A 71,141-nucleotide genomic window follows, 5' to 3' on the forward strand; every position below is an offset into this window, starting at 1 on the left:
GTCCCTGAACTCCCACATTGAGCACGAGGAGCATAAAACGGGTCTGGGACCTCCTGCCATTTTTACACTTTAACTTAACTGATTACAAATGTAATATCAAATAATGAATAAGTGAAAGGAATAAGGATTTTACTTACCAATCACAATACTTACCAACCTACGAAGAGTTAAATTTCTCCCAACTACTTACCTTCCCGACAGCCCCCTGGCGACTGCGCCCGCCGAAAATCTGAAGCTATAACTTGCGGATAAAAGAAAAAGAAAAGCGAGAGCTTGCCTGATATTCACTCACCCCCTCAGGTTAGAGGAGGTGGAAGGATGGGAGACACTACAAGTGTTGTGTCTCGGGTTTAGCAACCGCACAACTTAAATAGAGCAGAAAATCAAACACTTAAGCACCTACCTGATACCAAAGGTGCACTCCGGCTCCCTCTCTGTTCACGCTCGCGTAAATGAAGGCCGCTGGAACTTGGGGGCAAGTTTAAACACCTACCTGAATCCCAAGCTGCACTCACTGTGCTCCAGCTCCCTCTCTCTCCCGCTCCCGAAAATTAAAAGCCGCTGGAACCTGGGGGCAAGTTTAAACACCTACCTGAATCCCAAGCTGCACTCACTGTGCTCCAGCTCCCTCTCTCTCCCGCTCCCGAAAATGAATGCCGCTGGAACCTGGGGGCAAGTTTAAACACCTACCTGAATCCCAAGCTGCAATCGCTGCGCTCTGGCTCCCTCTCCCTCTCTCGCTCCTGAAAATGAAGGCCGCTGAAAACTGGGGGCAAGTTTAAACACCTACCTGAAACCCAAGCTGCACTCGCTGCGCTCCGCCTCCCACTCTCTCTTCCACTCCCGAAAATGAAGGCCGCTGGAACCTGGGGGCAAGTTTAAACACCTACCTGAATCCCAAACTGCCCTCGCTGCGCTCCGGCTCCCTCTCTCTCTCCCGCTCTGAAAAATGAAGACCGCTGGAACCTGGCGTCAAATTTAAACACGTACCTGAATCCCAAGCTGCACTCGCTGCGCTCCGGACCTCCCTCTCTCTCTCCCACTCCTGAAAATGAAGACCGCTGGAACCTGGGGGCAAGTTTAAACACCTACCTGAATCCCAAGCTGAACTCGCTGCGCTCTGGCTCTCACTCTCTCTCCCTCTCCCGAAAACAAAGGCCGCTGGAACCTGGGGGCAAGTTTAAACACCTACCTGAATCCCAAGCTGCAATCGCTGCGCTCCGGCTCCCTCACTCTCTCCCGCTCCTGAAAATGAAGACCGCTGGAACCTGGGGGCAGGTTTAAACATGAAACTGAATCCCAAGCTGCACTCGCTGTGCTCCGGCTCCCTCGCTCTCTCCCGCTCCCGAAAATATAGGTTGCTGGAACCTGGGGGCAAGTTTAAACACTGACCTGAATCCCAAGCTGCACTCGCTGCGCTCCAGCTCCCTCTCTCTCCCGCTCCCAAAAATGGAGGCCGCTGGAACCTGGGGGCAGGTTTAAACACCTATCTGACTCCCAAGCTGCACTCGCTGCGCTCCGGTCCATCTCTCTTTCCCGCTCCCGAAAATGAAGGCCGCTGTAACCTGGGGGCAAGTTTAAACACATGCCGGAATCCCAAGCTGCACTCGCTGCGCCCGGCTCCCTTGCTCTCTCCCGCTCCCAAAAATAAAGGTTGCTGGAACCTGGGGCAAGTATAAACATCTACCTGAATCCCAAGCTGCAGTCGATGCATTCCGGCTCCCTCTCTCTCTCCCACTCCTGAAAATGAAGGCCGCTGGAACCTGGGAGCAAGTTTAAACACATATCTGACTCCCAAGCTGCACTCGCTGCGCTCCGGCTCCCTCGCTCTCTCCCGCTCCCGAAAATAAAGGTTGCGGGAACCTGGGGGCAAGTTTAAACACCCACCTGAATCCCAAGCAGCACTCGCTGCGCACCGGCTCCATCTCTCTCCCGCTCCGATAAATGATGGCCGCTGGAACCTGGGGGCAAGATTAAACACCTACATGAATCCCAAGCTGATCTTGCTGCGCTCCGGCTCCCTCACTCTCTCCTGCACTGAAAAATGAAGGCCGCTGGAAACAGGGGGCAAGTTTAAACACCTACCCGAATCCCAAGCTGCACTCGCTGCGCCCCGGCTCCCTCTCTCTCTCCCGATCCCGAAAATGACGGCCGCTGGAACATGGGAGTAACTTTAAACACCTACCTCAATCCCAAGCTGCACTCGCTGTACTCCGGCTCCCTCTCTCTCTCCCGCTCCTGAAAATGAAGGCCGCTGGAACCTGGGGGCAAGTTTAAATACATGCCTGAATCCCAAGCTGCATTCGCTGCGCTCCGGCTCTCACTCTCTCTCCCGCTCCCGAAAATGAAGGCCGCTAGAACCTGGGGGCAGGTTTAAACACCTACCTGAACCCCAAGCTGCACTCGCTGCGCTCCAGCTCCCTCTCTCTCTCCCACTCCCGAAAATGAAGGTCGCTGGAACCTGGGAGAAGTTTAAACACCTATCTGACTCCCAAGCTGCGCTCGCTGCGCTCCGGCTCCCTCGCTCTCTCCCGCTCCCGAAAATAAAGGTTGCTGGAACCTAGGGCAAGTTTAAACACCTACCTGAATCCCAAGCTGCAGTTGCTGCATTCCGGCTCCCTCTCTCTCTCCCGCTCCTGAAAAAGAAGGCCGCTGGAACCTGGGGGCAAGTTTAAATACCTACCTGAATCCCAAGCTGCACTCGCTGCGCTCCGGCTCCCTCTCTCTCTCCCGCTCCTGAAAATGAAGGCCGCTGGAACCTGTGGGCAAGTTTAAACACATACCTGAATCCCAAGCTGCACTCGCTGCGCTCCGGCTCTCTCTCTCTCTCCCGCTCCCGAAAATGAAGGCCGCTAGAATCTGGGGGCAGGTTTAAACACCTACCTGAATCCCAAGCTGCACTCGCTGTGCTCCGGCTCCCTCTCTCTCTCCCACTCCCGAAATGAAGACCGCTGGAACTTGGGGGCAAGTTTAAACACCTACCTGAATCCCAAGCTGCACTCGCTGCTCTCCGGCTCCCTCTCACTCCCGCTCCCGAAAATGGAGGCCGCTGGAACCTGGGGGCAAGTTTAAACACCTACCTGGATCCCAAACTGCACTAACTGCGCTCCGGCTCCCTCGCTCTCTTCCGCTCCCGAAAATGATGGCAGCTGGAACCTGGGGGCAAGTTTAAACACCTACCTGAATCCCAAGCTGCACTCGCTGAGCTCCGGCTCCCCCTCTGTCTCCCGCTCCCGAAAATGAAGACCGCTGGAACCTGGGGGCAAGTTTAAACACCTGCCTGAATCCCATGCTGCAATCGCTGCGCTCTGGCTCCCTCTCTCTCTCATGCTCCCGAAAATGAAGACCGCTGGAACCTGGGGGCAAGTTTAAACACCTATCTGACTCCCAAGCTGCACTCGCTGCGCTCCGGCTTTCACTCTCTCTCCCGCTCCCGAAAATGAAGGCTGCTGGAACCTGGGGGCAAGTTTAAACACCTACCTCAATCACAAGCTGCACTTGCTGCGCTCCGGCTCCCTGTCCCTCTCCCGCTCCCGAAAATGAAGGCCGCTGGAATCTGGGGGAAGTTTTAACACCTATCTGACTCCCAAGCTGCACTCACTGCGCTCCGGCTCCCACTCTCTCTCCCACTCCCGAAAATGATGGCCGCTGGAACCTGGGGGTAAGTTTAAACACCTACCTGAATCCCAAGCTGCACTCGCTGCGCTCCGGCTCCCTCCCTCTCTCCCGCTACCGGAAATGAAGGCCGCTGGAATCTGGGGGCAAGTTTAAACACCTATCTGACTCCCAAGCTGCACTCGCTGCGTTCCGGCTCCATCTCTCTCTCCCGCTCCCGGAAATGAAGGCTGCTGGAACCTGGGGGCAGGTTTAAACACCTACCTGAATCCCAAGCTGCACTTGCTGCGCTCCGGCTCCCTCCCTCTCTCCCGCTCCCGGAAATGAAGGCCGCTGGAACCTGGGGGCAAGTTTAAACACCTACCTCAATCCCAAGCTGCACTCGCTGCGCTCCGCATCCCTTTCTCTCTCCCGCTCCTGGAAATGAAGGCTGCTGGATCCGGGGGGCAAGTTTAAACACCTACGTGAATCCCAAGCTGCACTCGCTGCGCTCCGTCTCCCTCTGTCTCTCCCGCTCCCGGAAATGAAGGCCGCTGGAACCTGGGGGCAAGTTTAAACACCTACCAGAATCCCAAGCTGCACTCGCTGCGCTCCGGCTCTCACTCTCTCTCCCGCTCCCGAAAATAAAGGCCGCTGGAACCTGGGGGCAAGTTTAAACACCTACCTCAATCCCAAGGTGCACTCGCCGCGCTCCGGATCCCTGTCCCTCTCCCGCTCCCGAAAATGAAGGCCGCTGGAACCTGGGGGAAGTTTAAACACCTATCTGACTCCCAAACTGCACTCACTGCGCTCCGGCTCCCACACTCTCTCCCACTCCCGAAAATGAAGGCCGCTGGAACCTGGGGGAAGTTTAAACACCTATCTGACTCCCAAGCTGCAGTCACTGCGCTCCGGCTCCCTCACTCTCTCCCACTCCCGAAAATGATGGCCGCTGGAACCTGGGGGTAAGTTTAAACACCTACCTGAAACCCAAACTGCACTCGCTGTGCTCTGGCTCCCTCGCTCTCTTCCGCTACCGGAAATGAAGACCGCTGGAACCTGGGGGCAAGTTTAAACATCTACCTGAATCCCAAGCTGCACTCGCTGTGCTCCGGCTCTCACTCTCTCTCTCGCTCCTGGAAATGAAGGCCGCTGGAACCTGGGGTCAAGTTTAAACACCTATCTGACTCCCAAGCTGCACTCGCAGCGATCCGGCACTCACTCTCTCTACTGCTCCCGAAAATGAAGGCTGCTGGAACCTGGGGGCAAGTTTAAACACCTACCTGAATCCCAAGCTGCACTCGCTGCGCTCCGGCTCCCTCTCTCTCACCCGCTCCTGAAAATGAAGGCCGCTGGAACCTGGGGGCAAGTTTAAGCACCTACCTGAATCCAGTGCTGCACTCGCTGCGCTCCGGCTCCCTCCCTCTCTCCCGCTCCCGGAAATGAAGGCCGCTGGAACCTGGGGCAGGTTTAAACACCTACCTGAATCCCAAGCTGCACTTGCTGTGCTCCGGCTCCCTCTCTCTCTCCCGCTCCCGAAAATGAAGGCAGCTGGAATCTGGGGACAAGTTTATTCACCTATTTGGCTCCCAAGCTGCACTCGCTGCGTTCCGGCTCCATCTCTCTCTCCCGCTCCCGAAAATGAAGGCCGCTGGAACCTGGGGGCATGTTTAAACACCTACCTGCATCCCAAGCTGCACTCGCCACGCTCCGGCTCCCACTCTCTCTCCCGCTCCCGAAAATGAAGGCCGCTGGAACCTGGGGGCAAGTTTAAACACCTATCTGACTCCCAAGCTGCACTCACTGCGCTCCGGCTCCCTCTCTCTCTCCCACTCCCGAAAATGAAGGCCGCTGGAACCTGGGGGTAAGTTTAAACACCTACCTGAATCGCAAGCTGCACTCGCTGCGCTCCGGCTCCCTCTCTCTCCCGCTCCCGAAAATGGAGGCTGCTGGAACCTGGGGGCAAGTTTAAACACCTACCTGATTCCCAAACTGCACTCGCTGCGCTCCGGCTCCCTCGCTCTTTTCCGTTACCGGAAATGAAGGCCGCTGGAACCTGGGGGCAAGTTTAAACACCTACCTGAATCCCAAGCTGCACTTGCTGCGCTCCGGCTCTCACTCTCTCTCCCGCTCCCGAAAATGAAGGCCGCTGGAACCTGGGGGCAAGTTTAAACACCTACCTGAATCCCAAGCTGCACTCGCCGCGCTCCGGCTCCCACTCTCTCTCCCGCTCCCGAAAATGAAGGCCGCTGGAACCTGGGGGCAAGTTTAAACACCTATCTGACTCCCAATCTGCACTCACTGCGCTCCGGCTCCCTCTCTCTCTCCCACTCCCGAAAATGAAGGCCGCTGGAACCTGGGGGTAAGTTTAAACACCTACCTGAATCCCAAGCTGCACTCGCTGCGCTCCGGCTCCCTCTCTCTCCCGCTCCCGAAAATGGAGGCTGCTGGAACCTGGGGGCAAGTTTAAACACCTACCTGATTCCCAAACTGCACTCGCTGCGCTCCGGCTCCCTCGCTCTTTTCCGTTACCGGAAATGAAGGCCGCTGGAACCTGGGGGCAAGTTTAAACAACTACCTGAATCCCAAGCTGCACTCGCTGCGCTCCGGCTCTCACTCTCTCTCCCGCTCCTGAAAATGAAGGCCGCTGGAACCTGGGGGCAAGTTTAAACACCTACCTGAATCCCAAGCTGCACTCGCTGCGCTCCGGCTCCCTCTCTCTCTCCTGCTCCCGGAAATGATGGATGCTGGAGCCTGGGGGCAAGTTTAAACACGACCTGAATCCCAAGCTGCACTCGCTGTGCTCCGGCTCCCTCTCTCTCTCCCGCTCCCAAAAATGAAGGCCGCTGGAGCCTGTGGGCAAGTTTAAACACAAAATTGAATCCCAAGCTGCACTCGCTGCGCTCCGGCTCCCTCTCTCACTCCCGCTCCCGAAAATGTAGGTCGCTGGAATCTGGGGGCAAGTTTACACAACTACCTGAATCCCAAGCTGCACTCGCTGCGTCCGTCTCCCTCTGTCTCTCCCGCTCCCGGAAATGAAGGCCGCTGGAACCTGGGGGCAAGTTTAAACACCTACCTGAATCCCAAGCTAAACTCGCTGCGCTCCGGCTCCCTCTCCCTCTCCCGCTCCTGAAAATGAAGGCCGCTGGAACCTGGGGGCAAGTTTAAACACCTATCTGAATCCCAAGCTGCACTCGCTGCGCTCCCGCTCCCTCCCTCTCTCCCGCTCCTGGAAATTAAGGCCGCTGGAACCTGGGGGCAGGTTTAAACACCTACCTGAATCCCAAGCTGCACTTGCTGTGCTCCGGCTCCCTCTCTCTCTCCCGCTCCCGAAAATGAAGGCCGCTGGAACCTGGGGACAAGTTTAAACACCTATTTGACTCCCAAGCTGCACTCGCTGCGTTCCGGCTCCAACTCTCTCTCCCGCTCCCGAAAATTAAGGCCGCTGGAACCTGGGGGCATGTTTAAACACCTACCTGAATCCCAAGCTGCACTCGCTGCGCTCCGGCTCCCTCTCTCTCTCCCGCTCCTGGAAATTAAGGCCGCTGAAACCTGGGGGCAGGTTTAAACACCTACCTGAATCCCAAGCTGCACTTGCTGTGCTCCGGCTCACTCTCTCTCTCCCGCTCCCGAAAATGACGGCCTCTGGAACCTGGGGGCAGGTTTAAACACCTACCTGAATCCCAAGCTGCACTCGCTGCGCTCCGGCTCCCTCTCTCTCTCCCGCTCCCGGAAATGAAGGCCGCTGGAACCTGGGGACAGGTTTAAACACCTATTTGACTCCCAAGCTGCACTCGCTGCGTTCCGGCCCCATCTCTCTCTCCCGCTCCCGAAAATTAAGGCCGCTGGAACCTGGGGGCATGTTTAAACACCTACCTGAATCCCAAGCTGCACTCGCTGCGCTCCGGCTCCCTCTCTCTCTCCCGCTACTGAAAATGAATGCCGCTGGAACCTGGGTGTAAGTTTAAACACCTATCTGAATCCCAAGCTGCACTCGCTGCGCTCCGGCTCCCTCCCTCTCTCCCGCTCCTGGAAATGAAGGCCGCTGGAACCTGGGGGCAGGTATAAACACCTACCTGAATCCCAAGCTGCACTTGCTGTGCGCCGGCTCCCTCTCTCTCTCCCGCTCCCGAAAATGAAGGCCGCTGGAACCTGGGGGCAAGTTTAAACACCTACCTGAATCCCAAGCTGCACTCGCTGCGCTCCGGCTCCCTCTCTCTCTCCCGCTCCCAAATATGAAGGCCGCTGGAACCTGGGGCAGGTTTAAACACCTATCTGAATCCCAAGCTGCACTCGCTGCGCTCCCGCTCCCTCCCTCTCTCCCGCTCCTGGAAATTAAGGCCGCTGGAACCTGGGGGCAGGTTTAAACACCTACCTGAATCCCAAGCTGCACTTGCTGTGCTCCGGCTCCTTCTCTCTCTCCCGCTCCCGAAAATGACGGCCTCTGGAACCTGGGGGCAGGTTTAAACACCTACCTGAATCCCAAGCTGCACTCGCTGCGCTCCGTCTCCATCTGTCTCTCCCGCTCCCGGAAATGAAAGCCGCTGGAAACTGGGGGCAAGTTTAAACACCTATCTGACTCCCAAGCTGCACTCACTGCGCTCCGGCTCCGTCTCTCTCTCCCGCTCCCCAAAATGAAGGCTGCTGGAACCTGGGGGTAACTTTAAACACCTACCAGAATCCCAAGCTGCACTCGCTGCACTCCGGCTCCATCTCTCTCTCCCGCTCCCGAAAATGAAGACCGCTGGAACCTGGGGGCAAGTTTAAACACATGCCTGAATCCCAAGCTGCACTCGCTGCGCTCCGGCTCCCTCGCTCTCTCCCGCTCCCGAAAATAAAGGTTGCTGGAACCTGGGGGCAAGTTTAAACACCTACCTGAATCCCAAGCTGCAGTCGCTGTGTTCCGGCTCCCACTCTCTCTCCCGCTGCCGAAAATGAAGGCCGCTGGAACCTCAGGGCATGCTTAAACACCTACCTGAATCCCAAGCTGCACTCACTGCGCTCCGGCTCCCTCTCTCTCTCCCCCGCTCCCGAAAATGGAGGCCGCTGGAACCTGGGGGCAAGTTTAAACACCTACCTGGATCCCAAACTGCACCCGCTGCGCTCCGGCTCCCTCTCACTCTCCCGTTCCCGAAAATGAAGGCCGCTGGTATCTGGGGGGAAGTTTACACAACTACCTGAATCCCAAGCTGCACTCGCTGCGCTCTGGCTCCCTCTCTCTCACCCGCTCCTGGAAATGAAGGCCGCTGGATCCTGGGGGCAGGTTTAAACACCTACGTGAATCCCAAGCTGCAGTCGCTGCGTTCCGGCTCCCACTCTCTCTCCCGCTGCCGAAAATGAAGGCCGCTGGAACCTCAGGGCATGCTTAAACACCTACCTGAATCCCAAGCTGTACTCACTGCGCTCCGGCTCCCTCTCTCTCTCCCCCACTCCCGAAAATGAAGGCCGCTGGAACCAGGGGGCAAGTTTAAACACCTACCTGAATCCCAAGCTGCAGTTGCTGCATTCCAGCTCCCTCTCTCTCTCCCGCTCCTGAAAATGAAGGCCGCTGGAACCTGGGGGCAAGTTTAAACACCTACCTGAATCCCAAGCTGCACTCGCTGCGCTCCGGCTCCCTCTCTCTCTCCCGCTCCTGAAAACGAAGGCCGCTGGAACCTGTGGGCAAGTTTAAACACATACCTGAATCCCAAGCTGCACTCGCTGCGCTCCGGCTCTCACTCTCTCTCCCGCTCCCGAAAATGAAGGCCGCTAGAATCTGGGGGCAGGTTTAAACACCTACCTGAATCCCAAGCTGCACTCGCTGTGCTCCGGCTCCCTCTCTCTCTCCCGCTCCCGAAATGAAGACCGCTGGAACCTGGGGGCAAGTTTAAACACTTACCTGAATCCCAAGCTGCACTCGCTGCTCTCCGGCTCCCTCTCACTCCCGCTCCCGAAAATGGAGGCCGCTGGAACCTGGGGGCAAGTTTAAACACCTACCTGGTTCCCAAACTGCACTAACTGCGCTCCGGCTCCCTCGCTCTCTTCCGCTCCCGAAAATGATGGCAGCTGGAACCTGGGCGCAAGTTTAAACACCTACCTGAATCCCAAGCTGCACTCGCTGCGCTCCGGCTCCCCCTCTGTCTCCCGCTCCCGAAAATGAAGACCGCTGGAACCTGGGGGCAATTTTAAACACCTACCTGAATCCCATGCTGCAATCGCTGCGCTCTGGCTCCCTCTCTCTCTCACGCTCCCGAAAATGAAGGCCGCTGGAACCTGGGGGCAAGTTTAAACACCTACCTGAATCCCAAGCTGCACCCGCTGCGCTCCGGCTCCCTCTCACTCTCCCGCTCCCGAAAATGAAGGCCGCTGGAATCTGGGGGCAAGTATACACAACTACCTGAATCCCAAGCTGCACTCGCTGCGCTCCGGCTCCCTGTCTCTCTCCCGCTCCTGGAAATGAAGGCCGCTGGATCCTGGGGGCAAGTTTAAACACCTACGTGAATCCCAAGCTGCACTCGCTGCGCTCCGTCTCCGTCTGTCTCTCCCGCTCCCGGAAATGAAGGCCGCTGGAACCTGGGGGCAAGTTTAAACACCTATCTGACTCCCAAGCTGCACTCACTGCGCTCCGGCTCCCTTTCTCTCTCCCGCTCCCGAAAATGAAGGCCGCTGGAACCTGGGAGTAACTTTAAACACCTACCAGAATCCCAAGCTGCACTCGATGTGCTCCGGGTCTCACTCTCTCTCCCGCTCCCGAAAATAAAGGCCGCTGGAACCTCGGGGCAAGTTTAAACACCTACCTGAATCCCAAGCTGCACTCGCTGCGCTCCGGCTCCCTCTCTCTCTCCCGCTCCTTAAAATGAAGGCCGCTGGCACCTGGACGCAAGTTTAAACACCTACCTGAATCCCAAGCTGCACTCGCAGCGCTCCGGCTCCCTCCCTCTCTCCCGCTCCCGGAAATGAAGGCCTCTGGAACCTGGGGGCAAGTTTAAACACCTACCTCAATCCCAAGCTGCACTCGCTGCGCTCCGGCTCCCTGTCTCTCTCCTGCTCCTGAAAATGAAGGCCGCTGGAACCTGGGGGAAGTTTAAACACCTATCTGACTCCCAAGCTGCACTCACTGCGCTCCGGCTCCCACTCTCTCTCCCACTCCCGAAAATGAAGGCCGCTGGAACCTGGGGGTAAGTTTAAACACCTACCTGAATCCCAAGCTGCACTCGCTGCGCTCCGGCACCCTCTCTCTCCCACTGCCGAAAATGGAGGCCGCTGCAACCTGGGGGCAGGTTTAAACACCTACCTGAATCCCAAGCTGCACTCGCTGTGCTCCGGCTCCCTCTCTCTCTCCCGCTCCCGAAATGAAGACCGCTGGAACTTGGGGGCAAGTTTAAACACCTACCTGAATCCCAAGCTGCACTCGCTGCTCTCCGGCTCCCTCTCACTCCCGCTCCCGAAAATGGAGGCCGCTGGAACCTGGGGGCAAGTTTAAACACCTACCTGGATCCCAAACTGCACTAACTGCGCTCCGGCTCCCTCGCTCTCTTCCGCTCCCGAAAATGATGGCAGCTGGAACCTGGGGGCAAGTTTAAACACCTACCTGAATCCCAAGCTGCACTCGCTGCGCTCCGGCTCCCCCTCTGTCTCCCGCTCCCGAAAATGAAGACCGCTGGAACCTGGGGGCAAGTTTAAACACCTGCCTGAATCCCATGCTGCAATCGCTGCGCTCTGGCTCCCTCTCTCTCTCATGCTCCCGAAAATGAAGACCGCTGGAACCTGGGGGCAAGTTTAAACACCTATCTGACTCCCAAGCTGCACTCGCTGCGCTCCGGCTTTCACTCTCTCTCCCGCTCCCGAAAATGAAGGCTGCTGGAACCTGGGGGCAAGTTTAAACACCTAATTGAATCCCAAGCTGCACTCGCTGCGCTCCGGCTCCCTCTCTCTCTCCCGCTCCCGAAAATGAAGGCCGCTGGAATCTGGGGGCAAGTTTAAACACCTACCTCAATCCCAAGCTGCACTCGCTGCGCTCCGCCTCCCTGTCTCTCTCCCGCTCCTGGAAATGAAGGCCGCTGGATCCTGGGGGCAAGTTTAAACACCTACGTGAATCCCAAGCTCCACTCACTGCGCTCCGTCTCCCTCTGTCTCTCCCGCTCCCGGAAATGAAGGCCGCTGGAACCTGGGGGCAAGTTTAAACACCTACCTCAATCCCAAGCTGCACTCGCTGCGCTCCGGCTCCCTGTCTCTCTCCTGCTCCTGAAAATGAAGGCCGCTGGAACCTGGGGGAAGTTTAATCACCTATCTGACTCCCAAGCTGCACTCACTGCGCTCCGGCTCCCACTCTCTCTCCCACTCCCGAAAATGAAGGCCGCTGGAACCTGGGGGTAAGTTTAAACACCTACCTGAATCCCAAGCTGCACTCGCTGCGCTCCGGCACCCTCTCTCTCCCACTCCCGAAAATGGAGGCCGCTGCAACCTGGGGGCAGGTTTAAACACCTACCTGAATCCCAAGCTGCACTCGCTGTGCTCCGGCTCCCTCTCTCTCTCCCGCTCCCGAAATGAAGACCGCTGGAACTTGGGGGCAAGTTTAAACACCTACCTGAATCCCAAGCTGCACTCGCTGCTCTCCGGCTCCCTCTCACTCCCGCTCCCGAAAATGGAGGCCGCTGGAACCTGGGGGCAAGTTTAAACACCTACCTGGATCCCAAACTGCACTAACTGCGCTCCGGCTCCCTCGCTCTCTTCCGCTCCCGAAAATGATGGCAGCTGGAACCTGATGGCAAGTTTAAACACCTACCTGAATCCCAAGCTGCACTCGCTGCGCTCCGGCTCCCCCTCTGTCTCCCGCTCCCGAAAATGAAGACCGCTGTAACCTGGGGGCAAGTTTAAACACCTGCCTGAATCCCATGCTGCAATCGCTGCGCTCTGGCTCCCTCTCTCTCTCATGCACCCGAAAATGAAGACCGCTGGAACCTGGGGGCAAGTTTAAACACCTATTTGACTCCCAAGCTGCACTCGCTGCGCTCCGGCTTTCACTCTCTCTCCCGCTCCCGAAAATGAAGGCTGCTGGAACCTGGGGGCAAGTTTAAACACCTAATTGAATCCCAAGCTGCACTCGCTGCGCTCCGGCTCCCTCTCTCTCTCCCGCTCCCGAAAATGAAGGCCGCTGGAATCTGGGGACAAGTTTATTCACCTATTTGACTCCCAAGCTGCACTCGCTGCGTTCCGGCTCCATATCTCTCTCCCGCTCCCGGAAATGAAGACCGCTGGAACCTGGGGGCAAGTTTAAACACCTACCTGAATCCCAAGCTGCACTCGCTGCGCTCCGGCTCCCCCTCTGTCTCCCGCTCCCGAAAATGAAGACCGCTGGAACCTGGGGGCAAGTTTAAACACCTGCCTGAATCCCATGCTGCAATCGCTGCGCTCTGGCTCCCTCTCTCTCTCATGCTCCCGAAAATGAAGACCGCTGGAACCTGGGGGCAAGTTTAAACACCTATCTGACTCCCAAGCTGCACTCGCTGTGCTCCGGCTTTCACTCTCTCTCCCGCTCCCGAAAATGAAGGCTGCTGGAACCTGGGGGCAAGTTTAAACACCTAATTGAATCCCAAGCTGCACTCGCTGCGCTCCGGCTCCCTCTCTCTCTCCCGCTCCCGAAAATGAAGGCCGCTGGAATCTGGGGGCAAGTTTAAACACCTACCTCAATCCCAAGCTGCACTCGCTGCGCTCCGCCTCCCTGTCTCTCTCCCGCTCCTGGAAATGAAGGCCGCTGGATCCTGGGGGCAAGTTTAAACACCTACGTGAATCCCAAGCTCCACTCACTGCGCTCCGTCTCCCTCTGTCTCTCCCGCTCCCGGAAATGAAGGCCGCTGGAACCTGGGGGCAAGTTTAAACACCTACCTCAATCCCAAGCTGCACTCGCTGCGCTCCGGCTCCCTGTCTCTCTCCTGCTCCTGAAAATGAAGGCCGCTGGAACCTGGGGGAAGTTTAATCACCTATCTGACTCCCAAGCTGCACTCACTGCGCTCCGGCTCCCACTCTCTCTCCCACTCCCGAAAATGAAGGCCGCTGGAACCTGGGGGTAAGTTTAAACACCTACCTGAATCCCAAGCTGCACTCGCTGCGCTCCGGCACCCTCTCTCTCCCACTCCCGAAAATGGAGGCCGCTGCAACCTGGGGGCAGGTTTAAACACCTACCTGAATCCCAAGCTGCACTCGCTGTGCTCCGGCTCCCTCTCTCTCTCCCGCTCCCGAAATGAAGACCGCTGGAACTTGGGGGCAAGTTTAAACACCTACCTGAATCCCAAGCTGCACTCGCTGCTCTCCGGCTCCCTCTCACTCCCGCTCCCGAAAATGGAGGCCGCTGGAACCTGGGGGCAAGTTTAAACACCTACCTGGATCCCAAACTGCACTAACTGCGCTCCGGCTCCCTCGCTCTCTTCCGCTCCCGAAAATGATGGCAGCTGGAACCTGATGGCAAGTTTAAACACCTACCTGAATCCCAAGCTGCACTCGCTGCGCTCCGGCTCCCCCTCTGTCTCCCGCTCCCGAAAATGAAGACCGCTGGAACCTGGGGGCAAGTTTAAACACCTGCCTGAATCCCATGCTGCAATCGCTGCGCTCTGGCTCCCTCTCTCTCTCATGCACCCGAAAATGAAGACCGCTGGAACCTGGGGGCAAGTTTAAACACCTATTTGACTCCCAAGCTGCACTCGCTGCGCTCCGGCTTTCACTCTCTCTCCCGCTCCTGAAAATGAAGGCTGCTGGAACCTGGGGGCAAGTTTAAACACCTAATTGAATCCCAAGCTGCACTCGCTGCGCTCCGGCTCCCTCTCTCTCTCCCGCTCCCGAAAATGAAGGCCGCTGGAATCTGGGGACAAGTTTATTCACCTATTTGACTCCCAAGCTGCACTCGCTGCGTTCCGGCTCCATATCTCTCGCCCGCTCCCGGAAATGAAGACCGCTGGAACCTGGGGGCAAGTTTAAACACCTACCTCAATCCCAAGCTGCACTCGCTGCGCTCCGCCTCCCTGTCTCTCTCCCGCTCCTGGAAATGAAGGCCGCTGGATCCTGGGGGCAAGTTTAAACACCTACGTGAATCCCAAGCTGCACTCACTGCGCTCCGTCTCCCTCTGTCCCTCCCGCTACCGGAAATGAAGGCCGCTGGAACCTGGGGGCAAGTTTAAACACCTACCTCAATCCCAAGCTGCACTTGCTGCGCTCCGGCTCCCTGTCCCTCTCCCGCTCCCGAAAATGAAGGCCGCTGGAACCTGGGGGAAGTTTTAACACCTATCTGACTCCCAAGCTGCACTCACTGCGCTCCGGCTCCCACTCTCTCTCCCACTCCCGAAAATGATGGCCGCTGGAACCTGGGGGTAAGTTTAAACACCTACCTGAATCCCAAGCTGCACTCGCTGCGCTCCGGCTCCCTCCCTCTCTCCCGCTACCGGAAATGAAGACCGCTGGAATCTGGGGGCAAGTTTAAACACCTATCTGACTCCCAAGCTGCACTCGCTGCGTTCCGGCTCCATCTCTCTCTCCCGCTCCCGGAAATGAAGGCTGCTGGAACCTGGGGGCAGGTTTAAACACCTACCTGAATCCCAAGCTGCACTTGCTGCGCTCCGGCTCCCTCCCTCTCTCCCGTTCCCGGAAATGAAGGCCGCTGGAACCTGGGGGCAAGTTTAAACACCTACCTCAATCCCAAGCTGCACTCGCTGCGCTCCGCCTCCCTTTCTCTCTCCCGCTCCTGGAAATGAAGGCTGCTGGATCCGGGGGGCAAGTTTAAACACCTACGTGAATCCCAAGCTGCACTCGCTGCGCTCCGTCTCCCTCTGTCTCTCCCGCTCCCGGAAATGAAGGCCACTGGAACCTGGGGGCAAGTTTAAACACCTACCAGAATCCCAAGCTGCACTCGCTGCGCTCCGGCTCTCACTCTCTCTCCCGCTCCCGAAAATAAAGGCCGCTGGAACCTGGGGGCAAGTTTAAACACCTACCTCAATCCCAAGGTGCGCTCGCTGCGCTCCGGATCCCTGTCCCTCTCCCGCTCCCGAAAATGAAGGCCGCTGGAACCTGGGGGAAGTTTAAACACCTATCTGACTCCCAAACTGCACTCACTGCGCTCCGGCTCCCACACTCTCTCCCACTCCCGAAAATGAAGGCCGCTGGAACCTGGGGGAAGTTTAAACACCTATCTGACTCCCAAGCTGCACTCACTGCGCTCCGGCTCCCTCACTCTCTCCCACTCCCGAAAATGATGGCCGCTGGAACCTGGGGGTAAGTTTAAACACCTACCTGAATCCCAAACTGCACTCGCTGTGCTCTGGCTCCCTCGCTCTCTTCCGCTACCGGAAATGAAGACCGCTGGAACCTGGGGGCAAGTTTAAACATCTACCTGAATCCCAAGCTGCACTCGCTGTGCTCCGGCTCTCACTCTCTCTCTCGCTCCTGGAAATGAAGGCCGCTGGAATCTGGGGTCAAGTTTAAACACCTATCTGACTCCCAAGCTGCACTCGCAGCGATCCGGCTCTCACTCTCTCTACTGCTCCCGAAAATGAAGGCTGCTGGAACCTGGGGGCAAGTTTAAACACCTACCTGAATCCCAAGCTGCACTCGCTGCGCTCCGGCTCCCTCCCTCTCTCCCGCTCCTGGAACTTAAGGCCGCTGGAACCTGGGGGCAAGTTTAAACACCTACCTGAATCCCAAGCTGCACTTGCTGTGCTCCGGCTCCCTCACTCTCTCCCACTCCCGAAAATGATGGCCGCTGGAACCTGGGGGTAAGTTTAAACTGCACTCGCTGTGCTCTGGCTCCCTCGCTCTCTTCCGCTACCGGAAATGAAGACCGCTGGAACCTGGGGGCAAGTTTAAACATCTACCTGAATCCCAAGCTGCACTCGCTGTGCTCCGGCTCCCTCTCACTCTCCCGCTCCTGAAAATGAAGGCCGCTGGAACCTGGGGTCAAGTTTAAACACCTATCTGACTCCCAAGCTGCACTCGCAGCGATCCGGCTCTCACTCTCTCTACTGCTCCCGAAAATGAAGGCTGCTGGAACCTGGGGGCAAGTTTAAACACCTACCTGAATCCCAAGCTGCACTCGCTGCGCTCCGGCTCCCTCTCTCTCTCCCGCTCCTGAAAATGAAGGCCGCTGGAACCTGGGGGCAAGTTTAAGCACCTACCTGAATCCAGTGCTGCACTCGCTGCGCTCCGGCTCCCTCCCTCTCTCTCTCCCGCTCCCGGAAATGAAGGCCGCTGGAACCTGGGGCAGGTTAAAACACCTACCTGAATCCCAAGCTGCACTTGCTGTGCTCCGGCTCCCTCTCTCTCTCCCGCTCCCGAAAATGAAGGCAGCTGGAATCTGGGGACAAGTTTATTCACCTATTTGACTCCCAAGCAGCACTCGCTGCGTTCCGGCTCCATCTCTCTCTCCCGCTCCCGAAAATGAAGGCCGCTGGAACCTGGGGGCATGTTTAAACACCTACCTGCATCCCAAGCTGCACTCGCCGCGCTCCGGCTCCCACTCTCTCTCCCGCTCCCGAAAATGAAGGCCGCTGGAACCTGGGGGCAAGTTTAAACACCTATCTGACTCCCAAGCTGCACTCACTGCGCTCCGGCTCCCTCTCTCTCTCCCACTCCCGAAAATTAAGGCCGCTGGAACCTGGGGGTAAGTTTAAATACCTACCTGAATCCCAAGCTGCACTCGCTGCGCTCCGGCTCCCTCTCTCTCCCGCTCCCAAAAATGGAGGCTGCAGGAACCTGGGGGCAAGTTTAAACACCTACCTGATTCCCAAACTGCACTCGCTGCGCTCCGGCTCCCTCGCTCTTTTCCGTTACCGGAAATGAAGGCCTCTGGAACCTGGGGGCAAGTTTAAACACCTACCTGAATCCCAAGCTGCACTCGCTGCGCTCCGGCTCTCACTCTCTCTCCCGCTCCCGAAAATGAAGGCCGCTGGAACCTGGGGGCAAGTTTAAACACCTACCTGAATCCCAAGCTGCACTCGCTGCGCTCCGGCTCCCTCTCTCTCTCCTGCTCCCCGAAATGATGGATGCTGGAGCCTGGGGGCAAGTTTAAACACGACCTGAATCCCGAGCTGCACTCGCTGTGCTCCGGCTCCCTCTCTCTCTCCCGCTCCCAAAAATGAAGGCCGCTGGAGCCTGGGGGCAAGTTTAAACACAAAATTGAATCCCAAGCTGCACTCGCTGCGCTCCGGCTCCCTCTCTCACTCCCGCTCCCGAAAATGTAGGTCGCTGGAATCTGGGGGCAAGTTTACACAACTAACTGAATCCCAAGCTGCACTCGCTGCGTCCGTCTCCCTCTGTCTCTCCCGCTCCCGGAAATGAAGGCCGCTGGAACCTGGGGGCAAGTTTAAACACCTACCTGAATCCCAAGCTGCACTCGCTGCGCTCCGGCTCCCTCTCTCTCTCCCGCTCCTGAAAATGAAGGCCGCTGGAACCTGGGGGCAAGTTTAAACACCTATCTGAATCCCAAGCTGCACTCGCTGCGCTCCTGCTCCCTCCCTCTCTCCCGCTCCTGGAAATTAAGGCCGCTGGAACCTGGGGGCAGGTTTAAACACCTACCTGAATCCCAAGCTGCACTTGCTGTGCTCCGGCTCCCTCACTCTCTCCCACTCCCGAAAATGATGGCCGCTGGAACCTGGGGGTAAGTTTAAACTGCACTAGCTGTGCTCTGGCTCCCTCGCTCTCTTCCGCTACCGGAAATGAAGACCGCAGGAACCTGGGGGCAAGTTTAAACATCTACCTGAATCCCAAGCTGCACTCGCTGTGCTCCGGCTCCCTCTCACTCTCCCGCTCCTGAAAATGAAGGCCGCTGGAACCTGGGGTCAAGTTAAAACACCTACCTGAATCCCAAGCTGCACTTGCTGTGCTCCGGCTCCCTCTCTCTCTCCCGCTCCCGAAAATGAAGGCAGCTGGAATCTGGGGACAAGTTTATTCACCTATTTGACTCCCAAGCAGCACTCGCTGCGTTCCGGCTCCATCTCTCTCTCCCGCTCCCGAAAATGAAGGCCGCTGGAACCTGGGGGCATGTTTAAACACCTACCTGCATCCCAAGCTGCACTCGCTGCGCTCCGGCTCCCACTCTCTCTCCCGCTCCCGAAAATGAAGGCCGCTGGAACCTGGGGGCAAGTTTAAACACCTATCTGACTCCCAAGCTGCACTCACTGCGCTCCGGCTCCCTCTCTCTCTCCCACTCCCGAAAATTAAGGCCGCTGGAACCTGGGGGTAAGTTTAAACACCTACCTGAATCCCAAGCTGCACTCGCTGCGCTCCGGCTCCCTCTCTCTCCCGCTCCCAAAAATGGAGGCTGCAGGAACCTGGGGGCAAGTTTAAACACCTACCTGATTCCTAAACTGCACTCGCTGCGCTCCGGCTCCCTCGCTCTTTTCCGTTACCGGAAATGAAGGCCTCTGGAACCTGGGGGCAAGTTTAAACACCTACCTGAATCCCAAGCTGCACTCGCTGCGCTCCGGCTCTCACTCTCTCTCCCGCTCCCGAAAATGAAGGCCGCTGGAACCTGGGGGCAAGTTTAAACACCTACCTGAATCCCAAGCTGCACTCGCTGCGCTCCGGCTCCCTCTCTCTCTCCTGCTCCCCGAAATGATGGATGCTGGAGCCTGGGGGCAAGTTTAAACACGAGCTGAATCCCGAGCTGCACTCGCTGTGCTCCGGCTCCCTCTCTCTCTCCCGCTCCCAAAAATGAAGGCCGCTGGAGCCTGGGGGCAAGTTTAAACACAAAATTGAATCCCAAGCTGCACTCGCTGCACTCCGGCTCCCTCTCTCACTCCCGCTCCCGAAAATGTAGGTCGCTGGAATCTGGGGGCAAGTTTACACAACTACCTGAATCCCAAGCTGCACTCGCTGCGTCCGTCTCCCTCTGTCTCTCCCGCTCCCGGAAATGAAGGCCGCTGGAACCTGGGGGCAAGTTTAAACACCTACCTGAATCCCAAGCTGCACTCGCTGCGCTCCGGCTCCCTCTCTCTCTCCCGCTCCTGAAAATGAAGGCCGCTGGAACCTGGGGGCAAGTTTAAACACCTATCTGAATCCCAAGCTGCACTCGCTGCGCTCCTGCTCCCTCCCTCTCTCCCGCTCCTGGAAATTAAGGCCGCTGGAACCTGGGGGCAGGTTTAAACACCTACCTGAATCCCAAGCTGCACTTGCTGTGCTCCGGCTCCCTCACTCTCTCCCACTCCCGAAAATGATGGCCGCTGGAACCTAGGGGTAAGTTTAAACTGCACTCGCTGTGCTCTGGCTCCCTCGCTCTCTTCCGCTACCGGAAATGAAGACCGCTGGAACCTGGGGGCAAGTTTAAACATCTACCTGAATCCCAAGCTGCACTCACTGTGCTCCGGCTCCCTCTCACTCTCCCGCTCCTGAAAATGAAGGCCGCTGGAACCTGGGGTCAAGTTTAAACACCTATCTGACTCCCAAGCTGCACTCGCAGCGATCCGGCTCTCACTCTCTCTACTGCTCCCGAAAATGAAGGCTGCTGGAACCTGGGGGCAAGTTTAAACACCTACCTGAATCCCAAGCTGCACTCGCTGCGCTCCGGCTCCCTCTCTCTCTCCCGCTCCTGAAAATGAAGGCCGCTGGAACCTGGGGGCAAGTTTAAGCACCTACCTGAATCCAGTGCTGCACTCGCTGCGCTCCGGCTCCCTCCCTCTCTCCCGCTCCCGGAAATGAAGGCCGCTGGAACCTGGGGCAGGTTAAAACACCTACCTGAATCCCAAGCTGCACTTGCTGTGCTCCGGCTCCCTCTCTCTCTCCCGCTCCCGAAAATGAAGGCATCTGGAATCTGGGGACAAGTTTATTCACCTATTTGACTCCCAAGCAGCACTCGCTGCGTTCCGGCTCCATCTCTCTCTCCTGCTCCCGAAAATGAAGGCCGCTGGAACCTGGGGGCATGTTTAAACACCTACCTGCATCCCAAGCTGCACTCGCCGCGCTCCGGCTCCCACTCTCTCTCCCGCTCCCGAAAATGAAGGCCGCTGGAACCTCGGGGCAAGTTTAAACACCTATCTGACTCCCAAGCTGCACTCACTGCGCTCCGGCTCCCTCTCTCTCTCCCACTCCCGAAAATTAAGGCCGCTGGAACCTGGGGGTAAGTTTAAACACCTACCTGAATCCCAAGCTGCACTCGCTGCGCTCCGGCTCCCTCTCTCTCCCGCTCCCGAAAATGGAGGCTGCTGGAACCTGGGGGCAAGTTTAAACACCTACCTGATTCCCAAACTGCACTCGCTGCGCTCCGGCTCCCTCGCTCTTTTCCGTTACCGGAAATGAAGGCCTCTGGAACCTGGGGGCAAGTTTAAACACCTACCTGAATCCCAAGCTGCACTCGCTGCGCTCCGGCTCTCACTCTCTCTCCCGCTCCCGAAAATGAAGGCCGCTGGAACCTGGGGGCAAGTTTAAACACCTACCTGAATCCCAAGCTGCACTCGCTGCGCTCCGGCTCCCTCTCTCTCTCCTGCTCCCGGAAATGATGGATGCTGGAGCCTGGGGGCAAGTTTAAACACGACCTGAATCCCAAGCTGCACTCGCTGTGCTCCGGCTCCCTCTCTCTCTCCCGCTCCCAAAAATGAAGGCCGCTGGAGCCTGGGGGCAAGTTTAAACACAAAATTGAATCCCAAGCTGCACTCGCTGCGCTCCGGCTCCCTCTCTCACTCCCGCTCCCGAAAATGTAGGTCGCTGGAATCTGGGGGCAAGTTTACACAACTACCTGAATCCCAAGCTGCACTCGCTGCGTCCGTCTCCCTCTGTCTCTCCCGCTCCTGAAAATGAAGGCCGCTGGAACCTGGGGGCAAGTTTAAACACCTACCTGAATCCCAAGCTGCACTCGCTGCGCTCCCGCTCCCTCCCTCTCTCCCGCTCCTGGAAATTAAGGCTGCTGGAACCTGGGGGCAGGTTTAAACACCTACCTGAATCCCAAGCTGCACTTGCTGTGCTCCGGCTCCCTCTCTCTCTCCCGCTCCCGAAAATGAAGGCCGCTGGAACCTGGGGACAAGTTTAAACACCTATTTGACTCACAAGCTGCACTCGCTGCTTTCCGGCTCCATCTCTCTCTCGTGCTCCCGAAAATTAAGGCCGCTGGAACCTGGGGGCATGTTTAAACACCTACCTGAATCCCAAGCTGCACTCGCTGCGCTCCGGCTCCCTCTCTCTCTCCCGCTCCTGGAAATTAAGGCCGCTGAAACCTGGGGGCAGGTTTAAACACCTACCTGAATCCCAAGCTGCACTTGCTGTGCTCCGGCTCACTCTCTCTCTCCCGCTCCCGAAAATGACGGCCTCTGGAACCTGGGGCAGGTTAAAACACCTACCTGAATCCCAAGCTGCACTTGCTGTGCTCCGGCTCCCTCTCTCTCTCCCGCTCCCGAAAATGAAGGCATCTGGAATCTGGGGACAAGTTTATTCACCTATTTGACTCCCAAGCAGCACTCGCTGCGTTCCGGCTCCATCTCTCTCTCCTGCTCCCGAAAATGAAGGCCGCTGGAACCTGGGGGCATGTTTAAACACCTACCTGCATCCCAAGCTGCACTCGCCGCGCTCCGGCTCCCACTCTCTCTCCCGCTCCCGAAAATGAAGGCCGCTGGAACCTCGGGGCAAGTTTAAACACCTATCTGACTCCCAAGCTGCACTCACTGCGCTCCGGCTCCCTCTCTCTCTCCCACTCCCGAAAATTAAGGCCGCTGGAACCTGGGGGTAAGTTTAAACACCTACCTGAATCCCAAGCTGCACTCGCTGCGCTCCGGCTCCCTCTCTCTCCCGCTCCCGAAAATGGAGGCTGCTGGAACCTGGGGGCAAGTTTAAACACCTACCTGATTCCCAAACTGCACTCGCTGCGCTCCGGCTCCCTCGCTCTTTTCCGTTACCGGAAATGAAGGCCTCTGGAACCTGGGGGCAAGTTTAAACACCTACCTGAATCCCAAGCTGCACTCGCTGCGCTCCGGCTCTCACTCTCTCTCCCGCTCCCGAAAATGAAGGCCGCTGGAACCTGGGGGCAAGTTTAAACACCTACCTGAATCCCAAGCTGCACTCGCTGCGCTCCGGCTCCCTCTCTCTCTCCTGCTCCCGGAAATGATGGATGCTGGAGCCTGGGGGCAAGTTTAAACACGACCTGAATCCCAAGCTGCACTCGCTGTGCTCCGGCTCCCTCTCTCTCTCCCGCTCCCAAAAATGAAGGCCGCTGGAGCCTGGGGGCAAGTTTAAACACAAAATTGAATCCCAAGCTGCACTCGCTGCGCTCCGGCTCCCTCTCTCACTCCCGCTCCCGAAAATGTAGGTCGCTGGAATCTGGGGGCAAGTTTACACAACTACCTGAATCCCAAGCTGCACTCGCTGCGTCCGTCTCCCTCTGTCTCTCCCGCTCCTGAAAATGAAGGCCGCTGGAACCTGGGGGCAAGTTTAAACACCTACCTGAATCCCAAGCTGCACTCGCTGCGCTCCCGCTCCCTCCCTCTCTCCCGCTCCTGGAAATTAAGGCTGCTGGAACCTGGGGGCAGGTTTAAACATCTACCTGAATCCCAAGCTGCACTTGCTGTGCTCCGGCTCCCTCTCTCTCTCCCGCTCCCGAAAATGAAGGCCGCTGGAACCTGGGGACAAGTTTAAACACCTATTTGACTCACAAGCTGCACTCGCTGCTTTCCGGCTCCATCTCTCTCTCCCGCTCCCGAAAATTAAGGCCGCTGGAACCTGGGGGCATGTTTAAACACCTACCTGAATCCCAAGCTGCACTCGCTGCGCTCCGGCTCCCTCTCTCTCTCCCGCTCCTGGAAATTAAGGCCGCTGAAACCTGGGGGCAGGTTTAAACACCTACCTGAATCCCAAGCTGCACTTGCTGTGCTCCGGCTCACTCTCTCTCTCCCGCTCCCGAAAATGACGGCCTCTGGAACCTGGGGGCAGGTTTAAACACCTACCTGAATCCCAAGCTGCACTCGCTGTGCTCCGGCTCCCTCTCTCTCACCCGCTCCCGGAAATGAAGGCCGCTGGAACCTGGGGACAGGTTTAAACACCTATTTGACTTCCAAGCTGCACTCGCTGCGTTCCGGCTCCATCTCTCTCTCCCGCTCCCGAAAATTAAGGCCGCTGGAACCTGGGGGCATGTTTAAACACCTACCTGAATCCCAAGCTGCACTCGCTGCGCTCCGGCTCCCTCTCTCTCTCCCGCTACTGAAAATGAATGCCGCTGGAACCTGGGTGTAAGTTTAAACACCTATCTGAATCCCAAGCTGCACTCGCTGCGCTCCGGCTCCCTCCCTCTCTCCCGCTCGTGGAAATGAAGGCCGCTGGATCCTAGGGGCAAGTTTAAACACCTACGTGAATCCAAAGCTGCACACGCTGCGCTCCGTCTCCGTTTGTCTCTCCCGCTCCCGGAAATGAAGGCCGCTGGAACCTGGGGGCAAGTTTAAACACCTACCTGAATCCCAAGCTGCACTCGCTGCGCTCCGGCTCTCACTCTCTCTCCCGCTCCCGAAAATGAAGGCCGCTGGAACCTGGGGGCAAGTTTAAACACCTACCTGAATCCCAAGCTGCACTCGCTGCGCTCCGGCTCCCTCTCTCTCTCCTGCTCCCGGAAATGATGGATGCTGGAGCCTGGGGGCAAGTTTAAACACGACCTGAATCCCAAGCTGCACTCGCTGTGCTCCGGCTCCCTCTCTCTCTCCCGCTCCCAAAAATGAAGGCCGCTGGAGCCTGGGGGCAAGTTTAAACACAAAATTGAATCCCAAGCTGCACTCGCTGCGCTCCGGCTCCCTCTCTCACTCCCGCTCCCGAAAATGTAGGTCGCTGGAATCTGGGGGCAAGTTTACACAACTACCTGAATCCCAAGCTGCACTCGCTGCGTCCGTCTCCCTCTGTCTCTCCCGCTCCTGAAAATGAAGGCCGCTGGAACCTGGGGGCAAGTTTAAACACCTACCTGACTCCCAAGCTGCACTCGCTGCGCTCCCGCTCCCTCCCTCTCTCCCGCTCCTGGAAATTAAGGCTGCTGGAACCTGGGGGCAGGTTTAAACACCTACCTGAATCCCAAGCTGCACTTGCTGTGCTCCGGCTCCCTCTCTCTCTCCCGCTCCCGAAAATGAAGGCCGCTGGAACCTGGGGACAAGTTTAAACACCTATTTGACTCCCAAGCTGCACTCGCTGCTTTCCGGCTCCATCTCTCTCTCCCGCTCCCGAAAATTAAGGCCGCTGGAACCTGGGGGCATGTTTAAACACCTACCTGAATCCCAAGCTGCACTCGCTGCGCTCCGGCTCCCTCTCTCTCTCCCGCTCCTGGAAATTAAGGCCGCTGAAACATGGCGGCAGGTTTAAACACCTACCTGAATCCCAAGCTGCACTTGCTGTGCTCCGGCTCACTCTCTCTCTCCCGCTCCCGAAAATGACGGCCTCTGGAACCTGGGGGCAGGTTTAAACACCTATCTGAATCCCAAGCTGCACTCGCTGCGCTCCGGCTCCCTCTCTCTCACCCGCTCCCGGAAATGAAGGCCGCTGGAACCTGGGGATAGGTTTAAACACCTATTTGACTCCCAAGCTGCACTCGCTGCGTTCCGGCTCCATCTCTCTCTCCCGCTCCCGAAAATTAAGGCCGCTGGAACCTGGGGGCATGTTTAAACACCTACCTGAATCCCAAGCTGCACTCGCTGCGCTCCGGCTCCCTCTCTCTCTCCCGCTACTGAAAATGAATGCCGCTGGAACCTGGGTGTAAGTTTAAACACCTATCTGAATCCCAAGCTGCACTCGCTGCGCTCCGGCTCCCTCTCTCTCTCCCGCTCCCAAATATGAAGGCCGCTGGAACCTGGGGCAGGTTTAAACACCTATCTGAATCCCAAGATGCACTCGCTGCGCTCCCGCTCCCTCCCTCTCTCCCGCTCCTGGAAATTAAGGCCGCTGGAACCTGGGGGCAGGTTTAAACACCTACCTGAATCCCAAGCTGCACTTGCTGTGCTCCGGCTCCCTCTCTCTCTCCCGCTCCCGAAAATGACGGCCTCTGGAACCTGGGGGCAGGTTTAAACACCTACCTGAATCCCAAGCTGCACTCGCTGCGCTCCGTCTCCATCTGTCTCTCCCGCTCCCGGAAATGAAAGCCGCTGGAACCTGGGGGCAAGTTTAAACACCTATCTGACTCCCAAGCTGCACTCACTGCGCTCCGGCTCCGTCTCTCTCTCCTGCTCCCCAAAATGAAGGCTGCTGGAACCTGGGGGTAACTTTAAACACCTACCAGAATCCCAAGCTGCACTCGCTGCACTCCGGCTCCATCTCTCTCTCCCGCTCCCGAAAATGAAGACCGCTGGAACCTGGGGGCAAGTTTAAACACATGCCTGAATCCCAAGCTGCACTCGCTGCGCTCCGGCTCCCTCGCTCTCTCCCGCTCCCGTAAATAAAGGTTGCTGGAACCTGGGGGCAAGTTTAAACACCTACCTGAATCCCAAGCTGCAGTCGCTGTGTTCCGGCTCCCACTCTCTCTCCCGCTGCCGAAAATGAAGGCCGCTGGAACCTCAGGGCATGCTTAAACACCTACCTGAATCCCAAGCTGCACTCACTGCGCTCCGGCTCCCTCTCTCTCTCCCCCGCTCCCAAAAATGGAGGCCGCTGGAACCTGGGGGCAAGTTTAAACACCTACCTGGATCCCAAACTGCACCCGCTGCGCTCCGGCTCCCTCTCACTCTCCCGTTCCCGAAAATGAAGGCCGCTGGTATCTGGGGGGAAGTTTACACAACTACCTGAATCCCAAGCTGCACTCGCTGCGCTCTGGCTCCCTCTCTCTCACCCGCTCCTGGAAATGAAGGCCGCTGGATCCTGGGGGCAGGTTTAAACACCTACGTGAATCCCAAGCTGCAGTCGCTGCGTTCCGGCTCCCACTCTCTCTCCCGCTGCCGAAAATGAAGGCCGCTGGAACCTCAGGGCATGCTTAAACACCTACCTGAATCCCAAGCTGTACTCACTGCGCTCCGGCTCCCTCTCTCTCTCCCCCACTCCCGAAAATGAAGGCCGCTGGAACCTGGGGGCAAGTTTAAACACCTACCTGAATCCCAAGCTGCAGTTGCTGCATTCCAGCTCCCTCTCTCTCTCCCGCTCCTGAAAATGAAGGCCGCTGGAACCTGGGGGCAAGTTTAAACACCTACCTGAATCCCAAGCTGCACTCGCTGCGCTCCGGCTCCCTCTCTCTCTCCCGCTCCTGAAAATGAAGGCCGCTGGAACCTGTGGGCAAGTTTAAACACATACCTGAATCCCAAGCTGCACTCGCTGCGCTCCGGCTCTCACTCTCTCTCCCGCTCCCAAAAATGAAGGCCGCTAGAATCTGGGGGCAGGTTTAAACACCTACCTGAATCCCAAGCTGCACTCGCTGTGCTCCGGCTCCCTCTCTCTCTCCCGCTGCCGAAATGAAGACTGCTGGAACCTGGGGGCAAGTTTAAACACTTACCTGAATCCCAAGCTGCACTCGCTGCTCTCCGGCTCCCTCTCATTCCCGCTCCCGAAAATGGAGGCCGCTGGAACCTGGGGGCAAGTTTAAACACCTACCTGGTTCCCAAACTGCACTAACTGCGCTCCGGCTCCCTCGCTCTCTTCCGCTCCCGAAAATGATGGCAGCTGGAACCTGGGCGCAAGTTTAAACACCTACCTGAATCCCAAGCTGCACTCGCTGCGCTCCGGCTCCCCCTCTGTCTCCTGCTCCCGAAAATGAAGACCGCTGGAACCTGGGGGCAAGTTTAAACACCTACCTGAATCCCAAGCTGCAATCGCTGCGCTCTGGCTCCCTCTCTCTCTCACGCTCCCGAAAATGAAGGCCGCTGGAACCTGGGGGCAAGTTTAAACACCTACCTGAATCCCAAGCTGCACCCGCTGCGCTCCGGCTCCCTCTCACTCTCCCGCTCCCGAAAATGAAGGCCGCTGGAATCTGGGGGCAAGTATACACAACTACCTGAATCCCAAGCTGCACTCGCTGCGCTCCGGCTCCCTCCCTCTCTCCCGCTCCTGGAAATGAAGGCCGCTGGATCCTAGGGGCAAGTTTAAACACCTACGTGAATCCAAAGCTGCACTCGCTGCGCTCCGTCTCCGTTTGTCTCTCCCGCTCCCGGAAATGAAGGCCGCTGGAACCTGGGGGCAAGTTTAAACACCTACCTGCATCCCAAGCTGCACTCGCCGCGCTCCGGCTCCCACTCTCTCTCCCGCTCCCGAAAATGAAGGCCGCTGGAACCTCGGGGCAAGTTTAAACACCTATCTGACTCCCAAGCAGCACTCACTGCGCTCCGGCTCCCTCTCTCTCTCCCACTCCCGAAAATTAAGGCCGCTGGAACCTGGGGGTAAGTTTAAACACCTACCTGAATCCCAAGCTGCACTCGCTGCGCTCCGGCTCCCTCTCTCTCCCGCTCCCGAAAATGGAGGCTGCTGGAACCTGGGGGCAAGTTTAAACACCTACCTGATTCCCAAACTGCACTCGCTGCGCTCCGGCTCCCTCGCTCTTTTCCGTTACCGGAAATGAAGGCCTCTGGAACCTGGGGGCAAGTTTAAACACCTACCTGAATCCCAAGCTGCACTCGCTGCGCTCCGGCTCTCACTCTCTCTACCGCTCCCGAAAATGAAGGCCGCTGGAACCTGGGGGCAAGTTTAAACACCTACCTGAATCCCAAGCTGCACTCGCTGCGCTCCGGCTCCCTCTCTCTGTCCTGCTCCCGGAAATGATGGATGCTGGAGCCTGGGGGCAAGTTTAAACACGACCTGAATCCCAAGCTGCACTCGCTGTGCTCCGGCTCCCTCTCTCTCTCCCGCTCCCAAAAATGAAGGCCGCTGGAGCCTGGGGGCAAGTTTAAACACAAAATTGAATCCCAAGCTGCACTCGCTGCGCTCCGGCTCCCTCTCTCACTCCCGCTCCCGAAAATGTAGGTCGCTGGAATCTGGGGGCAAGTTTACACAACTACCTGAATCCCAAGCTGCACTCGCTGCGTCCGTCTCCCTCTGTCTCTCCCGCTCCCGGAAATGAAGGCCGCTGGAACCTGGGGGCAAGTTTAAACACCTACCTGAATCCCAAGCTGCACTCGCTGCGCTCCAGCTCCCTCTCTCTCTCCCGCTCCTGCAAATGAAGGCCGCTGGAACCTGGGGGCAAGTTTAAACACCTATCTGAATCCCAAGCTGCACTCGCTGCGCTCCCGCTCCCTCCCTCTCTCCCGCTCCTGGAAATTAAGGCCGCTGGAACCTGGGGGCAGGTTTAAACACCTACCTGAATCCCAAGCTGCACTTGCTGTGCTCCGGCTCCCTCTCTCTCTCCCGCTCCCGAAAATGAAGGCCGCTGGAACCTGGGGACAAGTTTAAACACCTATTTGACTCCCAAGCTGCACTCGCTGCTTTCCTTCTCCATCTCTCTCTCCCGCTCCCGAAAATTAAGGCCGCTGGAACCTGGGGGCATGTTTAAACACCTACCTGAATCCCAAGCTGCACTCGCTGCGCTCCGGCTCCCTCTCTCTCTCCCGCTCCTGGAAATTAAGGCCGCTGAAACCTGGGGGCAGGTTTAAACACCTACCTGAATCCCAAGCTGCACTTGCTGTGCTCCGGCTCCCTCCCTCTCTCCCGCTCCTGGAAATGAAGGCCGCTGGAACCTGGGGGCAGGTTTAAACACCTACCTGAATCCCAAGCTGCACTTGCTGTGCTCCGGCTCACTCTCTCTCTCCCGCTCCCGAAAATGACGGCCTCTGGAACCTGGGGGCAGGTTTAAACACCTACCTGAATCCCAAGCTGCACTCGCTGTGCTCCGGCTCCCTCTCTCTCTCCCGCTCCCGGAAATGAAGGCCGCTGGAACCTGGGGACAGGTTTAAACACCTATTTGACTCCCAAGCTGCACTCGCTGCGTTCCGGCTCCATCTCTCTCTCCCGCTCCCGAAAATTAAGGCCGCTGGAACCTGGGGGCATGTTTAAACACCTACCTGAATCCCAAGCTGCACTCGCTGCGCTCCGGCTCCCTCTCTCTCTCCCGCTACTGAAAATGAATGCCGCTGGAACCTGGGTGTAAGTTTAAACACCTATCTGAATCCCAAGCTGCACTCGCTGCGCTCCGGCTCCCTCCCTCTCTCCCGCTCCTGGAAATGAAGGCCGCTGGAACCTGGGGGCAGGTTTAAACACCTACCTGAATCCCAAGCTGCACTTGCTGTGCGCCGGCTCCCTCTCTCTCTCCCGCTCCCGAACATGGAGGCCGCTGGAACCTGGGGGCAAGTTTAAACACCTACCTGAATCCCAAGCTGCACTCGCTGCGCTCCGGCTCCCTCTCTCTCTCCCGCTCCCAAATATGAAGGCCGCTGGAACCTGGGGCAGGTTTAAACACCTATCTGAATCCCAAGCTGCACTCGCTGCGCTCCCGCTCCCTCCCTCTCTCCCGCTCCTGGAAATTAAGGCCGCTGGAACCTGGGGGCAGGTTTAAACACCTACCTGAATCCCAAGCTGCACTTGCTGTGCTCCGGCTCCCTCTCTCTCTCCCGCTCCCGAAAATGACGGCCTCTGGAACCTGGGGGCAGGTTTAAACACCTACCTGAATCCCAAGCTGCACTCGCTGCGCTCCGTCTCCATCTGTCTCTCCCGCTCCCGGAAATGAAAGCCGCTGGAACCTGGGGGCAAGTTTAAACACCTATCTGACTCCCAAGCTGCACTCACTGCGCTCCGGCTCCGTCTCTCTCTCCCGCTCCCCAAAATGAAGGCTGCTGGAACCTGGGGGTAACTTTAAACACCTACCAGAATCCCAAGCTGCACTCGCTGCACTCCGGCTCCATCTCTCTCTCCCGCTCCCGAAAATGAAGACCGCTGGAACCTGGGGGCAAGTTTAAACACATGCCTGAATCCCAAGCTGCACTCGCTGCGCTCCGGCTTCCTCGCTCTCTCCCGCTCCCGAAAATAAAGGTTGCTGGAACCTGGGGGCAAGTTTAAACACCTACCTGAATCCCAAGCTGCAGTCGCTGTGTTCCGGCTCCCACTCTCTCTCCCGCTGCCGAAAATGAAGGCCGCTGGAACCTCAGGGCATGCTTAAACACCTACCTGAATCCTAAGCTGCACTCACTGCGCTCCGGCTCCCTCACTCTCTCCCACTCCCGAAAATGATGGCCGCTTGAACCTGGGGGTAAGTTTAAACACCTACCTGAATCCCAAACTGCACTCGCTGTGCTCTGGCTCCCTCGCTCTCTTCCGCTACCGGAAATGAAGACCGCTGGAACCTGGGGGCAAGTTTAAACATCTACCTGAATCCCAAGCTGCACTCGCTGTGCTCCGGCTCTCACTCTCTCTCTCGCTCCTGGAAATGAAGGCCGCTGGAACCTGGGGTCAAGTTTAAACACCTATCTGACTCCCAAGCTGCACTCGCAGCGATCCGGCTCTCACTCTCTCTACTGCTCCCGAAAATGAAGGCTGGGACCTGGGGGCAAGTTTAAACACCTACCTGAATCCCAAGCTGCACTCGCTGCGCTCCGGCTCCGTCTCTCTCTCCCGCTCCTGAAAATGAAGGCCGCTGGAACCTGGGGGCAAGTTTAAGCACCTACCTGAATCCAGTGCTGCACTCGCTGCGCTCCGGCTCCGTCCCTCTCTCCCGCTCCCGGAAATGAAGGCCGCTGGAACCTGGGGCAGGTTTAAACACCTACCTTCCCAAACTGCACTTGCTGTGCTCCGGCTCCCTCTCTCTCTCCCGCTCCCGAAAATGAAGGCAGCTGGAATCTGGGGACAAGTTTATTCACCTATTTGACTCCCAAGCTGCACTCGCTGCGTTCCGGCTCCATCTCTCTCTCCCGCTCCCGAAAATGAAGGCCGCTGGAACCTGGGGGCATATTTAAACACCTACCTGCATCCCAAGCTGCACTCGCCGCGCTCCGGCTCCCACTCTCTCTCCCGCTCCCGAAAATGAAGGCCGCTGGAACCTGGGGGCAAGATTAAACACCTATCTGACTCCCAAGCTGCACTCACTGCGCTCCGGCTCCCTCTCTCTCTCCCACTCCCGAAAATTAAGGCCGCTGGAACCTGGGGGTAAGTTTAAACACCTACCTGAATCCCAAGCTGCACTCGCTGCGCTCCGGCTCCCTCTCTCTCCCGCTCCCAAAAATGGAGGCTGCAGGAACCTGGGGGCAAGTTTAAACACCTACCTGATTCCCAAACTGCACTCGCTGCGCTCCGGCTCCCTCGCTCTTTTCCGTTCCCGGAAATGAAGGCCTCTGGAACCTGGGGGCAAGTTTAAACACCTACCTGAATCCCAAGCTGCACTCGCTGCGCTCCGGCTCCCTCTCTCTCTCCTGCTCCCCGAAATGATGGATGCTGGAGCCTGGGGGCAAGTTTAGACACAAAATTGAATCCCAAACTGCACTCGCTGCGCTCCGGCTCCCTCTCTCACTCCCGCTCCCGAAAATGTAGGTCGCTGGAATCTGGGGGCAAGTTTACACAACTACCTGAATCCCAAGCTGCACACGCTGCGTCCGTCTCCCTCTGTATCTCCCGCTCCCGGAAATGAAGGCCGATGGAACCTGGGGGCAAGTTTAAACACCTATCTGAATCCCAAGCTGCACTCGCTGCGCTCCTGCTCCCTCCCTCTCTCCCGCTCCTGGAAATTAAGGCCGCTGGAACCTGGGGGCAGGTTTAAACACCTACCTGAATCCCAAGCTGCACTTGCTGTGCTCCGGCTCCCTCTCTCTCTCCCGCTCCCGAAAATGAAGGCCGCTGGAACCTGGGGGCATGTTTAAACACCTACCTGAATCCCAAGCTGCACTCGCTGCGCTCCGGCTCCCTCTCTCTCTCCCGCTCCTGGAAATTAAGGCCGCTGGAACCTGGGGGTAGGTTTAAACACCTACCTGAATCCCAAGCTGCACTTGCTGTGCTCCGGCTCACTCTCTCTCTCCCGCTCCCGAAAATGACGGCCTCTGGAACCTGGGGGCAGGTTTAAACACGTACCTGAATCCCAAGCTGCACTCGCTGCGCTCCGGCTCCCTCTCTCTCTCCCGCTCCCGGAAATGAAGGCCGCTGGAACCTGGGGACAGGTTTAAACACCTATTTGACTCCCAAGCTGCACTCGCTGCGTTCCGGCTCCATCTCTCTCTCCCGCTCCCGAAAATTAAGGCCGCTGGAACCTGGGGGCATGTTTAAACACCTACCTGAATCCCAAGCTGCACTCGCTGCGCTCCGGCTCCCTCTCTCTCTCCCGCTACTGAAAATGAATGCCGCTGGAACCTGGGTGTAAGTTTAAACACCTATCTGAATCCCAAGCTGCACTCGCTGCGCTCCGGCTCCCTCGCTCTCTTCCGCTACCGGAAATGAAGACCGCTGGAACCTGGGGGCAAGTTTAAACATCTACCTGAATCCCAAGCTGCACTCGCTGTCCTCCGGCTCTCACTCTCTCTCTCGCTCCTGGAAATGAAGGCCGCTGGAACCTGGGGTCAAGTTTAAACACCTATCTGACTCCCAAGCTGCACTCGCAGCGATCCGGCTCTCACTCTCTCTACTGCTCCCGAAAATGAAGGCTGGGACCTGGGGGCAAGTTTAAACACCTACCTGAATCCCAAGCTGCACTCGCTGCGCTCCGGCTCCGTCTCTCTCTCCTGCTCCTGAAAATGAAGGCCGCTGGAACCTGGGGGCAAGTTTAAGCACCTACCTGAATCCAGTGCTGCACTCGCTGCGCTCCGGCTCCGTCCCTCTCTCCCGCTCCCGGAAATGAAGGCCGCTGGAACCTGGGGCAGGTTTAAACACCTACCTTCCCAAACTGCACTTGCTGTGCTCCGGCTCCCTCTCTCTCTCCCGCTCCCGAAAATGAAGGCAGCTGGAATCTGGGGACAAGTTTATTCACCTATTTGACTCCCAAGCTGCACTCGCTGCGTTCCGGCTCCATCTCTCTCTCCCGCTCCCGAAAATGAAGGCCGCTGGAACCTGGGGGCATGTTTAAACACCTACCTGCATCCCAAGCTGCACTCGCCGCGCTCCGGCTCCCACTCTCTCTCCCGCTCCCGAAAATGAAGGCCGCTGGAACCTGGGGGCAAGATTAAACACCTATCTGACTCCCAAGCTGCACTCACTGCGCTCCGGCTCCCTCTCTCTCTCCCACTCCCGAAAATTAAGGCCGCTGGAACCTGGGGGTAAGTTTAAACACCTACCTGAATCCCAAGCTGCACTCGCTGCGCTCCGGCTCCCTCTCTCTCCCGCTCCCAAAAATGGAGGCTGCAGGAACCTGGGGGCAAGTTTAAACACCTACCTGATTCCCAAACTGCACTCGCTGCGCTCCGGCTCCCTCGCTCTTTTCCGTTACCGGAAATGAAGGCCTCTGGAACCTGGGGGAAAGTTTAAACACCTACCTGAATCCCAAGCTGCACTCGCTGCGCTCCGGCTCCCTCTCTCTCTCCTGCTCCCCGAAATGATGGATGCTGGAGCCTGGGGGCAAGTTTTGACACAAAATTGAATCCCAAACTGCACTCGCTGCCCTCCGGCTCACTCTCTCACTCCCGCTCCCGAAAATGTAGGTCGCTGGAATCTGGGGGCAAGTTTACACAACTACCTGAATCCCAAGCTGCACACGCTGCGTCCGTCTCCCTCTGTCTCTCCCGCTCCCGGAAATGAAGGCCGATGGAACCTGGGGGCAAGTTTAAACACCTATCTGAATCCCAAGCTGCACTCGCTGCGCTCCTGCTCCCTCCCTCTCTCCCGCTCCTGGAAATTAAGGCCGCTGGAACCTGGGGGCAGGTTTAAACACCTACCTGAATCCCAAGCTGCACTTGCTGTGCTCCGGCTCCCTCTCTCTCTCCCGCTCCCGAAAATGAAGGCCGCTGGAACCTGGGGGCATGTTTAAACACCTACCTGAATCCCAAGCTGCACTCGCTGCGCTCCGGCTCCCTCTCTCTCTCCCGCTCCTGGAAATTAAGGCCGCTGGAACCTGGGGGTAGGTTTAAACACCTACCTGAATCCCAAGCTGCACTTGCTGTGCTCCGGCTCACTCTCTCTCTCCCGCTCCCGAAAATGACGGCCTCTGGAACCTGGGGGCAGGTTTAAACACGTACCTGAATCCCAAGCTGCACTCGCTGCGCTCCGGCTCCCTCTCTCTCTCCCGCTCCCGGAAATGAAGGCCGCTGGAACCTGGGGACAGGTTTAAACACCTATTTGACTCCCAAGCTGCACTCGCTGCGTTCCGGCTCCATCTCTCTCTCCCGCTCCCGAAAATTAAGGCCGCTGGAACCTGGGGGCATGTTTAAACACCTACCTGAATCCCAAGCTGCACTCGCTGCGCTCCGGCTCCCTCTCTCTCTCCCGCTACTGAAAATGAATGCCGCTGGAACCTGGGTGTAAGTGTAAACACCTATCTGAATCCCAAGCTGCACTCGCTGCGCTCCGGCTCCCTCCCTCTCTCCCGCTCCTGGAAATGAAGGCCGCTGGAACCTGGGGGCAGGTTTAAACACCTACCTGAATCCCAAGCTGCAGTTGCTGTGCGCCGGCTCCCTCTCTCTCTCCCGCTCCCGAAAATGGAGGCCGCTGGAACCTGGGGGCAAGTTTAAACACCTACCTGAATCCCAAGCTGCACTCGCTGCGCTCCGGCTCCCTCTCTCTCTCCCGCTCCCAAATATGAAGGCCGCTGGAACCTGGGGCAGGTTTAAACACCTATCTGAATCCCAAGCTGCACTCGCTGCGCTCCCGCTCCCTCCCTCTCTCCCGCTCCTGGAAATTAAGGCCGCTGGAACCTGGGGGCAGGTTTAAACACCTACCTGAATCCCAAGCTGCACTTGCTGTGCTCCGGCTCCCTCTCTCTCTCCCGCTCCCGAAAATGACGGCCTCTGGAACCTGGGGGCAGGTTTAAACACCTACCTGAATCCCAAGCTGCACTCGCTGCGCTCCGTCTCCATCTGTCTCTCCCGCTCCCGGAAATGAAAGCCGCTGGAACCTGGGGGCAAGTTTAAACACCTATCTGACTCCCAAGCTGCACTCACTGCGCTCCGGCTCCGTCTCTCTCTCCCGCTCCCCAAAATGAAGGCTGCTGGAACCTGGGGGTAACTTTAAACACCTACCAGAATCCCAAGCTGCACTCGCTGCACTCCGGCTCCATCTCTCTCTCCCGCTCCCGCAAATGAAGACCGCTGGAACCTGGGGGCAAGTTTAAACACATGCCTGAATCCCAAGCTGCACTCGCTGCGTTTCGGCTCCCTCGCTCTCTCCCGCTCCCAAAAATAAAGGTTGCTGGAACCTGGGGGCAAGTTTAAACACCTACCTGAATCCCAAGCTGCAGTCGCTGTGTTCCGGCTCCCACTCTCTCTCCCGCTGCCGAAAATGAAGGCCGCTGGAACCTCAGGGCATGCTTCAACACCTACCTGAATGCCAAGCTGCACTCACTGCGCTCCGGCTCCCTCTCTCTCTCCCCCGCTCCCGAAAATGGAGGCCGCTGGAACCTGGGGGCAAGTTTAAACACCTACCTGGATCCCAAACTGCACCCGCTGCGCTCCGGCTCCCTCTCACTCTCCCGTTCCCGAAAATGAAGGCCGCTGGTATCTGGGGGCAAGTTTACACAACTACCTGAATCCCAAGCTGCACTCGCTGCGCTCTGGCTCCCTCTCTCTCACCCGCTCCTGGAAATGAAGGCCGCTGGATCCTGGGGGCAGGTTTAAACACCTACGTGAATCCCAAGCTGCAGTCGCTGCGTTCCGGCTCCCACTCTCTCTCCCGCTGCCGAAAATGAAGGCCGCTGGAACCTCAGGGCATGCTTAAACACCTACCTGAATCCCAAGCTGTACTCACTGCGCTCCGGCTCCCTCTCTCTCTCCCCCACTCCCGAAAATGAAGGCCGCTGTAACCTAGGGGCAAGTTTAAACACCTACCTGAATCCCAAGCTGCAGTTGCTGCATTCCAGCTCCCTCTCTCTCTCCCGCTCCTGAAAATGAAGGCCGCTGGAACCTGGGGGCAAGTTTAAACACCTACCTGAATCCCAAGCTGCACTCGCTGCGCTCCGGCTCCCTCTCTCTCTCCTGCTCCTGAAAATGAAGGCCGCTGGAACCTGTGGGCAAGTTCAAACACATACCTGAATCCCAAGCTGCACTCGCTGCGCTCCGGCTCTCACTCTCTCTCCCGCTCCCGAAAATGAAGGCTGCTAGAATCTGGGGGCAGGTTTAAACACCTACCTGAATCCCAAGCTGCACTCGCTGTGCTCCGGCTCCCTCTCTCTCTCCCGCTCCCGAAATGAAGACCGCTGGAACCTGGGGGCAAGTTTAAACACCTACCTGAATCCCAAGCTGCACTCGCTGCTCTCCGGCTCCCTCTCACTCCCGCTCCCGAAAATGGAGGCCGCTGGAACCTGGGGGCAAGTTTAAACACCTACCTGGTTCCCAAACTGCACTAACTGCGCTCTGGCTCCCTCGCTCTCTTCCGCTCCCGAAAATGATGGCAGCTGGAACCTGGGCGCAAGTTTAAACACCTACCTGAATCCCAAGCTGCACTCGCTGCGCTCCGGCTCCCCCTCTGTCTCCCGCTCCCGAAAATGAAGACCGCTGGAACCTGGGGGCAAGTTTAAACACCTACCTGAATCCCAAGCTGCACCCGCTGCGCTCCGGCTCCCTCTCACTCTCCCGCTACCGAAAATGAAGGCCGCTGGAATCTGGGGGCAAGTATACACAACTACCTGAATCCCAAGCTGCACTCGCTGCGCTCCGGCTCCCTGTCTCTCTCCCGCTCCTGGAAATGAAGTCCGCTGGATCCTGGGGGCAAGTTTAAACACCTACGTGAATCCCAAGCTGCACTCGCTGCGCTCCGTCTCCGTCTGTCTCTCCCGCTCCCGTAAATGAAGGCCGCTGGAACCTGGGGGCAAGTTTAAACACCTATCTGACTCCCAAGCTGCACTCACTGCGCTCCGGCTCCCTTTCTCTCTCCCGCTCCCGAAAATGAAGGCCGCTGGAACCTGGGAGTAACTTTAAACACCTACCAGAATCCCAAGCTGCACTCGCTGTGCTCCGGCTCTCACTCTCTCTCCCGCTCCCGAAAATAAAGGCCGCTGGAACCTCGGGGCAGGTTTAAACACCTACCTGAATCCCAAGCTGCACTCGCTGCGCTCCGGCTCCCTCTCTCTCTCCCGCTCCCGGAAATGAAGGCCGCTGGAACCTGGGGGCAAGTTTAAACACCTACCTCAATCCCAAGCTGCACTCGCTGCGCTCCGGCTCCCTGTCTCTCTCCCGCTCCTGAAAATGAAGGCCGCTGGAACCTGGGGGAAGTTTAAACACCTATCTGACTCCCAAGCTGCACTCACTGCGCTCCGGCTCCCACTCTCTCTCCCACTCCCGAAAATGAAGGCCGCTGGTTCCTGGGGGTAAGTTTAAACACCTACCTGAATCCCAAGCTGCACTCGCTGCGCTCCGGCACCCTCTCTCTCCCACTCCCGAAAATGGAGGCCGCTGGAACCTGGGGGCAAGTTTAAACGCCTACCTGAATCCCAAACTGCACTCGCTGCGCTCCGACTCTCACTCTCTCTCCCGCTCCCGAAAATGAAGGCCGCTGGAATCTGGGGGCAAGTTTAAACACCTACCTGAATCCCAAGCTGCACTCGCTGCGCTCCGTCTCCCTCTGTCTCTCACGCTCCCGGAAATGAAGGCCGCTGGAACCTGGGGGCAAGTTTAAACACCTACCTCAATCCCAAGCTGCACTCGCTGCGCTCCGGCTCCCTGTCCCTCTCCCGCTCCCGAAAATGAAGGCCGCTGGAACCTGGGGGAAGTTTAAACACCTATCTGACTCCCAAGCTGCACTCGCTGCGCTCCGGCTCCCTCCCTCTCTCCCACTACCGGAAATGAAGACCGCTGGAACCTGGGGGCAAGTTTAAACACCTATCTGACTCCCAAGCTGCACTCGCTGCGCTCCGGCTCTCACTCTCTCTCCCGCTCCCGAAAATGAAGGCTGCTGGAACCTGGGGGCAAGTTTAAACACCTACCTGAATCCCAAGCTGCACTCGCTGCGCTCCGGCTCCCTCTCTCTCTCCCGCTCCCGAAAAGGAAGGCCGCTGGAATCTGGGGACAAGTTTATTCACCTATTTGACTCCCAAGCTGCTCTCGCTGCCTTCCGGCTCCATCTCTCTCTCCCGCTCCCGGAAATGAAGGCTGCTGGAACCTGGGGGCAGGTTTAAACACCTACCTCAATCCCAAGCTACACTCGCTGCGCTCCGCCTCCCTGTCTCTCTCCCGCTCATGGAAATGAAGGCCGCTGGATCCTGGGGGCAAGTTTAAACACCTACGTGAATCCCAAGCTGCACTCGCTGCGCTCCGTCTCCCTCTGTCGCTCCCGCTCCCGGAAATGAAGGCCGCTGGAACCTGGGGGCAAGTTTAAACACCTATCTGACTCCCAAGCTGCACTCACTGCGCTCCGGCTCCCTACCTCTCTCCCACTCCCGAAAATGAAGGCCGCTGGAACCTGGGGGTAACTTTAAACATCTACCAGAATCCCAAGCTGCACGCGCTGCGCTCCGGCTCTCACTCTCTCTCCCTCTCCCGAAAATAAAGGCCGCTGGAACCTCGGGGCAAGTTTAAACACCTACCTGAATCCCAAGCTGCACTCGCTGTGCTCCGGCTCCCTCTCTCTCTCCCGCTCCTGAAAAAGAAGGCCGCTGGAACCTGGGGGCAAGTTTAAACACCTACCTGAATCCCAAGCTGCACTCGCAGCGCTCCGGCTCCCTCCCTCTCTCCCGCTCCCGGAAATGAAGGCCGCTGGTACCTGGGGGCAAGTTTAAACACCTCCCTCAATCCCAAGCTGCACTCGCTGCGCTCCGGCTCCCTGTCCCTCTCCCGCTCCCGAAAATGAAGGCCGCTGGAACCTGGGGGAAGTTTAAACACCTATCTGACTCCCAAGCTGCACTCACTGCGCACCGGCTCCCACACTCTCTCCCACTCCCGAAAATGATGGCCGCTGGAACCTGGGGGTAAGTTTAAACACCTACCTGAATCCCAAGCTGCACTCGCTGCGCTCCGGCTCCCTCTCTCTCCCGCTCCCGAAAATGGAGGCCGCTGGAACCTGGGGGCAAGTTTAAACACCTACCTGAATCCCAAGCTGCACTCGCTGCGCTCCGGCTCCCTCCCTCTCTCCCGCTCCCGAAAATGAAGGCCGCTGGAACCTGGGGGCAAGTTTAAACACCTACCTGAATCCCAAGCTGCACTCGCTGCGCTCCGGCTCCCTCTCTCTCTCCTGCTCCCGGAAATGATGGGTGCTGGAGCCTGGGGGCATGTTTAAACACGACCTGAATCCCAAGCTGCACTCGCTGTGCTCCGGCTCCCTCTCTCTCTCCCGCTCCAAAAAATGAAGGCCGCTGGAGCCTGGGGGCAAGTTTAAACACAAAATTGAATCCCAAGCTGCACTCGCTGCGCTCCGGCTCCCTCTCTCACTCCCGCTCCCGAAAATGTAGGCCGCTGGAATCTGGGGGCAAGTTTACACAACTACCTGAATCCCAAGCTGCACTCGCTGCGTCCGTCTCCCTCTGTCTCTCCTGCTCCCGGAAATGAAGGCCGCTGGAACCTGGGGGCAAGTTTAAACACCTACCTGAATCCCAAGCTGCACTCGCTGCGCTCCGGCTCCCTCTCTCTCTCCCGCTCCTGAAAATGAAGGCCGCTGGAACCTGGGGGCAAGTTTAAACACCTATCTGAATCCCAAGCTGCACTCGCTGCGCTCCGGCTCCCTCCCTCTCTCCCGCTCCTGGAAATTAAGGCCGCTGGAACCTGGGGGCAGGTTTAAACACCTACCTGAATCCCAAGCTGCACTTGCTGTGCTCCGGCTCCCTCTCTCTCTCCCGCTCCCGAAAATGAAGGCCGCTGGAACCTGGGGACAAGTTTAAACACCTATTTGACTCCCAAGCTGCACTCGCTGCGTTCCGTCTCCATCTCTCTCTCCTGCTCCCGAAAATTAAGGCCGCTGGAACCTGGGGGCATGTTTAAACACCTACCTGAATCCCAAGCTGCACTTGCTGCGCTCCGGCTCCCTCACTCTCTCCCGCTACTGAAAATGAAAGCCGCTGGAACCTGGGTGTAAGTTTAGACACCTATCTGAATCCCAAGGTGCACTCGCTGCGCTCCGGCTCCCTCCCTCTCTCCCGCTCCCGGAAATGAAGGCCGCTGGAACCTGGGGACAAGTTTAAACACCTACCTGAATCCCAAGCTGCACTCGCTGCGTTCCGTCTCCATCTCTCTCTCCCGCTCCCGAAAATTAAGGCCGCTGGAACCTGGGGGCATGTTTAAACACGTACCTGAATCCCAAGCTGCACTCGCTGCGTTCTGGCTCCCTCTCTCTCTCCCGCTCCCGGTAAAGGGAGCACTATTTGGCTGGCCGGGTCCGTGCGCGGCCATGTCATGTTGCACGGCATGGCCACTACAGGCCGCCGCCGTGCGTATGTGCAGCCACGGACCCAGCAGTTCTCCGTCCGTATCTGCAGCTAGAGCCGGGGGCTCTATATTGCGTGCCAGCTAGCCCCCCACCATATGGAGGATCGGTGGAGGTTTTGCGCCATTTTTACGGGACATAAAGCATTGGGCGGGATTCTCCCATCTGAAGGCAGAGTGTTGATGTCGTCGTAAAAACTGGAGAGTTTAATGATGTCATCATCGGAGCACAGTGTGTAGCGATCCTCTGCCCTACAGGATGCCTGCACTGCACTGGAGCGACCCACGGCACTCCGGCTGCCGATACCGGCGTCAAATGGGCACTACGGGTCCGCGCTTGCGCACTGTGACCGGCGCGCATGCGCGGTAGCGTCCTTCTCCGCCGTGGCCCCGACGCAACATGGCATAGGGGTACAAGGGCTGGCGCGGAGCAAAAGAGGCACCCATCGCAAGAGGCTGGCCCGCCGATCAGTAGGCCCCGATCGCGGGCCAGGCCACGGTGGAGGCCCGCCTCCGGGTTCTGACCCCCCCCTTAGCCCCCCACCAGGCCGCCCCAGACAGGATGGATGCCGAGGTCCCGCCAGGTAAGACCAGGGGCGGGATTCTGCCATAATCGGCGGGGCGGGCAACTCCGACCACTCCGGCGTCGGGCCGCCCGAAAGGTGCGGAATCTTCTGCAACTTCAGGGGCTAGGCCCACCCCGGAGTGGTTTGTGCCACGCCGGCCGGCGGGGAAGGGCCTCCGCTGGCTTGCGCGAGTTGGCGCATGCGCAGGTGGCTTCGTTTCCGCACCGGCCATGGTGGACCGCTACAGCCACTGGTGCAGAAGAATAGAGTGCCCTCACGGCACAGGCCCGCCCGCGGATCGTTGGGCCCCGATAGTGGGCCAGGCTGCCGTGGGGGCACCTCCCGGGGCCAGATCCCCCCGCGCCACCCCGAGAACCCCGGAGGCCGCCCGCGCCACCAGGTCCCGCCGGTAAGGACCTACTCCAATTTACGCCGGCGGGACTGGGAAAAAATGGGCAGGACTTCGGCCCATTGCAGGCCGGAGAATTCGGGCAGCCCCGGGGCCCATTAAGTCGCGCGGGACCCCGCCATTCTCCGAGGCAGGCGGAGCGACTCACGGCGGGCCGGTTTTTGGGGTGGCCGGAGAATTTGGAGGACGGCGGGGGCGGGATTCACGCCGACCCCCGGCGATTGTCCGACTCGGCGGGGGGGGGGTCGGAGAATCCCGCCCATGATGTGAATGGCGCCGGCGGGATTCATTTTTTTGGGGCGGCCACTCGGCCCATCCCAGGTAGAGAATCGCCGGGGGGTGGGGTGGCGTGCAGAGCGGCCCCCGACCGGCGCCACGCTGACAACACCGGCGCCAATGCCGCCGATTCTCTGGTCACCAGAGGACCGGAATCGGGGCGCCGTCCGCCAAGCCCGCCGATTCTCTGGCCCGCCGTGGGCTGAGAGAATCCCGCTCACCTTGTCTCAAATCGGAGAATCCAGCCATTTGTCCCAATAAAGAGCGAGGGTCAGACAAATGTATGACCACTAGGTGGAGATAGATGGTTACTTGTGAATGGCTGAGAGTGTGTCTGTGAGGAATCACAGAATAATTCCAGCAAACATTCAGCATAGCAAGGCTATTCGGCCCCTTCCTGTCCATGTGCCAACTCTTTGAAAGAGCTATCCAATTAGCCCTACACTCTGCCCATCCTTCACTTGCAAATTTCTCCTTTCAAATATTTATCCAATTCCCTTTCAAAAGTTACTATTGAATCATCGTTTCAGACAATGCATTCCAGATCTGGCAGGATTCTCCAGTCTGCCAGGCGTGTGTCCCTCAGCGGTACGCCCTTGCCGGCAGCGGGATTCACCGATCCCGCCACCCGCCAATGGGATTTCCCATTGTGTCCACCCCACACCGCTGGGAAACCGCAGGTGTGGGTGCGCTACCGGCGGAACGGAGAATCCCGCCCCATAACCTTTATACATACAAGGGGAGTCCACACCGAGTTGAGCAGAAGGCGAAAGGTTTATTTACAAGGCTTTAGGTACATGGCTCCCAGTGACACCCAACCAGGAAGCACACTCGGGACGGCCGGCTTACATACAACGCGGGGAAGCGCGTATTCCGCAAAGGACTCTGTGAATCCAATTGGCCCATCCCAAAGTTCCATACAGGCACATGTTATGACAATAATAACTTGCTGCATTAAAAAAAAAATTCCTCATGCAGTCTCTGGGTCGTTTGCTCATCGCCATAGGTCTGTGTTCTCTGGTTACCAACCGTCCTGTTACTGAAAACAGTTTTGATTTTGAAGACTTGTATCAAATCTTCCTTGTACACAGGACTGACAGGAATCATCCAACTTTGTGAAATGAAGAGCCTGCTTGCTTACCAATTGGCCATGAGGATAGGTGCATTGGCCAACCAATCGTGGGGGGAAGTGGGGCAGGTGGCGACAGGAAGCCATGTGATAACATCTCTAGGAATATGTCCAACCAGAGTTGGAAAAGCCGACAACCATAGCCCAATATGTTAATTGGAACTTGTCCTTGTATGGAATTAAAGAGGGGCATTGGGCGATTCATGCACTGCTATAATTGTGGTATTAAGACTGCATCAGTTGACTATCCCATCGTCTTTACCCACAGAGGGCTTCAGAGAATTTTCTGTCACAAACCAGCTCATAAATTCTTTTGAAATTCTGTAACACTGTTGGAGGTGCTGGTTGCCGCATCTGTTCAACTGTCTGCCTGTTCGGATTGATGTAAAATAGCACATGGCACTTCTCAAGGATGAGCAGGGAATTCTCCTGGTGTCCTGACCAAGCTATCCTCTCTGACCTAACACTACCAGAAACAGATGGACTGGGCATTTATCTTTCTGCCGCTTGTGGGAGCTTGTTGTGCATTGATTGGTTGCTGCTACATGGCTTACACAAGTATCACCACACTTCACAAAACCATTCATTGACTGTTAAGCACTTGGGTTTGTTCTGAAGGTGTGAACTGATGCTCTATAAATGTATTCTCAATCTTGTTTCATTCTTCACTTGAATATGAAAGCAAGAAAGAAAGATTTGTGTTTCTGTGGTGCCATTCATAATCCCAACGTTCTTTCAATCCAATTCATTATTTTTGAAATGTAGCCACTGTTGTAATGTAGGAAACAGAGCAGCCAATTTGCGTACAGCAAGTTCCGAGAAACAGCAATTTGATAACAGTAAGGTAACCGATTTGGGTGACGTTGGCCGAGAGAATAAATATTGACCAGGATGCTGTGGAGAATTATGCTCTTTGAAATAGTGCAGTTGGATCTCTCACATCCACCTGAGAGGACAGATGTGTTGGCCTCGGTCTTGTGTTTAAATCTTTGAAGGGAAACTTGAACCTATGACGTCCTCACCAAGAAGGTTCTTAAAAATGTATTTATGGGAACTGACATTGCCAGCAGTTATTGTCCATTCCTAATTGTCCCTAAGGTGGTGGTGAGCTGCCTTCTTGAACCGTTGCAGCCCCTGTGGTGTAGGCACGCTCACAGTGCTGTTCAGGAGGGAGTTCCAGGATGGTGACCGAGTGTCAGTGAAAGAATGGAGATTCCAAGTCAGGATGATGTGGTGGTGTTCCCATATATCCACTGCCTTTGTCCTTCCCGATAGGTTGTGGATTTGGAAGGTGTTGCCTAAGGAGCCTTGGTGAATTCCTGCAGTGAATCTTGTAAGTGGTACACATGGCTGCCACTGTTCGTCAGTGGTGGAGGCAGTGAATGTTTGTGGAAGGGGAGCAATCAAGCGGGCTGCTGTGACCTGGATGGTGTCAGGTTTCTTAACACAGACTGTTATCATTAAGAAAGAACCTGAGCGGGATTCTCCCCTAACCGGCGGGGCGGGCCATACCGGCGTTGAAGAGTGGCGTGAACCAGTCCGGCATCGGGCCGCCCGGAAGGTGCGGAATCCTCAGCACCTTCAGGGGCTAGGCCAGCGCCGGCGGGGTTGGCGCCGTGCCAGCCAACGGCAAAGGGCTTGGCACCGTGTCAACCGGCTGCGAAGGGCCTCCGCCGGCTGGTGCGAGTTGGCGCATGCGCGGGAGAACCAGCATGTGCTGGCATCATCCCAGCGCATGCGCAGGGGGGTTCATCTCCACGCCGGCCATGGCAGACCGTTACAGCGGCCGGCACGGAGGGAAAGGGTGCCCCCACAGCACAGGCCCGCCCGCGGATCGGTGGGCCCAGATCCCTCCGCGCCCCCCCCCCCCCCCCCCCCCCCGAGGACTCGGCAGCCGCCCGCAGAGCCAGGCCCCACCAGTAAGGACCGGTGGGTGATTCCCGCCCCCGCCGAAAAACCGGCGCCGGAGAATCCGGCAGCCGGCGACGGGGCGGGATTCACGCCGCCCTCCAGCGACTCTCCAGCCTGGCGGGGGGGTCGGGGAATCCTACCCCTTGTATTTATCTCATCCCTTACACAAACTCAGGATGCCCCACGACGAAGACACTTCCCATCAGTGCTCACTGATCAAGAGCAGAAACTTGATCAATGTTTGCTGCCTCCCCACCGCCGACCCCCCCCTGCCACCTTCCTAACCCAAGAGGGAAAGTAGCTGCACCAAGTGAATCCGTCACTGATGGGAAATAAAATTGTGCAACTTGTCCATTAAATATTGCTTGAGGATAAGCTGGTAAACTGAAAACTGGAAGATGTCCGCTTAATAATAATAATCTTTAATAGTGTCTGTTCAAGATGTTGTGTGGTACAAGGAAAAGGGCCATTAGTCACAGCAGAATGCTCGAGATAAACCTGTGGGACTGTGCACGGAAATCCAATCCATCAAACCATTTCCTCATTATTCCCGTAGGATAGAACTCCAGATCCAGGCAAAACACTTCATCATTTATGAGTTTGCTGTGACAGTGATGCAAAAGTAACAGAGTGGAAATCCAACTTTTCTATTTGATAAAAAGAGTGCAGCACAGGGAGTCAGGAAATGGTCAGTCTCTGAGGCTCTGCCATCATTTTAGGTATTTGTTAAATTAAACGAGGATGAAACTGTGTGAGGAAAAAAAATAACAGATGCTAATTTGTGGAAGCTGCGGTTACAGAATGTTGGAGCTCTAGCTGATTACACGGGTTACAAACCGTTTCTCTGTCAGATTATTGTTCAAAATATCAGTCTGACTCATTTGCTTTAAATGCAGACCTCTTCCAAATAATGGAACACTCCCACTTGTCCCACTTCAAATTGTGGGGAACGCTCTTCCAGGCCCCTTTCCAAATATTGGAGGTGAAATTTGTAGAAAAATACATCCTCTGATGTGTAATGTTGACTTGTGTTTGGTTGGGTGAGGAATCGCATGAAATGGCTCATCTATCAGCAGCTCATGGGATTCAAGTGTTACTGTGACAGGGAGGTTTGCTGTGAGCGACTGATTAGATGCCTCCAGAAAACCGCTGCAACTTCCCAGGTTCTGTTGCTGTTCCTGTCACATCTGGTGACTAATCCGTGTCCGTGTGGAGTTTGCACCTTCTCCCCATGTCTGTGTAGGTTCGTCCGGGAGCTTTGGTTTCCTTCCACAGTCCAAAGATATGCAGGTTCGGTGGATTGGCGATACTAAATTGCCTCTTAGTGCCCAAAAGGTTAGGTTGGGTTACTGGGTTACGGGGATAGGGTGGAGGTGTGGGCATAAGTAGGGTGCTCTTTCCAAGGGCCAGTGCAGACTCGATGGGCCTCCTTCTGCACTGTAAATTCTATGATTCTAATAGTGTCCTCTCCTGGTCCTGCTTGAGGCGTCTCATCGACAAGAACTTTTAGCATGCAAGTCACATTTCAGATCAATTGTTTCACAATGCAATCATTTAAAAAAATTTTTAGAGTGCCCAATTAAGGGACAATTTAGCATGGCCAATCCACCTATCCATGGTGTTGGGTGCTCTGAGGTACAGACGAACCAACACGGTTGCAATTGGTACAACGCTGTTTTATTCCAACTTGCTATTTACAGATCTGTCTTGATACTCTGCACGTGGTGACTCCCTGAGTGTGTTGTTAATCAGTTCCTGTCCTTGTCCCGGTCTCTAGATGGACTGGCCACCAGGTGTCGTGTTTCTTGTCTTATACTGTCTCTGTCCTTGTCTGTGACTGGCTGTCGTGTTATGTGTGCTAATTTGTCTGTCGGTGTGTCTATCATGATGTGTGTGTGTTTGAATATCATGGCATCCCCCCTTTTTTTACAAGATTATGTGCCTACGTGGTTATAAATATGAATGTGTCCTGAGTGCAGCTAAAAGTGTGTGTGCATGATATTTACAGCATGTACATGTGTCGTAACTATATACATGGGGCGATGTCGGGTGAGTCATGCTAACGAGGTTGTACCATAACAAAACAAGAAAAAAACTTTGAAGTGTGGTCTGGTCAAACGAGATCTGGAATGATAACACAGTAACATGTTACAATACAATAGTTGCTAAACTTTGACGTGTGAACAGTCTCATAAGTCCAGTCTAGTAGGTGTGCTACGAATTCGGGTTGACCACCTCAAGGGTGGATCGAGAACCACCGGCTGAGGTGCGAGCCTGGCCACGGGTGGCGATGGAAGTGGCATGGTCTGTGGCAGCTCCACGAAGTCACTATCAGGAACCAGTGGAGGACCCGGCGTCTGTGTACTGTTCCGTTGCGAGCGTGGAAGGAGGCGAAGGGCTTGCCGATTGCGCCTACGCACGGATTCATCCGGCATGCGTACTAGGAATGAGCGGGGAGCCACACGTCGGAGAACTTCGGCAGGTGCTGACCAGCCACCATCTGGTAGATGAATGCGGACTTTGTCTCCAGGGGCCAGGGGGGGAAGATCAGTTGCCCTTGTGTCGTACGAACTCTTCTGGCGATCACGCTGCAGTTGCATCTTGTGCAGTACCGTAGCATGGTCCGTTGTTGGTGCCAGGATGGAAGGCACAGTTGTTCTGAGGGTGCGACCCATCAGCAGCTGTGCTGGCGAGAGACCCGTGGCTAGCGGGGCCAAGCGATAGGCCAGCAGGGCGAGGTGAAAGTCCGATCCGGCAGCAGCAGCCTTGCATAGGAGCCGCTTGGCAATGTGAACGCCCTTCTCCGCCTTTCCATTGGACTGGGGATGCAGAGGGCTGGACGTTACGTGTGTGAAGCCATATGAGGCGGCAAAGGATGACCATTCATGGCTGGCAAAACAGGGCCCATTGTCCGACATGACAGTCATCGGAATGCCGTGGCGAGTAAAGGTGTCTTTGCAGGCCCTGATGACCGCAGACGACGTCAGATCGTGTAGGCGTATGACTTCTGGGTAATTGGAGAAGTAGTCCATGATGACAACATAGTCCATGCCAAGCGCGTGAAATAGGTCGACACCCACCTTCGCCCAGGGGGACGTCACCAGCTCATGGGGCAGAAGCGTCTCAGGAGGTTGCGCCGGCTGAAACCTTTGGCAGGTTGTGCGGTTGAGCACCACGTTAGCAATATCGTCACTGATGCCCGGCCAGTATACCGCCTCTCGAGCCCTCCGTCTGCACATCGCGACCCCCAAGTGGCCTTTGTGTATTTGATTGAGAACCAGCTGGCGCATACTGTGCGGAATGACGATCCTGTCTAGCTTCAGAAGGATCCCATCAATGGTGGCTAGGTCGTCCCGTACATTATAGAATTGCGGGCACTGCACTTTGAGCCAACCTTCTGTCATGTGGCGCATCACTTGCTGTAAAAGGGGGTCGGCCGCTGTCTCTGCGCGTATGCGGGCCAGACTGGAGTCGTTAGCCGGCAGATTTGCCTCTGTCAAGGCCACTTGTGCCTCGACTTGACATACGCACCCCTCCGCATCTGGTGGTGTACTTACTGCTCGGGATAGGGCATCCGCCACGATGAGGTCCTTCCCTGGAGTGTAGATCAGTTGGAAATCATACCTCCTGAGTTTAAGTAAGATGCGCTGGAGGCGAGGGGTCATGTCGTTCAGGTCCTTGTTTATTATGTTGACCAGGGGGCGGTGGTCAGTTTCGACCGTGAATCGTGGAAGACCATATACATAATCGTGGAACTTGTCCAAACCAGTTAGCAAGCCCAGGCAATCTTTTTTGATTTGCGCGTAGCGCTGCTCTGTGGGGGTCATAGCCCGTGATGCATAGGCAACCGGGGCCCATGATGCCGTGTCATCCCTCTGCAGGAGCACTGCTCCAATGCCAGATTGGCTGGCATCAGTTGAGATTTTGGTGGGACGAGACGTGTCGAAGAACGCCAACACTGTTGCCATGGCAAGTTTGTGTTTGAGCTTCTCCCATTCCAGCTGGTGTGTATGTTGCCACTGGAAGTCTGTGGATTTTTTTACGAGATGGCGCAGAGCCATTGTGTGGGAGGCAAGGTTGGGAATGAATTTCCCGAGGAAGTTGACCATGCCCAGGAATCGTAGTACAGCCTTCTTGTCGGCCGGCCGCGGCATGGCTGTGATGGCGCTCACCTTGTCTGCATCCGGATGGACCCCTGACCGGGAGATGTGGTCCCCCAGGAACTTCAATTCGGTCTGGCCAAAAGCACACTTGGCTCGGTTGAGGCGCAGGCCATTTTCCCGTATGCGGGCAAAAACGCGTTGGAGACGATGTATGTGCTCCTGCGGTGTGGTGAACCAGATGATGACATCGTCCACATATACGCGCACCCCTTCAATGCCTTCCATCATCTGCTCCATGATTCTGTGGAAGACCTCGGACGCCGAGATGATGCCAAATGGCATCCGGTTATAGCAGAATCTGCCGAAAGGGGTGTTAAAGGTGCATAGCTTTCGGCTGGACGGGTCCAGTTGGATCTGCCAAAATCCTTTAGAAGCATCCAGTTTGGTGAATATCTTGGCTTGGGCCATTTCACAGGTGATTTCTTCCCTTTTAGGTATGGGATAATGTTCTCGCATAATGTTATTATTTAGGTCTTTAGGGTCTATACAGATGCGGAGCTCGCCAGAGGGCTTCTTGACACACACCATGGAGCTGACCCATGGCGTGGGCTCCGTGACCCTGGATAGGACCCCTTGGTCCTGGAGATCCTGCAGCTGCAGCTTGAGGCGGTCTTTAAGTGGCGCAGGAACCCTGCGAGGTGTGTGAACGACCGGGATGGCGTCCTGTTTGAGGCGAATTTTGTATGTGTATGGCAGTGTTCCCATACCTTCGAATGCCTCCTGGTTGTGAGCGAGGAGCGATTGTAGATTTGCGTTGAAGTCAGCATCCGGGAAGTCAGATGTGTCGTCTGGAGAGAGAGACTGAATTCGCTGTACAAGGTGGAGAGCCTTACATGCCTGTGCGCCCAGCAAGGAATCCTGCGATGAGCCAACTATTTCAAACGAGAGTGTGGCTGTGTGCGTTTTGTGTGTCACCTGGAGCTGGCAGGATCCCATGGCCAGGATAACATTCCCGTTGTAGTCGACCATCTTGCACCGGGATGGCTGGATAGGTGGTTTGACCTTCATGGCATGGAATGCTGAATACGCTTTGAGGTTGGCGGATGCGCCAGTGTCCAGGCGGAAAGTGATCTGCGATCGGTTGACCGTCAGGGTGGCACTCCATTCATCGGCCGGATTGATGGTGTTGACGCGGTTCAAATCAATGATCGCAACCCGGAAGGCATCTTGGTCATCTGTGTCGTTGGGTTGGATGTCCTGATGTGTGGGCTGGACGGTCCTGACATGTCTGCGAGGTTGTCAGAGATGTGCAGGATCCATCGGTTGAACCGCTCGACAGTAGGCAGCGTAGTGGCCCATCTTGCCACAGCGTAGGCATTGTAGGTTTTTTGCAGGACATTGCCCTTTTAAATGTGCAGCTCCACAGTTGCCGCACGTCATGACGTCATGGCGTTCGTTACGCCACTGCGCATGCGCAGTTCGGTCTTGCATCGGGCACGCCTGCGCAGTGTGTCCCTCGATGTTGCCGTTGGTTTTGGCGCGCACAAGCGCGGGAGACCTCGAAAAGCGCGCGAAACGGCCGCCCTCGTCCGGGCCGTGGGCCCGGAGGTACTCGATTGCCTGGATGCGTTCGGCCTCGTGGGCGGGTTGGCTTGCCGATTCGATCGCTAGGGACCCCCTCCGTGCCGATTCGGTCGCCTGAAATTGGGCAAAGCGGCTGGTCGCATTTTCATGGAGGACACAGGCTTCCACCGCAGATGTTAAGATCAGGCCTTTAATTTTAAGAAGCTGCTGGCGTAGGCCACTGGAGGCAACGCCAAAAACGATCCTTGTCCCGGATCATGGACTCTGAGGTGTTGCCGTAACCGCAGGACTGCGCGAGTATGCGGAGGTGCGTCAGAAAGGGTTGAAAGAGTTCATCCTTACCTTGCAGGCGTTGCTGAAAGATATACCTCTCAAAGCTTTCATTTACCTCAACGTTGAAGTGCTGGTCGAGCTTGAGGAGGACCGTGTCATATTTGGATTGGTTCTCGCCTTCCGCGAACACCAATGAGTTGTATACATCGATGGCGTGCTGACCTGCGGTAGTGAGGAGCATGGCAATCTTTGTTTCGTCCGAGGCACCCTGTTTTTCGTTGGCTCGCATGTACAGTTCAAATCGCTGCTTGAAGAGCTTCCAATTGGTGCCCAGGTTCCCAGCGACTCGCAACTGCTGCGGTTTATTGTTGATGTCCATGGCTCAGGATGGCAGATTTGCCGGCAGGTATCGATCCACTCACTGGTATCATGTGGTGTTGGGTGCTCTGAGGTACAGATGAACCAACACGGTTGCAATTGGTACAACGCTGTTTTATTCCAACTTGCTATTTACAGATTTGTCTTGATACTCTGCACGTGGTGACTCTCTGCGTGTCTTGTTAATCAGGTCCTGTCCTTGTCCTGGTCTCTAGATGGACTGGCCACCAGGTGTCGTGTTTCTTGTCTTATACTGTCTCTGTCCTTGTCTGTGATTGGCTGCCGTGTTATGTGTGCTAATTTGTCTGTTGGTCTGTCTATCATGATGTGTGTTTGAATATCATGACACTATCCTGCACATCTTTGGGTTGTGGGGGTGAGGGCCACGCAGTCACAGGGAGAATGTGCAAACTCCACGCGGACCGTGACCCAAGGCCGGGATCGAACCCGGCTCCTCAGCGCCGTGAGAGAGAAGTGCTAACCGCTGCGCCACCCTGTCGCCCCTTCACAATGCAATAATAACCAATGATGTGCTCTGCAAATAAATTAGAAAGAATGTGCATTTACATAGTGCCTTTGAAAAGAAAGACAGATGGATGGATCTCAGGACCTCGCAAAGTGCTTTACAACCAATTAAGTACTTTACAAGTTTCACTATTGTAATGAAGGAAATGTGACAGTTATGTTCTGCAATCTCCCACCACAAGCAACAATCCAATAAAGGCACAACTAATCTGGTCTTTTCCATTGTTGCTGGTTAAGGGATAAATATTGGTCTAGTACACTGGAGAGGACTTGGTAGATGTAAACACGTTGTTACAGTACATTGAACATCCGCCTGAGATACACTTCAGTGTCAGTACCTCAGACTGTAGTCCCTCAATACTGTACAGGACTCATCAGCCTAGATTAGGTGCTCATGTCTTTCTGGAGTAGGATTTGAACCCACAATCTTTTTCTCCAATTAAGGGGCAATTTAGCATGTCCAATCCACCTATCCTGCACATCCTCGGGTTGTGGGGGGTGAGACCCATGCAGACACGGGGAGAATGTGCAAACCCCACAAGGACAGTGACCTGGGGCCGGAATCAAACCCGGATCCTCAGCACCGTGAGGCAACAGTGTTATCCACTGTGCCACCGTGCCGCCCTGAACCCACAATCTTCTGACACAGAGGTGAGGGTGCCACCCACCAAACCACAGCCAACACTGGGCAGAAAGTATTTGGTAGTATTTACTCCAAAATTGAATTTTCTTTCATTTTTTAAAATTTGTGGTAGCTCTTTGGGGAAGAACATACACAGAAGCTGCATAATGATGTCTAATCGCTTTAGATTGGAGTAGCAGTTAATGTACCAGCATCATGGCAGTGGAATAGTCATAATTAAGGGTAATTTGATTTGTTGCCTACTGATCCTAGAAGGTGCCATCACCTTTAGTTGAGACAAATTAAACTATGTGAGTTTAGATTAGGATCTCAGTATAACTGCTGAAGGAGGAGATTCAGGCTCCTTCCAGGAAAGATGATTGAACAGCCTTTGGCCTCTGTTCTCTCGAAAAACGATGTGAAGTGGCTTAAAGTAGTTGCTTATCATCAAGGCCACTAATTTGTAATGTTAGCGGAAAATTGGATGGAATTTATTGAGTCTTTTTCACCTCGAGTTTACTCAAGTAGAGAGGACTGCACGCTGTCGCTGTCTCACCGACTGGACAGCAACTAATAGGAGTCTGAGGAAAGTCTTGACTATTTGTCTTTACTGCTTGAATACATCCTGTCCCAGTCAGCACCAGGCCAGTGGCCGGGAACTGCTTCCAGCAACATATGGGAATCCTCCTGATCTGAGAGTTTCCCTTGGGGGTTGGGGGAAGGGTAGAGGAAGGGGGTCGTGGAGGTTGGGCCATAGATATTCTGGAAGACAATAGGTTGGCACCACGACTAATGGAAGGGCAAGATGGAGTCCTTAAGATTAATTACAATAAGACAAACAGGAACTGGGATGGGCTCTGGCGAAATCTGGAGCTGGATTCTCCAAAAATGGGGCTATGTCCCCACACCGGCGTACAAACGCTGGCGTTCTACTCCGGACTTTTTTTAGAAAAATAAAGAACTATTCACCTACTTGCAGCGGCTGGCAGGGCCCCGGAGAATCGCCTGTGCGCGATTTAGGTGGCGCGGCTGGGGGGCCATTGCCAGAGGCCCTCCCAGCGATGCTCTGGTCCCGACCAGCCGAATTCCCACACGCCGTGGTTCTAACCACGTCTGACCAGTTGGGACTCTCGCACGGCGGCTGTGGAATCAGTCCGCGGCCGCCCTGGTGGGGGGCGGGCGATCAAGTACCGGGTGTTCTTGTGGGTGGCCGGGGCGGCGATCGGGCGGGTCCGATGGAGCGGCACGAGGCAGATCGTTGGGACCTTGTTTGTTGGTCCAGGTCCGCCAGCTGAGTCCGTCATTGCGTGCGGCTCAGCCGCCAGAGGCCGCCACCGTGCGCATGCGCGGACTAGTAACCAGAAGTGCGGGGGCCGTATCCGCAGCCAAAGTTGCGAGAAACTCACCGGGGCCATGCCAGCCCCTGCAGGTAGGTGAACAGCTGTATATTTTTCGAAGGAATGTCTGGAGTAGAACACCAGCGTTTTTACGCCGGTGTGGGGACATAGCTGCCTGTTTGGAGAATCCAGCCCCTTATGTCCTCTTCACAACATACTTTCTTACCTAACTTTGTGTCGTCTGCAATTTAGCTATTATGCTTTTTCTCACCTTATCTAAGTCATTGATGTAAATTGTAAAAGGTTGAGGCCCCAGCACCGACCCATGTGGGACTCCACTTGTCACATCCTGCCAATGAGAAAAAGACCCATTTATGCATATCCTCTGTTTTGTGCAAGCCAGCCAATTTTTTATTCACCCTAATATGTTACCCGGGAGACATAACATTTTTTATTCAAGCTAATATGTTACCCCGTAGAGTACACCATAAAATTTTATTTTTCACAATAAGCTTTAATGTGGTACCTTATCAAATGCCTTCTTGAAATCCAAGTACAGTATGTCAACAGGCTCTCCTTATCCACAATGCATTTTGCTTCTTCAATAAATTTCAATAAATTGATTAAACACAATTTTCCTTTTGCAAACCATGCTGAATCGTCCCGATTACCTTGAGCTTTTCAAAGTGTCTAGCTATAACCTCCTAATGATCATTTCTCACACTGTCCCATGACAGATATCAAGCTAATTGGCCTATAGTTTCCTGGTTTTCTGCCTCCCTCCCTTCTTGTACAGAGGGGCTACATTTGCTACTTTCCAGTGCGATGGAATCTTTCCGGAATCTTGCAAATTTTGGAAAATTTACACCAATACAACCTCATTAGCTACTTCTTTAAAAAAAATAAATTTAGAGTGCACAATTATATATATTTTCAATTAAAGGGGCAATTTAGCATGGCCAATATACCTACCCTGCACATCTTTGGGTTGTGGGGGTGAAACCCACACAGACACGGGGAGAATTTGCAAACTCCACACGGACAGTGACCCATGGCCGGGATTTGAACCCAGGTCCTCAGCGCCGTAGTCGCAGTGCTAACCACTGTGCCACCATGCTGCCCTAGCCACTTCCCTTATGACCCGAAGATGATGCCCATCAGGACCTGGAGATTTGTCAGCCCGTAGCCCCATCAGTTTACTCAGTACCACTCCCCTAATGATTGTAATTTTACCAAATCCCTCACTCCCTTCGACTTCCTGATTTACAACTGTTACTGGAATGTTTTTTGCATCCTCTATAGTGAAGACAGAAGCAAAATATGTGTTCACTTCATTCACCATTTCCTTATGAGCCACTATTAACTCCCCATTTTCATGCTCAAGTGTTCTTATCCATTATGTAATACATGTAGTGCGCGATTCAGCGGACTCAAGTTAAAGTCCGCTTACAGGAGCGTTTAGCAGGGTGTTTCTCGGCGGCTGCAGTGCTGAGAAGTATCCCATTATCCAATGGCAATTTTGCCATTTATCCGGGATTTCTCCTCACCAAGGCCGCACTGAGAGGGACTTCCTAAGCTCGCCAGCAGGAAAGGCTTCTCGCAGATCAAGTTGCCATTTTGTCCAGCAGCCCCGAGAAGGTAAGTGTTTTTAAAGGAGAAACTTACCTCCCAGAAATCACTTGCGCACCGCTCCCGCTGAAATCGACTGGCCTGCTCCTGTGAAGGTAAGTGTTTTTAAAGGAGAAACTTACCTCCCAGAAATCACTTGCGCACCGCTCCCGCCGAAATCCCAAGGCCTGCTCCTGTGAAGGTAAGTGTTTTTAAAGGAGAAACTTACCTCCCAGAAATCACTTGCGCACCGCTCCCGCTGAAATCGACTGGCCTGCTCCTGTGAAGGTAAGTGTTTTTAAAGGAGAAACGTACCTCCCAGAAATCACTTGCGCACCGCTCCCGCCGAAATCCCAAGGCCTGCTCCTGTGAAGGTAAGTGTTTTTAAAGCTTTTATCGTCCAGCTACCTCATCCCACCCAACCTTGGAGGGGCCCCCGGGAATACCCCCTTATCTCCCTCTACTTGGCAAGGCCCCCACAGGCTCGACAGTAGCCGCGCCACCCTGGTACCTGGGCAGCTTGGCGCTGCCACCCTGGCAGCCGAGCACTATCAAGTTGACCATGTATTAGGGGAGTGCCAGACTGCTACCCTGCCCTGTCCCCAACATCTGGGGGTCACCAATAGCCGCGGAGATCTCTCCAGGTGCCATTACGCCTGGTCCACGTTTGTGTGAACCAGTGCTAAATGGCAGCCTGGCGAGGTGTCGCAGTCATGTCGGTTGAGCCAGGTGATTCCGGCGTTAGGGTATTTAAATGAGTGCATTTAAATATGCAGATCTCGATCTCGCCCAGCAAGTGCGAGATCCAGATCGCGGCAGCGGAGTGAATCGGGTGACTCGCGATCATCCGAGAGTCTAGCGCACAGCCCGATTTGGGGGACAGGTGCAATTCACCCGCTGCACCTGGATCTGCGCTGGTGCAATGGGGTCGCTGAATTGCACCCGTGGATACTCTTGCTATTCATTTTTCCATTTCTAGCTAACTTCCTCTCATATTGTAATTTCTTTCTCCTGTTTAACTTTTTAGTCATTCTCTGCTGTTCTTTTTTTTAAAAATTTATAAATTTAGAGTACCCAATTAATTTTTTCCAATTAAGGGGCAATTTTGCGTGGCCAATTCACCTACCCTGCACATCTTTTTGGGTTGTGGGGATGAGACCCATGCATACACAGGGGGGAATGTGCAAACTCCACACGGACAGTGACCCAGAGCCGGGATTGAACCCGGGTACTTGGCGCAGTGAGGCAGCGGTGCTAACCACTGTGACACTGTGCTGCCCCTGTTCTGTATATTCTTTTTTTTAATAAACAATTTTATTGAGGTATTTTTGGCATATAAAACAATGACATTGTATTATAGTACTGTACAAAAAAGAAAAGCAAAAACACATAGTATAAACCACAACTCCATTCTCGCAAAGGCCTGCCTCAACCACACCCTACTCTACTCTACCATGCCAACAGTATTCGTCGTCGGGCTACCAGGGAAGCAAAGGCCAAGATGTCGGCCTCCTTCTCCTCCTGGACTCCCGGGTCCTCCGACGCCCCAACGATTGCCACCTCAGGACTCATTACCCCCCAGTTTTCAAAACCCGGGACATGATGTCCGCGAATCCCTGCCAGTACCTCCTGAGGTTAGGGCACGACCAGAACATGTGCACGTGATTAGCCAGCCCACCGACGCATCTGGCACACTTGTCCACCAGCCCGAAGAATTTACTCATCCGGGCCACTGTCATGTGGGCCCGGTGCACAACCTTAAACTGGATCAGACGGAGCCTGGCGCATGTTGCGGTCGTGTTTACTCTGCTCAGAGCTTCTGCCCAAATACCGTCCTCCATCTCCCCCCCCCCCCCCGAGCTCCTCTTCCCACTTAAGCTTCAGGTCCTCAGTCTGTGTATCCTCTGCTCCCATGAGTTCTTTGTAAATATCTGAGGCTCTACCCTCACCTACCTCTCCCCTAGAAACTACCCTGTCCTGCCTCCCCTTTGGCAGGGGGCGTGGGAAGGACGGCACCAGTCTGCGCACGAAATCCCGCACCTGCAAGTATCTAAAGTCATTCCCTCCCGCCAGCCCAAACTTCTCCTCCGACGCCCTCATGCTTGGGAACCTCCCTTCCAAGAACAGATTACCCACCCTCGCAATCCCCGCCCTCCGCCACAGTCGATACCCACCGTCCATGTTCCCCGGGGCAAATCGGTGATTGCCGCAGATTGGGGACCACACCGATGCTCTCACTTCCCCTATATGCCTCCTCCACTGGCCCCAGATCCGAAGAGCCGCTACCACTATAGGGCTGATGGAGTACCGCGCCGGCGGGAGCGGCAGAGGTGCCGTAACCAGGGCTGCCAAACTGGTGCCCCTGCACGAAGCAGCCTCCATCCGCTCCCAAACCGACCCCATACCCACCATCCATTTCCTTATCCTCGCTATGTTGGCTGCCCAGTAGTAGTTGCTGAAGTTTGGCAACGCCAGCCCCCCTTCCCCTCTGTTCCTTTCGAGCATCACCTTCCTCACCCACGGGGACTTACCCGCCCAGACAAATCCCAGGATAATTTTATTTTGCCTCTTAAAGAAGGACCTCGGGATGAAAATGGGGAGACACTGAAATATGAACAAGAATCTCGGGAGAATTGTCATCTTAACAGTCTGCACCCTCCCCGGTAGTGACAACGGGAGCGCATCCCAACTCCGAACCTCCTCCCTCACTCGTTCCACCAGTCGGGACAGGTTGAGCATATGCAACTTGCCCCAATCCCGTGCCGCCTGTATCCCCAAGTATCTGAAGCTTTCTCCTACCAGCCTGAATGGCAACCCCTTTGATGCACTATCAATTACGACGAGACGAGAGTAGAATGTAATTGAGGCTTTATTACACAGAGATGTGTGGCCTCCTACAGCAGCTGACGAAATGGCTGCTGTACGGAGAGCACACACATTTATACTCCGCCTCCTGGGCGGAGCCAGCAGGCAGGAATCTACCCCCGTACCTGTGGTACAGGAGCCTTACCGTAATACCCATATATACAATATAATACAACAGTGGTTGATATGAGGTTCAGAATGGAATTCTATACCAATACCAATCTGTATGTATATAGTTTTCCACCACCCCCTGTTAAAAATGAGTCCAGCGGGGGTGGTGAAAAACTATATACATACAGATTGGTTTTAAAATTACAGAGGTTACACATTTAGACGATCGTGCACCTTGATCTGTCGTTGAGAGCGCCGCAGTGCTGGTGGCGACTCAGGCGTCGGCTTGGTCTTCGGTGACTCCGGGAGCGTGTCAAAATCCTCTTCATCCCCGGTTGGGAGCACGGGGAGGACGGATTGTCCTGGAGCGGGGGTTGCGGTGGGGTGCGCCGGGGGAGGGGAGGGTGGCGCCGGGGCAGGGGGGGGGGGTGGTGTGGGGACCCAGCTGGTGCCAGATCCCTGAGGGAGACTGTGTCTTGGCGGCCGTCGGGGTACGCTACGTAGGCGTACTGCGGGTTCGCATGGAGTAGCTGTATTCTCTCGACCAACGGGTCCGCCTTGTGGAACCGCATGTGCTTGCGGAGGAGAACTGGTCCTGGAGCTGCCAGTCATGTTGGGAGTGAAACCCCGGAGGTGGACTTCCTGGGGACGGCAAAGAGACGTTCGTTCGGGGTTTCGTTGGTCGCGGTGCACAGGAGCGACCGAATGGAGTGAAGTGGTCGGGGAGGACCTCCTGCCAGCGGGAGGCCGGGAGATTTCTGGACCATAGGGCCAGCTGGACGGCCCTCCAGACCGTCCCATTCACCCGCTCCACCTGCCCGTTTCCCCGGGGGTTGTAGCTGGTCGTCATGCTCGAGGCAATGCCCCTGTTGAGCAGGTACTGGCGCAGCTCCTCGCTCATAAATGAGGATCCCCGGTCACTGTGGACGTAGGCGGGAAACCGAGGGGGGAGGCCCGTTGGTCAGTTGGTCAGTGAGGAGAGTGAATCTCCTGCCAGCCAGGTAATGCCTCCAATGTCGCTCAGCTTCAACGATCACTTGGGCCTCCTTTTTAACGGAGGAGTGCCGAATTTTGGAGGCATGGAGGGTGCGGGAAAAGAATGCCACTGGCCTGCCTGCCTGGTTGAGGGTGGCGGCCAGAGCGACGTCTGATGCATCGCTCTCGACTTGGAAGGGGAGCATCTCGTCGACCGCGTGCATCGCGGCCTTGGCGATGGCTGCCTTGATACGGTTGAAGGCCTGGTGAGCCTCGGCCGTCAGTGGGAAGGAAAGCGGTGGATTGAATAAATGGGCGGGCCTTGTCCGCATAATTTGGGACCCATTGGGTTTAATACGAAAAGAACCCCAGGCACCATTTGAGGGCCTTGGGGAAGTCGGGGAGGGGGTGTTCCATGAGGGGGCGCATGTGATTGGGGTCGGACCCTAGAATTCCATTCTGAACCTCATAGCCGAGGATGGCTAAGCGGTTCGTGCTGATCACGCACTTCTCCTTGTTATACGTGAGGTTGAGGAGAGTGGCTGTGTGGAGAAATTTGGAAAGGTTGGTGTCATGGTCCTGCTGGTCGTGGCTGCAGATGGTGACATTGTCCAGGTACGGGAAAGTGGCCCACAGCCCATACCAGTCAACCATTCGGTCCATCTCCCGTTGGAAGACCGAGACCCCGTTGGTGATGCCGAAGGGAACCCTAAGAAAGTGGTAAAGGCGGCCGTCTGCCTCGAATGCGGTGTACGGGCGGTCCGCCTTACGGATGGGGAGCTGATGGTCGGCAGTTTTCAGGTCTACTGTCGAGAAGACCCGGTACTGTGCAATATGATTGACCATATCAGATATGCGTGGCAGGGGGTATGCGTCGAGCTGCGTGTACCGATTGATGGTCTGACTGTAGTCAACGACCATCCTGTTTTTCTCCCCAGTTTTGACCACTACCACTTGGGCTCTCCAGGGGCTGTTGCTGGCCTCGATGATACCTTCCCGCAGAAGCCGCTGGACCTCAGACCTGATGTGGGTCCTGTCCTGGGCGCTGTACCGTCTGCTCCTGGTGGCGACGGGTTTGCAATCCGGGGTGCGGTTTGCAAACAGGAAAGGCGGGTCGACCTTAAGGGTCGCGAGGCCGCAAACAGTAAAGGGTGGTAAGGGCCCGCCAAATTTCAGGGTTAGGCTCTGGAGGTTGCACTGGAAGTCCAGGCCGAGTAGCAAGGCAGCACAGAGGTTGGGGAGGACGTGGAGCCGGAAGCCGCTGAACTCTACGTCCTGGACGGTGAGGGTGGCGATGCAGTACCCCTGCATCGCCACGGAGTGGGATCCGGAGGCCAGGGAGATTTTTTTGGTTAGCGGGGTGTACCGCGAGGGAGCAGTGCCTTACCGTATCGGGGTGGATGAAGGTCTTAGTGCTCCCGGAGTCCAGAAGGCAGGATATCTCATGCCCGTCGACCTTCACCTTTGTTGAAGCGGTCGCGAGGTTGTGCGGTCGAGACTGGTCGATCGTGACCGAGGCGAGACGCGGCTGGTCGTCGGCGGTTGCAGGCGATGAGCAGCCCGATGAGATGCCCGACAGGCAGGGGTCCTGGGGCAGGCAAGATGGCGGTGACCTCGGGCCGCACGTGTCCTGGGGCAGGCAAGATGGCGGTGCCCATTGGTTCTGAGGCAAGCAAGATGGCGGCGCCCATGGGCAGCACGTGTTGTGAGTGGAGCAAGATGGCGGCGCCCACTGGCCGCACGTGGGGGTGCCGGGACAATAGCGGCGATTGAGCAGGCCTGGCACACTGCAGCGAAATGACCCTTCTTGCCACAGGCCTTGCAGAGCGCGCTCCACGCCGGGCAGCGCTGCTGGGGGTGTTTTATCTGTCCACAGAAGTAGCACTTGGGTGCCCCGGGGTTGGTTGGCTGCCATGCGGCGCAGGCTTTGGGTTGGCTGAGGGCGGTCACTGATGGGGTCCACGATGGGGTGGCCGCTGCGGGGTCCACGATGCACTGGGGGCGTGGGCTGTGCGGTCAGGGGCATAAGCCAGTACGTTGCGTGAGGCAAGCGTGAGCGAGAGCGCTTGTTTCTTGGTCGCCACAAGGTCAAGCGTGGCCCCTTCTAAGAGGCGCTGGCGGATGTAGTCAGACCCTATGCCTGTAACGAACGCGTCTCTCATTAGCAGGTTTGAATGTTCAGTGGCCGAAACGGCCTGGCAATCACAGTCTCTCACCAGGGCGAGCAGGGCATACCAGAAATCTTCCACAGAATCACCGGGAAGTTGGTGCCGCGTGGACAGGAGGTCCCTGGCGTAGATCTTGTTGGTCTGCTGAGCGTAATTCTCCTTCAGTAGCGCCATGGCCTCTGCGTAGGTAGGCGCATCCTGGATGAGGGGAAAGACATCGGAGCTCAGCCGCGTGTACAGAATCTGGAGCTTTTGTGCTTCTGAGATTGAGTCTGGCGCAGACCCAATGTATGCTTCAAAGCAAGCTAGCCAATGTGCGAAGGCCGACTTGACGTTGTCTGCTTGAGGGTGCAGCTGCAGGCGATCAGGCTTGATGCGGAGGTCCATCTTTGGAAAATCTCTGTGTAATAAATTGATGCACTATCAATTACGACGACACGAGAGTAGAATGTAATTGAGGCTTTATTACACAGCGATGTGTGGCCTCCTACAGCAGCTTACGAAATGGCTGCTGTTCGGAGGGCACACACATTTATACTCTGCCTACTGGGCGGAGCCAGCAGGCAGGGATCTATCCCCATACCTGTAGTACAGGGGCCTTACCGTGATACCCATATATACAATATAATACAACAGTGGTGACTACCACACCCTTCAGCTCACTCTCCTGCCCCCTCGCCTGAATTACGAACAACTCGCTCTTAGCCACATTCAGTTTATTTCCTGAAAATCGGCCAAATTCACTCAGGGTTTCCATGATACCGTCCATCCCCGCCATTGGGTCCGATACGTATAACAGCAGGTCACCCGTGTTTAACGAGACTTTATGTTCCACTGCCCCCCGGACCAGCCCTTTCCAGTCCCTTGAAGCTCTCAGAGCAATTGCCAGGGGCTCTATGGCCAGCGCGAACAGCAGTGGGGAGAGGGGGCATCCCTGTCTTGTCCCGTGGTGCAGTCCGAAGTAATCTGATGTCGTCCTGTTTGTCCTTGCACTAGCCTCTTGGGCCTGATATAGCAGCCTAACCCAGTCAATGAACCCCTCACCGAACCAAACTGTCCCAGCACCTCCCACAGATAGTCCCACTCGACCCGGTCAAAAGCCTTTTCCGCATCCATAGCTACCACTACCTCTGCCTCCCTGCTCTCCGGGGGCATCATAATCACATTAAGCAACCTTCTTAAATTGGCCTACCCTTTACAAACCTTGTTTGGTTCTTCGCAATTACGTCCGGTATATAGTCCTCAATTCTAGTCGGCAAGATCTTGGCTCGTAACTTAGCGTCTACGTTGATCAAAGAGATCGGCCTGTATGACCCACAAGCCTCTGGGTCTTTATCCCGTTTCAGAATAAGCGAAATAGTGGCCTGCGACATCGTCGGGGGTAGAACCCCTCTGTCTCTTGCCTCGTTAAAAACCCTGACCAGCACCGGCCCCACAATCTCGGCAAAGTTTTATAAAACTCCACCAGATAGATACCCATCCGGCCCCGGGGCTTTACCCGACTGCATGACCTTCAGGCCCCCCAATACCTCTTCGATCTTGACCAGGGCCCCCAGTCCGTCTACCACCCCCCTATCCACTCTTGGGAAGGTGAGTCCGTCCAGGAATCGCCTCATCCCCTCCAGTCCCCTGGGGGGTTCCGAGGTGTACAGCTTACTATAAAAGTCCCTAAACACCTTGTTCAGCCCTGCCAGGTCCCCCACCAGATTTCCCTCCCCATCCGCTATCCTTCCTATCTCCCTAGCCGCTTCTCGCTTCCTTAGTTGTTGCGCGAGCATTCTGTTGGCCTTCTCTCCATGCTCATATATCGCACCTTTTGCCTTCCTAAGTTGCTCTACGTCCTTGCCTGTAGTCAGCACCCCAAACTCGGCCTGCAGCCTCTTGTCGTTTCCTGAGTAACTCTGGCCTCGGGGACTCCACGTAGCTCCTATCCGTCCGTAAAATTTCCTCAACCAGTCGGTCTGTTTCTGCCCTGTCTGTCCTGTCCCTATGGGCCCGGATTGAGATCAGCTCCCCTCTCACCACTGCCTTCAGTGCCTCCCAGAGCACTGCTGCTGAGACTTCTCCGGTATCATTTACCTGCAGGTAATTCTGCATGCATTTCCTGAGTCTCTCACCCACCCCCCCGTCCTCTAGCAATCCAACTTCCAGCCTCCATTGTGGGCGCTGAAAGCTATCCTTACAAATCTGTAGATCTACCCAGTGCGGAGCATGGTCATATATGGCAATTGCCGAATATTCTGCCCCCCACCATCCCGGTCAGCAAGTCCCTACTCATGACAAAGAAATCAATTCGGGAATACACCTTGTGGACGTGGGAGTAGTACGAAAACCCCCTCGCCGACGGCCGGCTAAATCTCCACGGATCAGCTCCCCCCATTTGCTGCACGAACCCTCTCAGTTCCTTGGCCATCACTGGCATCCTGCCCGTTTTTGAACACGGCGGATCCAGGCTCGGGTCCAGGACTGTGTTAAACTCCCCACCCATGATCAGTTTGCGCGAGTCCAAGTCGGGGATCATCCCTAGCAACCTCCTGATAAAATTCACATCGTCCCAATTAGGGGCATACACACTAACCAAGACTACTCTCACCCCTTCGAGCTTACCCCTAACCATAACAAATCTGCTGCCCCCATCCGCAACTGTACCCTCCGCCTCAAATTGAACCCTTTTATTAATCAGGATCGCAATTCCCCTAGTCTTAGTGTCGAGCCCCGAATGAAAGACCTGACTAACCCAGCCCTTCCTTAGCCTAACCTGGTCTGTCACTTTCAGGTGCGTCTCCTGGAGCATGACTACGTCCGCCTTCAGAACCAGCAAATGTGCGAACACACGCGCCCTCTTCACTGGCCTGTTTAGCCCTCTAACATTGCAGGTGATCAGCCTGGTTGGGGGGCATTTCGCCCCCCCCCCCCTTTGCCGATCAGCCATCCCCTTTCCTTGGCCAGCCCCCCAGCCATGCATCACGCATCCTCTGGTCCACCTCCTGGCCGGCTGCACCCATGACCTCCCCACTGTTGCCATGTCTAATTTCCATCCTCGTCAGCAGATCAACTCCCCCCCAAACCCCCCTAACAACACCATTGTACCACCTAACCCCTGCTCTAATCTAATTATATGAACACCCCCCCGCCTGGCTTCCGTTGACTAGCCCACCCAGCTAGCCTGGTGGCTCCCAGCTTCGGCGCCAGCGCGTTTCTCACCCATTATTCCCTGGCTACCCTCCCCCCGGCCCATCCACACCACTTCCCCAAACCAGTCCTGCTCAAACAAATGCTCCATACAAGTCAGAGACATCCCCAACAATAATGCAATTTAAATCAAACAAATAGAGACAAGACGTAGCAGGCTCTCTCAGCCCTTCCCCTCCAAACACAGAAAAAGATTGCAAAAAGTTCCCCCAAAACCCTCATCATAACCACACCTTTTTAACTATTTTCTTTTTTTCCCCCTACCAAAACTCCAACTAAACAAGTAACCCAAAAAGGAAACATTCAAGGAATCCACGAAAAAGAACAAGAAAAACACATCGCAACCAAAATACATTCGCCTAAAAAGGTCGAAAAACGAAAAGAATGGACCCAAGCATGCAGGCATCTCTCACAGCGAGAAAGAAACAAAATAGACTTAAAAGTTCTACCATGAGTCCAAGAGTCCTCAGCTCAGGGCCAGCCCTCGCTTCTTAACAAAGTCCATCGCCTCCTCGGGTTCCTCACAATAGTGGTGCTGACTCTCATACGTAACCCACAGTCGCGCCGGAAAAAGCAGCCCGAATTTCACCTTGTTCTTACACAAAATCTCCTTCATCTGCCTGTAGCCTCCCCTCTTCCTGGCCACCTCAGTACTCAGGTCTTGGTAAACACGCAGGGTGCTACTGTCCCAAATAGAGCTTTGTGTGCTCTTGGCCCATTGCAGAACCCGCTCCTTGTCCAGGAACTTGTGGAACCGGACCACCATCGCTCGTGCGGGACCCCCTCATCGCAGCTGCCTCACCTGCACTCTGTGTGCCCTGTCCACCACCGGCGGGCGAGGGAACACCTCATTCCCCAGCAGCTTCTGAAACATACCCTCCACATACGCAGCAGCATCCAGCCCCTCAGCCCCCTCCGGGAGGCCAACAATTCTTACATTCTGCCAGCGAGATCTGTTGTCCAGGTCCTCCAGCCTTTCCAGGAGCATTTTTTGATGATCCCTCAACCTCCGAATCTCCACGTCCGCCACCGTTTGAAAGCCGGCCTGCTCTTCCACCGTCTTCACCAGTTTCTGGAGCTTCTCAGCCTGATCATCCAGCCTTTTCTCCAATCGGTCCATCGACTTCTGGAGCGGCTCCAAATTATTGTGCTTCAGAGCTAAAAAGCCCTCCTGCATGGCCTGTAGCAGCTGCTCCATTGTAGGCTGGGCTGTCGGCGCCTTGCTCTGGACATCGGCCATATTGGTCTCTCTCACAGCCTCCACCGTGCCCTTGCATGGTCACTTCTTCTGCTGTTTATGGTCCCTCCGGCTTCTTAAGTCCATACAACTCTGTAAGGGTTCAGTGCCTGAGTGCTTTCCAGTTCCGCACTCAAAAGCACAAAAAAGTCGGGGGAACAGGTCCAAAAGTCTGACCGAAACGGGAGCCACCAAATGTGTGACCTACTCCCTCATAGCCGTCACCGGAGTCCCCTGTTCTGTATATTCTTTTTTTAAAAATATATTTTATTCAAGATTTTTTGGCCAAACATAACAGTTCGTAGTGTTTCTTTTAAACAACAATAAAGCAATATAAATAACAGTGGCCAGTTTTAAACAAATAAATAAATAATATATGAACAGAAACATAAACCAAACTAAATGGCAACTGTCTGGTCAAAAATAAATACTCCCCAAAGATACAATCCAACAGTCCAATATACATTACCTAAAACAAGTGCCTATACATATACAATAACATTCCTGAGAGTCCGTCCGATTCCTCCCCCCCCCCGGGTTGCTGCTGTTGTCTTCTTCTTTTCCATTCCCTCTATCTTTCTGTGAGGTAGTCGACGAACGGTTGCCACCGCCTGGTGAACCCCTGAGCCGAACCCCTTAGTACGAACTTAATCCGTTCTAACTTTATAAACCCTGCCATGTCGTTTATCCAGGTCTCCACATTCAGGGGTTTGGCTTCCTTCCACATTAACAATATCCTGCGCCGGGCTACTAGGGACGCAAAGGCCAAAACATCAGCCTCTCTCGCCTCCTGCACACCCGGCTCTTCTGCAACCCCAATATAGCCAACCCCCAGCTTGGTTCGACCTGGACCCCCACCACCTTCAAAAGCACCTTTGCCACCCCCACCCAAAACCCCTGTAGTGCCGGGCATGACCAGAACATGTGGGTGTGATTCGCTGGGCTTCTCGAGCATCTCGCACACCTATCCTCTACCCCAAAAAATTTACTGAGACGTGCTCCAGTTATATGCGCCCTGTGTAACACCTTAAATTGTATCAGGCTTAGCCTGGCACACGAGGACGATGAGTTTACCCTACGTAGGGCATCAGCCCACAGCCCCTCCTCAATCTCCTCCCCCAGCTCTTCTTCCCATTTCCCTTTCAGCTCATCTACCATGATCTCCCCCTCGTCCCTCATTTCCCTATATATGTCCGACACCTTACCATCACCCACCCATGTCTCTGAGATCACTCTATCCTACACCTCCTGCGTCGGGAGCTGCGGGAATTCCCTCACCTGTTGCCTCGCAAAAGCCCTCAGTTGCATATACCGAAATGCATTCCCTTGGGGCAACCCATATTTTTCCGTCAGCGCTCCCAGACTCGCAAACGTCCCATCTACGAACAGATCTCGCAGTTGTACTACCCCAGCTCTTTGCCATGCTCCAAATCCCCCATCCATTCTCCCCCGGAACAAACCTATGGTTATTTCTTATCGGGGACCGCACTGAGGCTCCCGTCTTTCCCCCATGCCGTCTCCACTGCCCCCAAATTTTCAATGTAGCCACCACCACCGGGCTTGTGGTGTATTTCTTCGGTGAGAACGGCAACGGTGCCGTCACCATAGCTTGTAGGCTAGTCCCACTGCAGGACGCCCTCTCCAATCTCTTCCACGCCGCTCCCTCCTCTTCTCCCATCCACTTACACACCATTGAAATATTGGCGGCCCAGTAGTACTCACTTAGGCTCGGTAGTGACAGCCCCCCCCCCCCCCCCCCCCCCCCCCCCGTCCCTACTACTCTGCAAAAATCCCCTCCTCACTCTCGGGGTCTTCCCGGCCCACACAAAACTCATAATACTCTTCTCGATTCTTTTGAAAAAGGCCTTCGTGACCACCACCGGGAGGCACTGAAACACAAAAAGGAATCTCGGGAGGACCACCATTTTAACCGCCTGCACCCTCCCTGCCAGTGACAGGAACACCGTGTCCCATCTCTTAAAGTCCTCCTCCATCTGTTCCACCAACCGCGTTAAATTAAGCCTATGTAACGTACCCCAATTCTTGGCTATCTGGATCCCCAAGTACCGAAAGTCCCTTGTTACCTTCCTCAACGGTAAATCCTCTATTTCTCTGCTCTGCTCCCCTGGATGCACCACAAACAACTCACTTTTCCCCATGTTCAATTTATACCCTGAAAAATCCCCAAACTCCCCAAGTATCCGCATTATCTCTGGCATCCCCTCCGCCGGGTTCGCCACATATAGCAACAAATCATCCGCATACAGAGATACCCGGTGTTCTTCTCCGCCCCTGAGTACTCCCCTCCACTTCCTGGAACCCCTCAATACTATGGCCAGGGGCTCAATCGCCAGTGCAAACAATAACGGGGACAGAGGACATCCCTGCCTCGTCCCTCTATGGAGCCGAAAATAATCAGACCCCCGTCCATTCGTGACCACGCTCGCCATCGGGGCCCTATACAGCAACTGTACCCATCTGATATACCCATCTCCAAAGCCTAATCTCCTCAGGACCTCCCACAAATAATCACACTCCACTCTATCAAATGCTTTCTCGGCATCCATCGCCACCACTATCTCCGCTTCCCCCTCTGGTGGGGGCATCATCATTACCCCTAGCAGCCTCCGTATATTTGTATCCAGCTGTCTCCCCTTCACAAACCCAGTTTGGTCCTCATGAACCACCCCCGGGACACAATCCTCTATCCTCGTTGCCATTACCTTGGCCAGAATCTTAGCGTCCACATTCAGGAGGGAACTAGGCCTATAGGACCCGCATTGCAGCGGGCCTTTTTCCTTCTTTAGGAGGAGCGATATCGTTGCCTCTGACATAGTCGGGGGCAGCTGCCCCCTTTCCCTCGCCTCATTAAAGGTTCTCATCAGTAGCGGGGCCAGCAAGTCCATATATTTCCTATAGAATTCAACTGGGAATCCGTCTGGTCCCGGGGCCTTCCCCGCCTGCATGCTCCCAATCCCTTTCACTACTTCCTCCGTCTCAATCTGTGCTCCCAGTCCCGCCCTCTCCTGCTCCTCCACCTTAGGAAATTCCAGCTGATCCAAAAAGCACATCATTCTCTCCTTCCCATCCGGGGGCTGAGCTTCATATAATCTTTCATAAAATGCCTTGAACACTCCATTCACTCTCTCCGCTCCCCGCTCCATCTCTCCCTCCTCATCTCTCACCCCCCCCATCTCCCTCGCTGCTCCCCTTTTCCTCAGTTGGTGGGCCAGCAACCTACTCGCCTTCTCCCCATATGCGTACTGTACACCCTGTGCCTTCCTCCATTGTGCCTCTGCATTACCCGTAGTCAACAAGTCAAATTCTACATGTAGCCTTTGCCTTTCCCTGTACAGTCCCTCCTCCGGTGCCTCCGCATATTGTCTGTCCACCCTCAGAAGTTCTTTCAACAACCGCTCCCTTTCCCTACCCTCCTGCTTTCCTTTATGTGCCCTAATAGATATCAGCTCCCCTCTAACCACTGCCTTCAACGTCTCCCAGACCACTCCCACCTGAACCTCCCCATTGTCGTTAAGCTCCAAGTACCTTTCAATACACCCCCTCACCCTTAAACACACCCCCTCATCTACCAATAATCCCATGTCCATTCTCCAGGGTGGACGCTGTTCTTTTTCCTCCCCTATCTCCAGGTCCACCCAATGTGGAGCGTGATCCGAAATAGCTATAGCCGTGTACTCCGTCCCCGTCACCTTCGGGATCAGTGCCCTTCCCAAAACAAAAAAGTCTATCCGTGAATAAACTTTGTGGACATAGGAGAAAAACGAAAACTCCTTACTCCTAGGTCTACTAAATCTCCAGGGGTCTACTCCTCCCATCTGCTCCATAAAGTCCTTAAGCACCCTAGCTGCAGCCGGCCTCCTTCCGGTCCTGGACCTTGATCTGTCCAGCCCTGGGTCCAGCACCGTATTAAAATCTCCACCCATTACCAACTTCCCCACCTCTAGGTCCGGGATACGTCCTAACATACGCCTCATAAAGTTGGCATCATCCCAGTTCGGGGCATACACGTTCACTAAGACCACCGCCTCCCCTTGCAATTTGCCACTCACCATCACGTATCTGCCCCCACTATCCGCCACTATGGTCTTTGCCTCAAACATTACCCGCTTCCCCACTAGTATAGCCACCCCCCTGTTTTTTGCGTCTAGCCCCGAATGAAACACCTGCCCCACCCATCCTTTGCGTAGTCTGACCTGGTCTATCAGTTTCAAATGCGTCTCCTGCAGCATAACCACATCTGCCTTAAGTTTCTTTAGGTGTGCGAGTGCCCGTGCCCTCTTTATCGGCCCGTTCAGCCCTCTCACATTCCACGTGATCAGCCGGGTTGGGGGGCTCTTTACCCCTGCCCCTTGTCGACTAGCCATCTCCTTTTTCAATCCAGCTCCTCACCCGGTTCCCACGTAGCCGTATCTCCCCCCAACGGCGCCCTCCCGCCCCGACCACCCCACCCCATACCAGCTCCCCCTTCTCCCCAGCAGCAGCAACCCAGTTAATCCCCCCCCCACCCCCCCGCTAGATCCCTCACTAGCGTAATTGCACCCCCCATGTTTCTCCCAGAAGTCAGCAAACTCTGGCCGACCTCGGCTTCCCCTCGTGACCTCGGCTCCCACTGTGCGAGGCCCCCTCCTTCCTGCTTCCCTGTTCCCGCCATGATTACCATAGCGCGGGAACAAAGCCCGCGCTTCCCATTTGGTCCCGCCCCCAATGGCCGGCGCCCCCAGCTCCTCATCCTCCCTCCCCCTCTCCCCCACGACATGGGGAAGAGAGAAAAGTTACAGGGTCGCAGGATTAACAACTTGGGAAATCATCTCTTCCCCCCTTTCCCCCTCTTCACCCCACATATTCGCCCCACCACTTTGTCCCAAACGTTCTTTTTCTAGCCCGCTTATTCCAGTTTCTCCTCGACAATAAATGTCCACGCCTCTTCTGCCGTTTCAAAGTAGTGGTGTTTCCCTTGGTGTGTGACCCACAGTCTTG

This window comes from Scyliorhinus torazame, chromosome 1, assembly GCF_047496885.1.
Source record: "Scyliorhinus torazame isolate Kashiwa2021f chromosome 1, sScyTor2.1, whole genome shotgun sequence".
NCBI classification, from domain to species: domain Eukaryota; kingdom Metazoa; phylum Chordata; class Chondrichthyes; order Carcharhiniformes; family Scyliorhinidae; genus Scyliorhinus; species Scyliorhinus torazame.